Raw genomic sequence first — 61,498 nt, 5'->3', positions numbered from 1 at the left:
AATCCGTTGTCTTATAAAAAGGCAATGGAAGATGTTGATCGGGGATTGAATGAGTCAAAGCCAAGAATCTCGAGATGGAGTCGATGTACTTCAACTCGGTATGGATCTTGTAGATCAGCTCAATGGGGTAAGACCTATAGGTTCGTAAAATGGATCTACAAGCGCAAAACGGGGTGCTGATGGAAAGGTTGCAAACCTTCAAGACTCGACTTGTGACAAAGGTGTTATATCTTAGGTGGAGGAGTCGACTATGAGGAGACTTTTCTCTCTGTGCCATGTTAAAGTTGATCGTCATGATAGTGCATCGAGGTGACGTAATCGTCACGAAGATCGCCTCGGAGAAAAATGTTGTTGATTCGTTACGAATGCTTCATGGCTTACAGTGTTGAGAGTCACCATCAGAGCATGGGTCTACAGGACCGCCCGTGGCTGAACTAGGGCAAGTGGGAGATTTTGTTGCACTGGGTTTTTATGCCTTAGTTTATTGTTTTGTGCCTGTTTATTGTACTCCCCACTTCGCTTTAGAACAAGTGGGAGATTTTTTGGGTTGTGCCCTTTAAAGTCTCATGTCTAGTAGTTTGTAAACAACTTTGTACGAACACTTGTGATTATAATATAAATGATATTTACTTCACTACTTGACTTTGCACATTTAGATTTTACCACAAAACCAATAAACATAAAATCCCTGGTTATCTGTATGTGACTCAAGCATGTATGTGGTGACATAGAAGTGGATCATGTCTTGAGTGATAACCAAAATGGTCTGTAATATATGGATATAGGAGGGGAACATTATCCTGGTAACGCTATGGATGCGGCCCGCTTTGTGGACTGGTCACAAGTGTTGTGACTTGCCACAGATGATCCGATCCTGATCATTCATGTAGGGGGCATGTTAGCGGGGGTGTCCTATACAAAGAGTTTGTATAAGACCTGACCACAAAGTGTTAACATCTCGTTATATAACACCATTCATAACTGAGATTTTCACTTCACTAGGATGACCATAGGTAACATGACCTCAATCCTGAGTGAGTTGAGAACTCCTGCCATTGAGGGCGGTCCTTTGATTTGCATAGATGCAAAGTGGCCAGAACGCCGACTCAAACCTACCACTTTGGGGATTCGTCTGATATGGGAGCTGGGAACTCAGCTACACAAGATGGAATTCACTCCTTCCCGGGCAGGGGCAAGTAGATAGATAACTCCCTTAAGGGCTGATTTCGGGGCTTGAACGATGTGGCGACACACCTTCTCATGGCCTGAGAGGTGTTCACACATAGTAGGACTATGTTGTATTGTTCATTTAGAGGAATCAGTAGTACTTAAGGAGAAGATGTAATTACAGGGGCAAAACGGTAAATTGGCATGTTGTAATTACGAGCATCTGTGAAGGGTCATCGTACTGATGATTGGTATATCCAATGGACATAGAAATAATATCTATGGCAAGAAGAGTTCAATTGTCGGTCTTTAGTGGAATGCCTAGCAGTTAACGGATGTGGATATCGTGACTAAAGAGTTTAGTCAGCTATTCACGTATCGTTGTTGAGGCTCCCATTCTCTCTCTTTATCGTTGGAGCTTCGAGCCATAGGTCCATAAGGTCCCCTTGGTAGCTTGGATATAAGTTGAGAGTCAATTTTGGGTCAATTTGAAATGTTCAAATTGACAAGAGGGAGTTCGATTATATATGATATAATTGAACGAGTTAATTAAATATGATATAATTAACTTTATGCATGAGATACATTAATTTGGAGAAAATTGGATATAAATATGATTTATATCTAGTAAAGGAAAAAATATTATAATTAATATTTGATATTAATTTATAAGTTATGAATGTGATAAGTTCACATTAATTGGACGGTTTTAAAGGAAATGGGAAGGCGCCTCTTCATTTAAAATAACGGATGACTGCATTATAAATAGTAGACGGTATGTTAATTTCGGTGTGCGCGGATATTGTGAAGAAGATAGTATCATCGTTTAGAAAATTAGTGCCTATACGATATGACTGCACGATCACTTACATATATGAAGATCCTCAACGTTATAAATCTAAAGATCGGGTTAGAGCTGCTATAAATTTCCTTGTTTTTACGCTAAATAGAGAACACGGGTCGTGGATTCATGGGTTGGAAGGATATTGGGTCATGAGCCTATTATATGCCAATGGGCTTTTTAGTCTTTTTGTATGGGTTGTACTTAAATTTGTCTTTTATAATATGTTTTGGTTAATGTTATATTTACAATTAGTTTGGCCCAATAGTAAATATAAGTTATCAATAAATTGGGCCAAACTAATTGTAAATATAACATTAACCAAAACAAATTAATGCTATTATATTTTCACGGGTTTTTTAGTCTTTTTATATGGGTTGGACTTAAATTTGTCTTTTATAATTTGTTTTGGTTAATGCTATGTTTGCAAGCAGCCCTATAAGTTATCAATAAATTGTTTTATCTTCTTAAAAATAAACAAACAAAATTTTTATAGATATGCCTATGATTCAATATTACAAATAAAAACATTCAATATCAAACAAAAAAATTTGTTTAAATACATAATCTTGTTTCTGTTGGGAATGGAGTCCTAAATCTCTTTGTAATCTCGTAATTTGTAAACTTTATATAAACATATTGTTGTTAATAAAATAAATGTTATTTTATCAGTATATACTCAATCCAATAAACTAAGATCTGAGGTTATTTCATGTAATTTAAACAAATACGTAAAGAGGATCTTGTTTAAATAATAACCTAAACGGTATTTAGTAGATAGATAAGGCTGGATACCTTATCCTGGTGACACTACGGATACGATTCGCTTTATAGGTATTACAAGTGTTGTAAAGTAGTACAAATAATCTAATCCTGATCATTCATGTGGAGATATGTGAGCGGGGGTATCCTATACAAAGAGTTTGTATAAGACCAGACCACGAATTGATTGGTCTCGTTATATAACGCCGTTAATAATAGAGACTTACATTTCACTAGGATGATCATGGGTGACATGACCTGAATTCTGAGTGAGTTGTGAACTCCTGCTCATGAAGGCGGACCTTTGATTTGTATGGGTGAGAGTGGCCAGATTGCTAACTCAACAAGCCTACCATTTTGGGGATTCTCTGACTGGGGAGTTGGGAACACAATTACACAAGACGGAATTCACTCCTTCCTCGATGCCGAGGCAAGTAGATAAATTGCTCCCTTAAGGGCTGATTCCGGGTCTTGAACATAATGGTCGCACCCTCTCCTGGCCCGAGAGGGACTTCGTCATAGTTGGACTATGACTTACTGTTCATTAGAGGAATCAGTGGTACCTAAGGAGTTAGATATAACTACAAAGGCAAAACCGTAATTTTGGTCCATCTGTACTTACGAGCAATTTGTGAAGGGTCATCCCACTGTTGATTGGTTATATCCAATGGACATAGAAATTTATCTGTAGTGCGAAGAGTGCAGCTGTCGGTGTTTAGTGGAATGACCAGGGTTTAGGATGTTGGGTAATTTAATTAAAGAGTTTAATTAATTATCTGAGTACCGGTAGAGCTTCAATCTACAGGTCCATAAGGTTCCCTCTATAGCTCAACAGAGATTTAATTGAGAATTATTTTTGGATTAATTTAAAGTGTTCAAATTAATTGAGGGAATTAATTATATATGCTATAATTAATTAAATTAATTATATATGAGATATAATTAATATAATGTATGTGATACATTATAATATAAGATAATATGAGAGGAATTTGAGTATAATTCAAATCCTAATTATATGAATGAGATTCATGTAATTAAATTTAATATAAACACGATTTATATTAAATAACATAAATAAGTTGAGAGGAATTAAATATTTGAATATGATTCAAAGATTAATTATATGAATGAGATTAATATAAGTGAATTTAATATAAATGTGATTTATATTAAATGTCATGTATTGTTGAGAGAAAATACATCTATAGGCTATATTGTATTTGATACAATATGTGACTATATATTATGTGTTATATGAGAAATAACATATAGTTTATATAGATATAATAAGGTTGTTATTATATGTATAATTATTATTAATTTAATTTTATTAATTAATATTAATTAATTAAATGGAGGAAGTTACAATTCTCTCCCCTAATTTCTCTTGGCCATATACATGGGCTGTGTAAAAGAAGTAGATGAGATTTTAAACATTGAAAGAAGAGTTCTCTCTAGAAAAACTAAATAGTAGAAAAATTCTTCTCCTGCCTCTCCTCCTCTTCATCTCCTTCCCTATTCCAATGATTCAAGCAAAGTCCACAACTCTTGCTTGAATCCTTTGTCCCAAGAGAATACAGTGGGTTCTCAAGTGGTGGTGTCCCGTTTGAAAAGGAGATCCATTCGTGACTTGTTCCAGGGATTCTTGAAGAGTAGTCTTCAAAGGTAAGAGTTTATGAAACCCTAAGATTGCATGCTATAATTTATGTAAATGCATATCTTGTTCTTGATTTTAGTAAAACTTATATTAAATGAAAATTGAAAATTTGGGTCGATCTTGCTTCCGCTCAAGGATCTCCTTAGCGAGTTTCCTTCAGTTCTTGCGGGAAAAAAAAAATTCAAAGTTCATTCAACTAAATTTCTCCAAATTAGAACTCAATAATAAAAACAAAACCCTTTGTTTTACGTGTTAATCAAATCTTCAAAAATATATTAAAGAAAAGACACAAAAAATAATACAAAAAAAAAAAAACACTAAGACGTATATATCAAAATAAAACAAAACCAAATTTGTTAAAAATTATTGATTGTATTTCAAATCTAGAAACGCCATAATAGATGAGAAATAATATTTAAAAAAGAAAAGAAAGAGAAAAAAATTGGATGGTATCTTATTTTATAATACGTTAACTCCTTATTCTTTATCAAATAATTTTCAAAATCTCAACTAACTGTTTATTATTTTTTTCAAATAACTTCCTCACAGTTGAACATGTTTATATTCATTTTCAACTTGAAATGAAAATTTTGTGTTAGAAAAATTTCACAATTTTAATAGAAAAAAAATCAAATAAACTAACAATGAAAAAAAGTTTCGTTTACTTCCTCATGTCTAAATTTTCTTTTTCATATAATGCCAATATATATATATATATATATATATATATTTTGCTCATTAATCACTCAATTATTCTGTCTAGGAAAAAACAAAAGCCATATCGAAAAATATGCAATACGTTTCAAATTTTGAAAAAAGGAAAAGAAACTATCCTAAAAAACCCATTACAATAAACAAATGATGAAAAACCATACTAAAAAGGAAAGAAAAGAAAGTAAAAAAGGATGACACCTCATTTGACAATACATTTCAAATTTTGAAAAAATTTAGTGATTAAAAATAAATGTATATCAAAATAAACTGAATTTCTCAAATAAATAAAATTATTTTAATATGTTATTTTCAAATTTTGAATGTTCATAAAATATAAAAATAATAAATAAACTCAACTAAATCTCTCCAAATTTGACTTTAATACTTAAAAATAAAAATTTTATGTCTCACTGGGTAACCATTTGGTTTTTTATTTTTATTTTTTGAAAATTAAGCCTATATCATCCACATTTCTTATAATTATTTACATATTTCTTAACTAAAATAGTTGAATTCTTAGTCAAATTCCAAAAACAAAATCAACTTTTTGAAAATTATTTTTTTTTAGTTCTCAAATTTTGGTTTTCTAAACCATTGGTGAAAAATAGATAACAACAAATTTTGGTTTGGTTTTTTAAATCATTGGTGGAAAGTAGATAACGAAGGAATAAATTTAGAGGTGAAAATAGTGTCCATAAACTTAATTTTCAAAAAGAAAAACAAAAAACAAATTGTTTATCAAAAGGGGTCTTAATGGTTAAAGAAAGACACACAAAGAATTACATACAAAAAAATCACAATCGAGATTGTTCCAACTTCCAACACAAATAAACTCGTATATCAAAATAAAACAATAAAATAAATTTGTAAAACTATTGATTGTATTTTATATCTAGACACATCATAAAACTTAAAAGATGAGAAAAAATATTCAAAAAGGAAAATAAAGAAAAGAAGAGATAAGAGAAAAATAAATGACATATCTTATTTGTGTCCAATCTTAAGAGAGTGATGGAATTAAAAAAAAAAAAATTATGAGACATTCTAGTGATAGATTCATCATGATATGCTTAAAATAATAAAAAATCGGAACTAAGAAAAATATAGATGACATAACTTCTACCATAGAATTCTATTGGAATGATTAATATGTTTATGGGGCATTTCAATTCAAGACTCAACATAATATACTTGAAGAGAGAAAAAAATCGAAACTAAAACAAATATAGAGACATACATTCTTACGTTCTTCACTACCAAAAGTGTTATACAATAGAATCCCACTAGAAGGATTGAGAGAAGATTGAGGATTGATATGTTTTTCACTATCTAATATGAAAATTTGAAAATACCCAAAAAATATAGATTAACAAAGATTGAATGCACCTCTACGATCATAGAAATGAATAGAAAGGGATATTTGAATCCTTACCAACTTGATCTTGTTGCCCCAGGCAACAAGCATACATGAACCATTTCACAAAGTATGTGTCCAGAGAGCCCAAAGTCTCGATAGTTAGCTCTCGGTCTTCCAGTTAAAAAACAACGTCGATGAAGACGTGTGGGTGCACTATTATGCAGTGGGGATTGTAACTTTCCATGAATTTCTCATTTCTCACTCAACGATAACTTTGCTTATTTCTTTTTCTAAGGATCGATGAATCAAATGATATTTTTGTTCCAATTTTTGCCTCTTCTTACTTCTTACATATTCTCACTACCAAAGATGTTCTACAATAGAATTCCATGGGAAGGATTGAGATAGGATTGAGGATTGATACATTTTTTCACTGTCTCGTGTGAAAAATTAAAAATAGATGAAAAATAGGAACAAATAAAAAATATAGATGACGTACCATTTTGCATTTTTCACTGCCAAATGTGTTCTACCGTAGATTTCCAGTTGAAGAATTGATATGCTTATGAGGTATTCCAATGCAAGATTCATTCGAATATGCTTGAAGAGATAAAAAATCAAAACTAAAAAAAATATAGATGACATACCTTCTTACGTTTTTTACTATCAAAAGTATTCTACCATAGAATTCCATTAGAATGATTGAATTATGATTGAGGATTGATACGTTTTTTACTATTTAATATGAAAATTGTATTGTGGATTTGTTGGTAATTATTCATGTTTGAATAAAAAGGTACATCTATTTTGAGTCACCTTAAATAGGAGATGAGGCAAATAGGAAACCTATTTAATCTACCTCAATAATTGTTGAATGAAGGATTACAAAATATTTCTCATTTATCAGCATCATAATTTACCAAATATGAACATAATTTTGGTGGTCTAGACATATATATTTAATTAAAAGGTCAATAATTTGAATCTTTCGATTTATTAGTTGTTGAGCTTAAAATCCTCCGAACAAAAAACTAGGGAAAAAAATGGCATTATAGAAGTGACCTTTGTGACACAATCGAAAGTGAAGAATGTAAAAAAAATGATGTTATGGGTAATTTTGGACTAGGTAAAAGATGAAGATAAAGGTAAAACCAGGAGAATTACCTAATTCTAAAAAATGGACTCAAGATCGACAAGAAGTAGGTTCGTGAGAGTTCCTAATAGACAGGGAGAAAAGACAATTCGGCTAAGATCCAATTGGATCGCCTCGGCCTCGAAGATCGAGGCCAAGGCCAATGAGCCTTTGTGGCTAGCTTGCGCGCCTTAGCTTCTAAGGCCGAGCCTAACAATGGGCCTTTTGATTGTTTTGTAGGTAACTTTTCCTCAAATTATAAATTTATTATTGGTGGTACAGAAAAGTTAAGTGAATTCATTTAACCTTATTTTGCCATCAACAAATATATGTAATTTATGAAGCTAAAATGACTACATTGATTGATACAATGATACATAAAAGACTTTGGTTTTACACAAACAGAAGGGGTTGTGATTCCAAAACCCAAATTAAAATTAAAAAGAAAAAAATCTCATTCTTCCTCCTATTTACACAAAGGAATTTATATATAACAGAAAATATGGGAAAAGCCGTTCTCAATTTCCCTCCCTATCATCTCTCTATCTATTCTTCTTTTTCTTCTTCTTTTTCTTCAATGGCGTGCCGTTGGACTTCTCACAGCGCTCAAATTCTCCAAGTACGAAACCTTCTTGTTCGTCACTATATTCCCTGGCTTGTTTGCTTGTTTCAGATCTGAATCCGCATATAAATCATCCGAATTCCCAAATGAATCCTTCTTCGTCTCCGTCTCGCTTTGATCTGCTCCCCACCCCATGAAATCCAACAGCGTCATTGAAGCCGGCGTTTCTGGGCCATTGTTGTTCATCTCTTCTGACTTTTCCACTGGAGCTTCGCTCGTCGATTTCCTCCTCGTTGCTATTTGTGATGGATTCTGAGTTAACCCATCCGCGTGGAGTACGTCTTCAATTCGAGACATCACTGTGAAAGCTAAGCTTTCAAGTATTCTGGAGTAGCTCTCTAGAACGGCGTGCCCCACGTCCTGCAGTTCATCCAACAGTAATTTGTGATTTCCTTATTGAACCATTTCATACAAGTTTGTTTCTGGCTATGAAACTGGGAATTTACAATGTTTGCTCTGTATGCTATAATGTAGATAGCCACGTTGTTTTAGGGCATTGTTTTATGATCTCACACTGCCAAAGAAATGGACACATGACTGTTATTTCCTATTTGATTATATAGGCCTAAGGCATATATCATGTCATTTAGGAGATGTTGGGCAGAATTTTAATTAGCATCGCTTTATGTAGCCTAAAGTTGAGAAGCTTTGATTTTAGTTTCTATAAAATTTGTTTGGATTGTAAAAGGATGGAAATAGGTTTTAGAAATTTTAGTTTGTAGAATTTGGTTTATGAGTATGAATTCATATAATACTGGTTCTTGTAGCTAGATTTGCAATCACATAACTTGGCATGAACAAACACACACAGAATGTAGATTTCTCTTTTGAATTTTGAGACATATCATATAAATCTAAGCCCTGAGTTGAATACTCAGACAAGAGGCTCTTGTTTAGAGAAGAGGGTTGGCCTTTCTTTTTTGGTTTATCATTTTCATTCTATTCACTTTTAAGCTTTGATTTGAATGCTAATGATTTCAGATGAGATTATAGACAAGGAAGGAGCATTCTTTTACCCGATTGAACTGAATTTTGCTGATGTCTAGTGAAGATTGTGGGATTCCAGGGAAGCGGTGCTTAAGTATTAGCAAGATGGTCTCTGCTCTTTCTTCAAATAGTTCTCTTTTTTCCAAGCTCACTGCTGAACCCCAAGTAGATTTTCCATCTTTCTGGTTCATCTTCCTCCTCCAAATCACTATGGAAGCTTCAATTCTGTTTTTGAGATCTAGGATTTTATGCTCTGATGTTAGATCCATGCTGGAGAGAAACTGATCGGGATCAAAGAACTCAACTGTTATACTTTTGTAGATGGAATCGCCTAGGCTTGCCCTACCATTCTGTAAAACCAGAAACAAAACTTAATAAATAAAGGTTTTTTTTTAATTTTTATTTATTTAAATTCTAGTAAAGTAATAAAGATTAATAATAAGAAATGGAACCTTGATTTTATATGATTTTCTATATACTTTTCTGTATCATAGGAATCGACTTCTTATGATTCTTGTTGTTTCGATTGTTTTTTGTCTAAACATCTGATATAATAGTTGATCGAAGATTCATTTTGAAATTGTTACGAAGATGGTTTTGCTTACTTTAGGAAGCGATTCAATGTAGTCTTCAGGGATCTCCATTTCTGATATGATTTGAGCATTTATTGCCATGGCCGCTTTGAGGACTTGGTTGACACAGTCCTTTTGGTACTGCAGAAACTTCCTTGACATGTCTGACAAACCATTTGGAGGAACTTTGGCTGTAGGTAGCCACCATTTATCATCTTTCCTCTTGTTATTTCCTTTCTCTGAGTCGTCGGCATCTCTCGATACATAGTAGAACTCATTTTGGTCTTTAAAATTATCCAGACAATCCTGTGTTTTGTCGTGGCAAACCCAATGTCACATAGAATTCATTCTAACTGATGCAGAAAACACAAGAAAAAGATATAGTAAATTTAAGCCATAGTTCTTACAATTAACATGGCATCAAGCTTCCTCAAAGCTGGGATATTCAAGTGCAAATCATTCCGTTGCCGGGTCACCATTATCTATAACAACAATAAACCTTACTTGTAAGATAGAAAAAGAAAGGTAGGAACATTAGGGTCCAGGTATTAGTGAATTGAAAGGATTGAATTTCTCCTAACCTAAGCTTGGATTTTAATTACAGAGTTTGAACTTGGATTGTTACCTCCATATTCGTTCCATCCTTGGATTTCTGTTGTGAAGGAACAAACTCTACAATGTAATCTGTAACGGATAAGAGCAAATCGATTTCTTTTCTCCATCTTGCTTTTCTTTCTACTGACATTGGCTCAAGACGCCATTGTTCTCCGAAGACAGAAGCTGCAAATATACAGACAAAATTTAGATCCTAACAGAAATTTCTGTACTGCTTCAGCTAGATTTTGAGGCCGAGAACCTGGCGTTAAAATTTCCAAAGGCTACCATGTGAGAAATTCTAGGCACGTACCAGCAAGGTTTGTGATTGCATTAGACAATGCCAAGGCTGAGGAAACACCCTTCCCTCCCCCAGACATGTCTTCCCCCAACAGCAACTTTGCAAACCTCTCTTTCATCTGTTCCATTTCTGAATTATAACCCAATTGAAAAGAGGAAATTAATTGCAGAATCAAATAAAAAGCCTTCCACCTACGACAAATAATGACCTCATTTTGTTACCTAATCTTCAACTATTTTAGTCCCTTTTCGTCCTTCAAGTTTATGTTTGTTCTGTTTTAGCTCTTCAACCTTTAAAATCTCTATTTTTGTTCCTCAACTATTTTTGTCTTCAACTTTAACAAGAATATATGCTAACGTGGCATGTGCTGAAGTTGATTAAGGTAAGTATTGGTTAAGTAGATAGTAGATTATAAACAGTTGCAAGGATCAGAATTATTGTTTTTTGAAATGTAAGTAACTAAAATAGATGTTTTTGAAAGTGAACCTAAGGCCATCTTGTCTTTGGCTTCCTTTTCAGTGGCAGGATCATCGTCCTTGCTGCTTGACTTCGGCTTTGGAGCCCTTTCAGAGCGATTCGATGGTGCCAGTGGTGGCCCAGCCTGTTGTTTCTCAGCAGAGTTGTTGTGAACGGGAGTCGATCCTTGGCTTCTCGATGTCGACAAATCATCTTCGATGACAGATTCCAACATGCTGGCACTCTCTATACTCAAGCTCTTGGCATGTCTACCTGTACTCTCATGTGTTCCTCTGAAATGAAAGAATCTGGACCTGAAACCGTCGTTCTCCTGCTCCATAGCACGAACCATTCTCAGTTTCTTGACGAAACGTTTGACCGAAAACAGTAGCGAAAACAAACCGGCAACTGGGTGATGATCAATGCCTTGTGGGTTTAAGACAACATAGAGAGAAAAATGAAGAGAATTGAGAAAAAAGGAGGAAGAGAAGCAGGATTTTGAGAAGAACAAGGAAAAAAAAAGTGGATTGGGATATTTTTGTTTTTGCTTCTCTTTACCTCCTTTGAACTGAGGAATTATTGAAAGTTTTGTTTAATTCACTCTCTCTCTAGTTTTATTTCTTTTTGGTTATTGGATTGATCTTCTTTTTCTCCTTTCTATTTTTGAAAAGGAGTTTGATGCAATGTGAGGTGCATCTTAAGAGAAGGAATGGTTAGAGAAAGAAAGAAAAATAAATAAATATTTTGAACTTACTTTTCTTTCTTGGTGGAAGAATTTGCTTTGTTATTTTTCTTCAATTGGATGGTTCAGGTCAAACTTTGCTAAAAAAGAAAAATAAATTGGAATCACAACCATCCGTCATTCATAACCATCATCTCTCTCTTTCCATAATGGATATCCATTTTAAGTGTAGGAAGAAGAGGACCAATCAATATTTTGTCAATTTATTGCCTTTTCTCTCTCATGAGGGAAATATAGTATTAATTTTTGTTAAATTATATATTATAGTATATAAATCTTACTTTCTAGTATATATTGTAATTAATTATGTTTCTAGATGTTTGAAAAGTTTCAAGCTACATGATTTTGTGAATCATGTAGTATGATATGACACTTTTTGAATTGAAAATATGTAATTATAATGATTTTCATCAATCATTTTGTAATTGTAAATAATATTAAGCATGCTTACTAATTTTTACAATAAACTATTGTGCCAATTTTGTTTCTTGTTTTTTGTAACATCTTTTAAGGAAAAGAATTTTTCTTGAGTTATACTTATTTTGGCATTCGTATTTTATATCGACATATTATATAGTTTCTTATTGAAAAAAAAGGTATTCAGCTAAGTTAATGTTATCTACTATACAATCAATGGTTATAAGAAAATGAAAAAAACAATTATCCTCCTAAATATTTTAAAAATAGAATTTGTTTTGTTTTGTTTTTATCTGAATTGATATGGGAAATGGGGTCGTTTTCAAAACAAAGTTTCATTATTGTTTTATTTTCCTCTTTTATTAGTTTGCTAGTGCTTTTGGTGGTTGATTTTGCCAGCTATCTACCTTATTGGCTTTTCTCTACGTCCTCATCTGTCATTTTGCATCATCATATTTTTTACAGGATTTTAAAAAATATAACAATAAAAAAATATATATATACAAAATAACAAAATTTTTAATTCTTTTATAAAAAGTAATAGAATCTATTAGTGTCTATTAGCGATATAAACTAATAAAAGTTTATCACTAATAGACGTTGATAGAAGTCTATTAGTGTCTATCAGTATTTTTTTTTGCTATTTCGATAAATAGGTTTTACATTTTTTCTCTCTGTGAAAATTTATTTATTTATTTGAAAAATAAGTAATATGAAAACGGGGCCTATAAGAGTTATTTTTCCATTAAAGTAAATTTAGCTCAACAATAATTATTTTGACATATTTTTTTAAAGGTTGAAAGTTCGATTTTCTATCTCCCCAATTAATATACTTTGAAGAAGGTTTTTCTTTTAGATATTATCTACTATATACAAGTTATTCACATTTATGAGGTTAAATTAAATCTCTTGAATTTAATAGTGTTGACTAGTAAGTCTAAGTTGAAATCAAAGGGTTTAGGCTTTAGCTTTAGGTCTCAACTAACCAAGCCTACCCTAGTGAGCTCAAAAACAATTTATTGTGAATTACCTTATGGTTAAATTATACTTTTAGTCTATGAAAATTTAATTTTGTGTCTATTCGACCATAGGGGTAAGGAGAACAACGAGGACTAAGGACTTATGAAGTCTACGGAGTTGTGAACTCTTGGACCCCACGGTGTAAGGAGTTGATAAGATATAAAATTAATATTTTTTAGTAATGGGATCCACAAACTATTTTGGTTAAATTAGGAACGGAGTTCACACACCCTTACTTCCTTACTCTTACTTCTCGACTCCTTGGACCAAACACACCCTAAAGATTTTCAATAAGTTTCTAAAATTTTGATTATGTATCTAATAGTCTTGGAATAATCAATTTTCGGTTTGCTAGGTTTTTGATCTATTTAACATTTTTTGAATTCAAGAATTTATTGAACACAAAATTGAAAGGTTCATATAAATAATTACAAGACAAAAACTTGATATAAGATTTAATTGAAATATAAATGGTTGGAATATTTTTATTTAATCACAATTGTCAATTTGAATATAGCTCAACTGATTAAGACATATATCATCGACTAAAATGTCACTTGAATCACCATTATAAAATATTTTGGTTGGTATCTTAAATTCTTATCCAAATTTCAAAATATTCATTTTTTGTCTCATGCAATAAAAAAATCTCATTTTTTAAATCTTTTATTAAACCACATTTTTAGTACAAAATGCACTCAAATACATTTATTGAGCATTGTCATAGTTTGTATTAAAAAAATTTCATTAGAATTAAATTTTATTTTTGTGACAGTCAAAACGATCCCTTTTAAAAATTATTTGGACCAAAATAAATGAATGAAAGTATAAAGACAAAGATTATAAAAATTGAAAGTACGTTTGGTAACTATTTTTTTTTTAAAAATTTTTATTATTAGAAATTAAGTTTATGGACACTACTTCTACCTTCAATTTTTTTTATTATATATTTTTAATCAATAGTTTAAAAGACCAAACTAAATTTTGAAATCTAAAAAAAAAACAACTTTAAAAAAGTTGTTTTTGTTTTTGAAATTTGGCTAAAAATTCAACCATTGTACTCAATAAATATACAAATTATGGTAAGAAAGATGAATGATACTAGCTTAATTTTGAATAACAAAACTAAAAAATTAAATAGTTACCAAACGGGACCTAAAATATATGTTTTGAAATAAAACTACCAAATCACACAAAAGGTTGAATTTACAAAGACTAAATTAAATTTGTTTTTTAATAAAAAAGACTAAATTAGAATTTAATTTTAGAATGTGAATACTATTATATAAACTTACATAATTGTATCAACTTACACCATTCTATAAATTTTATTTGACTAACATTATGTGGAACTTATAATTTAAGTTAATTAAACTTCTAATTTTTCATAAGAAAATCAATTAAATATTTCATTACGATTACTTTTGAAAATTATCCATACATTAATTTTTAAATGTGTGTAGATTTCTTCAAATGTTAATTTTACAAAATGAACCATTAGAGTAAATACATCGATAATAACAATTACAAAAATTAGAACTTAAATTGATATAATTATGAAAATTTAGGATTTAAATTGATATAACCTTGGTAAAGTTTAGGAATAAATATATAATTTGCCTGTCTCGTTCTCTTCGCCCAACGAAATAAACGGTATTTGCATCTCCGTTGAAGTGGAACTTGGACATCCCAAACAAACGTCGTCGTTTAACATAACCTAGCCGATAATCACCTTGATTAATTATATATAATTTCCGAATTATCTCTTCTTCTCTGTTTCTTTACGCGCGTCGAATCTTCCTCTACTCCACGTTCTTCTTCTCCTACATTCAATTACACCACCTCCGAAACCCTAGCCTCAGCCCTAATTTTTCAACCATGGAATCCATCGGTGTATTGATGACTTGTCCGATGAACACTTACCTCGAGCAGGAGCTCGATAAGCGCTTCAATCTTTACAAGTTCTGGCAGTTTCCTCAGAGGACTCAATTCCTCGCGGAGCACTGGAATTCGATTCGTGCTGTAGTTGGAAATGCAACGGCTGGTGCCGATGCCACTTTGATTGATGCCTTGCCGAAGTTGGAGATCGTCTCCAGCTTCAGTGTGGGATTGGATAAGATTGATCTCAGAAGGTGCAAGGAGAAGGGGATTCGGGTCACCAATACTCCCGATGTTTTAACTGAAGACGTTGCGGATTTGGCGATTGGCTTGATTATAGCGGTGCTGAGGAGGTTGTGTGAATGCGATAGATATATCAGAAGCGGGAAATGGAAGATCGGTAACTACAAATTGACTACCAAGGTTCTGTGTTATTGAGCTTAATACTACCTGGTATTTTCTTTGGTGGGACTTGAATGAAGGATGAGTTTATTGCCTGAATTTGGGTACCATTATCTAACATGTTTTAGTTGAAGTATTCTGATCATTTATATTGTTGTTAGTAATAGCAAACCCAAATGGTTGAATGCTTGATTCAATTAAGAAGTGGTACTAATGTTCAAGAGGTTGAATTCTTGTTCTTTGACATTGACACAATCACAGTGTAGCTTATGTAACCAAAGAAGAACTTTCCCTAAGGCCTGCGAATACGCATTGAAGTGATTCCACGCAGAGATTCGAGAAGTTCGCAATCCTGTGTCGTCTTTTAAAATGCATTGGTTTACATAATTGCAAAATCCTTCCCATTTGTAGATCAGAAGAACTAAGTTCTCCCAGTTATTCTTTTTGCGACTCTATATTTAGTTCTGTGTGGATTTCCCTAGCAGAAATGTTTAATTGTATGAAAATAACAATTATCTAGGATTTGGTGATTCTTGCCTCCTTGGAGATCAGATTTGTCGAGTTAAGTAATAATGTTTCACGATCTCAAACCTAGTGAATGTGGAGCAGTTAGAGATTTCGCGGTGTGAAATAGTTGTTTGTAGAGTAAGATAAGCTTTTCTTCCCTGATTTGAACTTCTTTTCCATTTGGTTCATGGGTCTTCAAAACTGACACTTTGGGTCATTCATTTGGTCTTTAAGGTTTCAGAGGTGACATGTTTAGTCTCTTTGTATTTGATTTATAATTGGTCCCTGGAGTTTGTAAAGGGTCCCTATGTAGTGTTAACATTGGTAAAAATAATGGAATGATGACTAGACTTTGTTGATATGTATTTTATAAATGAGGCAGACATTTTTTTTCCTATACTTAGGAATCAATTAGGAACTAATTTCAAACTTCATGGAACAATTATAAATCAAATTTAAATCTCGGGATCAGACATTTCACTTTTAAAACTTGAATGTCCAAATAGAAAATAAATTCAAATCTCAAGGATTGTAAGAATTAACTTTGGAAACTTAGGGACAGTTCAAATCCCAGGGACAAAAAGGTGTTTATCTTTTGCCTTTTGACAGTCAATTGTCAGGTAACAAAGTGAAAACCCATGCTTAGGTTTCACTTTGTTTCCTTGCAATTGACTTGAATGAACTTGGGTTTCTGTTTTCTCTTTTGAGCCAAGTGCAGCTTATTTCTTTATTCAAATATTATTCTGATAGTATCAGTGAAAGAACTTTCTTTTAAGTTCTACAGCACTATTTTTTGTTTCAAATAAAACACATGTGCGCACACACACACATATTCATTTCTTTCTTTCTATTCTTGCATCTGCAAGTGGCTAATGTGTTCATTGGGAAGTGCATTGGTTTTGTTCTCAAGTGAAGGAGTTTCTTCTTGATGTTCACTCTCCCTAACAGAACAAGAAATCAGTGTCAACTTTTATATATGCATTATGGTTTGATTTTCTCCCTGTAGAAGTTCAACCATGGTAGCTGAATACCTGGCAGTTAGTTATGGACATGAAGAAAAGGGTGAACATAAGAACTACTTTCTAGTTTTTATGTCTGAACATTTCTTGCTAATTTTTCAGAGTGACTACCTAAAGATAACACAAGCAGAAAAGACTTTGGAAGCTTTTATCTTCTCTGGTCACTTTTCTTTTTAGTTTTGTGTTTCAATGTTGCTACGTTGGCAAATATTCTTATAATTTGATCTTCTATAACAGGATAAGGTATCTGATTTTATCTTTGTAATTATTCTCGACTTACTGATCTATAAAAGCACTAATAATGGCATTGCTATTGCTTCTCAGTTCTCTGGAAAATCAGTTGGCATTATTGGTTTGGGAAGGATTGGCTTGGCAATTGCCAAGAGAGCTGAAGCATTCAACTGTCCAATATCTTACTATTCAAGAACAGAAAAGGAAGGTTCTAACTACAAGTACTATTCAAACCTTCTTGAGTTGGCCTCGAACTCTGACATTCTGATTGTTGCTTGCTCGCTAACAAAAGAAACCCACCACATCATTAATCGCAAAGTTATCGATGCATTGGGTCCAAAAGGTGTTCTCATCAACATTGGGAGGGGTCCGCACGTTGATGAACCCGAATTAGTAGCTGCCCTGGTTGAAGGCCGATTAGGTGGTGCGGGGCTTGATGTGTTTGAGCATGAGCCTGAAGTGCCCCAAGAGCTCTTTGCACTTGAAAACGTCGTCCTGGTGCCTCATATAGGAAGTGGAACTGTTGAAACTCGCACAGAAATGGCTAACCTTGTGCTTGGAAACCTGGAAGCTCACTTCTCCAATAAACCTCTGTTAACTCCGGTGGTGTAGTTTTGTGATCGAGACAAATATTAGCCTATGTTGTTGCCTGGAGATTTCTATGGCATCTACAACCAGTAACCATCAGACCATTCTTTCCAGATATCGGCAAATGCCTCGGGTGAACGAATTGATTTGATGATTACTACCTGGTGATGTTCATAATTTGAATCTTCTAAGACTATTGCTTTAATCCCTTATTGGTATTGTTTAAGGCCACACTTCAACTTTTCTTATCAATCTGATGAAATTGCTTAGCGCTGTTGATATATGAAGATATATGAGGAAATGTTGTTGGGCGTAAGGTTTGGTGAAGTGAAGTTTCTTAGAACAATAGTGTATAATTCAAAACTGAAGGCAATTTTCCTTCCACATTCTAGAACGTTTATGGGAAATTGACTATTTTATATATATTAAAAAGTTTCTAATAAGTCCTTGAATTCTAAAATATCAATTTTACATCTAATAAGTCTCTTATATATTCAAAATATTAAAAACTAAAAATTCCTATTAGACATTAAATTTAACTTTGTATCTAATAAAATATTATGACATTTTTTTTAATTAATGCATTTATTAACTAAAAGTTCAAAAATATTAAAATTTAATTAGATAAAATGGTTAATTCTTAAACATTTTGTTTTTATATCTTTAAGATCTATTACGAAAGTTTATAGTTCTTTTGGACATTTTAAAGTGATTTGAACCAAAATCGAAAGTTTAAAGATTTATTAGTCACAATTTTTAATATTTATGGACTAATTTGTAATTTAGCCTTTATATATATATATAACTTTAAATGTTATCTAGATTAAGTAATATTCATTAAAAAAAGGACTATAAACTTTTATAAAATTATTCACTTAAATAAGATAAATTAAAAAAAATTGAACTTATATTTTATAGAAAAATTTTAAAATTGAATTAAGTTTTTTCATTCAATCATTTTTCGTAAAATAATTTACCTAGGGTCCACAAATATTTGTATACTTTAATATTTATTTGTAAGAAAAATTAAAATACAATTAAGTTCTTCTAACATGTTTCAAATGTATGAAAGATTAAAATAATATCTATATCTACATCTATACCATATTAAAAGAAGCTATAAAGGGAGAATTTTTAGATTTCCTTTTTGCCCTTAAAATTCTCCACAACTCCCATTTTACCCTCACTATCCTTAATTCCCATGTCCCCACACATAAGTGTACATCTCTAGAAAAATAATAATATTAAATAAATAACAATCATACCTTTTTCGACTTCAAATTCATATAGACATATCCCTCTCAAATAGTGCACAACCTTTCACATAATAACTAAATACTTTTTAAAGAATAAATGCAATTTTTCCTAAAACTTTCATGTTTTTCTTTGGCTCCATCTCCATTTTCAAAATGTTAATATAGAATGAATTGTAGAATGATAATTGAAGTTGTGAATGTATATTAAGTCTCCTGTATACTAGTTCTCCTTTGTAGAGTCTTTAGGATTTGGTTAATTTGGTTAGGCTCTATTCTTAGGGTGTTAATACAGTATTTATACCCTTGTATAGTTCCTTGTAAAGATATACTTGATAAATACATCTTTCACATGGTATCAGAGCCTTGCTAGCTGGTCTCTTCTTCCTCTTGTTCTCTGTCATCGTTGTTGTTCGATCATCGGCCGACCACCCAGAACCCCTCTCCGGTGTGAAGAAAAACCACCCGGATCCCCCTGTCCAAAGCCACTGTGAAAAACTCGACCCTCGATCCCCACCATGAAAAAATTGATCATCGATCTTGTAGCCTATGTGAAAAACTCAATCCTTGATTCCCACTATGCAAAACTCGACCCCTTGATCCCCGATCCAAAACTCGATCAAACTCGATCCCTAATTTTCGATTCAGAACTCGATCTGATCCAAAACCTAATCCTCGATTGAACTCGATCCCCGATTCTCGGTCCAGAACTCGACCCCCGATCACCGATCCAGAACTCGACCACTGATCCCCGATCCAGAACTCGATCCTCGATTCCCGGTTTAGAACTCGACCCCCGATCTCGGTCGAGGATCGAGGTCCAGAACTCGATCCTCGACCGAACTCGATCCCTGATTCCCTAGAACTCAACCCTTGATCACTTTTGCCAAGCCGCCAAGCCTTCCTTGTTGTCCTTGGTTTTCTTCTCCTTCCAAGTCGCCAAGCCACATGGAAAAGGATCATGTATTTCATCCCATTAGTACTATTATTGATGGGACAAATTACATTACTTGGGCCCATCAAATGAAGAGTTTCCTAATGGGGCGTAAATTATGGCGAATTGTCACTAGTGATATTCCCCAGCCAGTCAAGATATCCACTGAGGAAGATACTAGATTTATTGAACGATTAGAGGATTGGGACAACAAAAACCATCAAATCTCACTTGGATCGGTAATACATCTATACCGACCATTCATGTTCAGTTTGATGTGTTTGATGATGCCAAGAGTGTGTGGGATTTCCTGCCTACCCGATTTTAGTCCGTTGGCTTAGCTCACTACTATCAACAGCACAACACTTTAATTAATCTTATTCAGGAGATGAGGCAATCTGTTAATGACTACTTGACTACACTTCAGCCAGCTTGGACACAATTTAGATCAAGCTAAAATTAATACTAATCACCTTTTCCTTATTGAGGTTCTTATGGGACTTCGTTCAGAATATGAGTCGATCTGTGCTGCTTTGCTCCACTGTAGCTCCCTTCCGTCTATAGATGCAGCAATTTAGGAATTTCTGTTTGAAGAAAAACGTCTTGGCATCACTTCTTCTTAGCAATCGGAGGTTGTACTCGCCAGGACTCATATGCCTGGTACTTCTAGAGCCTTCTTTTGTAAAAATTGTAAGCTCACTAGGCATAAGTTTACTGACTGTCCAAAAGTCGAGTGCAGATACTGTCATAAAAAAGGTCATATTCTGGACAACTGTCCTATAAGACCACTGCGACCCCCAGGACATACCTTCAAGTCTCGATCTTTTACACCTAATCCTGTTATGTTTCCATCAACTTAAGAACCCCAGCCTAGCCAGAACCTGCCTTAGACAAAAGGTCCCTTATAGATAGATTTAAAACAAATTTAATCTTTTATGCCAACCAATTTAATCCTATTAAACCGATTTTAAAAGATTAATCTAGGTTATTAAACTCTTTAGAACTACTTGAACTTAGGTCTATCTCAATCCAATTTTAAAACCCTTTTAAAAAACTTGAGTTCACCCTAAGTCCGCATACAACTCTTTCTTATTGGTTTTAGATCTAATTTCCTTTATAACACTTATAAACGGAAACCATAACTACAAAGCTAAGCTAACATATGCGAGGCATTCATAATGATTATAAACAGCCTAAGTGTCATGCTCAATGCATTGTTCATTCATTGCTACTTCTTTTATATAACACTTATACAAAAAAGCAATGAAACAAGCAAAACGTGCTTTCATTCACCCTTAGACTATAACACTTTTAATAAAAAGATGATGCATGATGATGCTCTCTGCATGCAAAATATAACTCTTATATTTCATGATGCATACTCATGCTTTCATGTAATTTCCTCATGCTAGATTATAACATTTATAATACATGATGCATGAATAATTGAACAACCTAAGGTGAGTTTTAAACTATATGTCAAACACTTTGGCATATAATCACCATACATCACATGTATAATAAACCAATATTGATGAATCGGGTAAAATTGCCTTAAAAATACAAAATTAAAGCTAACTATTACAAAGATAAGGAGTCTCCGATTCAAACAGGCAAACTGGGTCTTGAACCGTCTGGGCAAAGCAACGCGTCTCCAACCATCCTATACTAAACTCCTCGCGATCGTCTACACGATAAAACAAACGCTTTGCTCTATCGCTTACCAATACTCCCAGAGCTAAACGATCGTGTACCTTTTACTAAGCGATGAAGCCTAAGGTACGCAATCGCTTAGCACGCTTCGCATAACGCCCGCCTTCCGCGATCGCCTAAACGACTATGATGTGGCAAAGCACCATCGCCTAAACGATCGCTTAGTTAGCGCCTCCGTATCGTATACGCGTAATCGTGTAGGTAGTAACTAAGCAATGAGGCTTGCTAACTACATGATTGTCTAGCTCGCGCCTTTTACTAAACGATGAGCATCACATGCTCTCACTACGATCGTCTACCTTCATCGAGCAACCAACGTTACACAATAGAGTAAACGATTTACCCCATCGCTTAGCATTAGCTAAACGATTGTTTAGTAAGTACTACACGATTATATAGAAAAATCTACATGATCGCTTAGTTAAATCCCAACGATCATTTACCTTAGGCTACACGATACGACCAACGCTTAGTCTTCTTCTTCGTTGAAAACCACATCTCCATGCTTCAAAACTTCATCCGGAACGACTTTACTAACTCAAACCTTTTGAATTACAGACTCGATTGCAAGTTACTTACGCCCAAAGACATAGGGGCCCTTACAAATTGACACTTTGTAATTAAAGAAAGCTTTAACTAAAGGCAACTAAACCCGAAACATTCATCAACTTCATCCACAAATGCACTTAAGAATTAAACACAAATGTATAAACCCACTGAGACTGTAAAATGAAGTTCAAAACAGACTTGTAATTTGGAATATCATAACAACCTGGCTCTGTTACCAATTGAAGAAAATTGTGCACGAGTATTTCCATGAGTAGTGGAAAAATAATTCCAAATTACATTCATATATGAACTTTATAAATTACAGTCATAAACAGAAATATATGGTTATGCATTCATTACAGAAATTATAGCATGATAATACAAAAGATTAAGAAGAAACTCTATACACATTTGTAGACTCATTGCCAAGCTCCTTGATCATGAACACTCGAACATAACAACACCCGAACGCTCGTCCAACACGACCGTTACACAGCATGAACACTCGCACTCAAACTCAGCGATCACCTCGGTCACGAACACCCCAACAACATGAACGACCTCCATATAACCTCAACGATGTTGAGTTGAGTATGACACCACCAAGAAAGCTACCTTGTTATTCTCGGTGTGAGAATCCAGAGGGTGGGCTCTGTGTGGATTTGGTTTGAGGCAGAAGATGGAGGAGACAACAATTGTGTAAACAATTGAGCAAGTGGAAGAAGGTTGAACCTATCATATAGGTCGATGCCTAATCGTTTAGCAAAAGCTAAGTGATTGTTTAGCTTATCACTTAGCTGCGTGTTTGTTGTCTACAAACACTACACGATCGTTTAACTCGCTCCAAGTTGTCGCTTAGTAAATCCTATTTACTTGACAACTTCCATGAGATTCTTTTTCGAGAGAGAAAATCTCAAAATCAATTTTTTCAACATTACTAAAATTAGGAAAACAATTTTTCTTTTATCTCACGATTACCATGAAACCACTAATAGCCTCCTACTCAATTGATTATTAGAGAATTTTTTTTTATTATCTAATAATTAATATTATTATAAATATAAATGATAACTAACTTATCACACTATATTTATAACCTATAGTTTTAATATTTCATCTCATGAAACATACAAACCGTAGTTCTTTTTCTATTCCATGGTACTTAATGCAAATCTCATTTACATTAATCCTCCACTAGATGTATCTTATACATCATACCGATCAATCATATATAATCAAATTACCTCTTGTCAATTTGAACATTTCAAATCAACACCAAAAACTGATCCTCAACTGAATCCATTGAGCTTCCAAAGGGACCTTATGGACCTGTAGCTCAAAGCTCCAATGGTACATGAATAACTGGCTAAACTCTTTAGCCATGGGATCCACCATTCGTTAACTGTCAAGCACTCTACTAAAGACCGACAATTGAACTCTCCTTATTACAGATATATTATGTGTCCACTTTAACCAATCAACAGTGCGATAACCCTTATACTACAGACCTATTTAGGTTATCACTTAAGGCATGATACACTTGTATATCACATATACGTGCTTAAGTTCACATAAGATAACCATGAAGCTTTGTTTATTGGATATGAGTAAATGCCAGAATGAAATAACAGTTATTTTATTCATCAAACAATGTGTATCATTACAAACAACGAGACTCCGGGAGAATTAGGACACCAATCCCAACAGGTAATTGCATGACCATATTCCATGTTGGCTCCATTGACACTTCCCTATTACATCTTTCTAATACTTATTGTGTTCAAAATATGTCCTTTAATCTTGTCTCCATCGGGCAGTTGTGTGACCTTGGTTTAACTGTGTCCTTTTCTTCTACTGGGTGTCAGGTTCAGGATCTGTGGTCTGGACAGACGATTGGTACGAGCCGTAAAGTGGGAAGATTGTTTGAGCTCACATCTCTTCGGATTTCTATTTGTTCTCTTTCTTCCCCTGTCACCAACTCTGCTATCTATCAGTGGCACCTCCGTCTTGGTTATGCTTCTTCTGAAAAACTCCATCATTTAATCTCTAGTCATAATTTGATTAAGTCTCCAAATTTGTATCTTTTAACTGTTTGAATTGCAAACTTGCAAAACAACCTGCATTGTCTTTTTCTCAGTCTAGTTTTGTAAGCGATAGTCCTTTTGACTTAATACACTATGATATTTGGGAACCTGCTCCTATTTCCACTGTCAATTGGTATCGCTACTTTGTTTTATTCATTGATGATTACTCTTGGTTTACCTGGATATATTTTCTTAAACACCGCTCTTCCCTATTTTAAATATATATTGATTTTGCTAACATGGTTGACACTCAGTTTTCTCGCCCAATCAAATTTCTACGTACAGATAATGCCTTGGAATATAAGGACTCCAGGCTCTCTTCCTTTCTCACCCAGCAAGGCACTCTTGTTCAGTGCTCTTGTCCTCATACCTCTCAATAGAATGGGCGAGCAGAACAGAATCATCATCACATCCTAGACTCTGTCTGAGCCTAACTTCTGTTTGCCTTCTATTCTACAAAGTTTTGGGGGGAAGTCGCTCTTACCTCTGTCTACACAATCAATCATCTTCCTTCATCTGTTCTTCAAAATGCTTCTCCGTTTGAACGCTTATATGGTAATTCTTCTAATTACTCTAACCTTAAGGTCTTTGGTTGTGCATGTTTTGTACTTCTTCACCCTCATGAACATACCAAATTAGAACCACCTACCAATCTCTGTTGCTTTCTTGGCTATGGAACTGAACACAAAGGTTTCCGTTGTTTGGACCCTTTCTCTAATAGATTGTGCATCTCCCGCCATGTCACCTTTTGGGAGCACACTATGTTCTCTAGTCTCTCAACCTTTCATGATTCTCTCTTGAGTCCTCTTCCATATGATTCTAACAGTTCATTTGATCTTTTCCCTTCTTCTGATGATTATGAGCTTGAATAGTTTGTGCCTGTCTCTATTGACCTTGATCAGCCTTCTGTCCCACCTATAGAATCTGGACCTGTTCATGACCCTGCCTCTTCTGTTCGACACTCCACTAGGGTAAGGGCACCTTCTACTCACCTTCGAAATTTTCACTGTTTTTCTACTATCAGTTCCTGGTTGAACCTACCTCCTTTTGTGAGGTAAATACTAATCTTTTGTGGTAGCAAGCTATGAAAGAAGAACTTCAGGCTCTCGATAAAATGCACACATGGGACTATGTTGACTTACCCCTCCGGAAAGAAACTCATTAGTTGCAAATGGGTCTACAAGATCAAGACTCACTATGACGGTTCTGTTGAGCGTTATAAAGCTCAGTTGGTAGCAAAAGGATATTCTCAAGCGTATGGGATTGATTACGAAGAGACCTTCGCACCTGTGGCATGAATGACATCTGTTCGGTGTCTCTTAGCAGTTGTTGCAACTAAATAGTGGCCACTTTTTCAAATGGATGTCAAGAACGCTTTCCTTAATGGGACCTTATCTGAGGAAGTATACATGCAACTACCCCCAAGTGTCTCTTATCCATTCTAAAAAGTATGCCTCATCCGATGAGCATTGTATGGTTTGAAACAAGCCCCTCTCGAGCTTGGTTTGAAAATTTTAGTTCCACTAGCATTCAACTTGAATATACATCCAGTTCTCATGACACGACATTATTTATGCGACTGATAACTTATGGTATTGTTCTTCTTCTCCTGTATGTTGATGATATGATTATTACTGGGGATGATCCTCGAGCTATCTCTGATATACAACGCTATCTTGGCGAACACTTTGAGATGAAGGACTTGGGTTCACTCAGTTACTTTCTATTGGGATTGGTGTCCTAATTCTCCCAGAGTCTCGTAGTTTGTAAACTTTGTACACATTGTTATGAATAAAATATGAGTTATTTTACTTGCATTTACTCATATCTGATAAACAAAGATATATGGTTATTGTATGTAAACTTAAGCATGTATATGAGATATACAAGTGAATTATGCTTTAAGTAATAACCTAAAAGGTCTGTAGTATAAGGATTAAGGAGAGATACCTTATCCTGGTGACATTACGGATACGACCCACTTTGTAGAGGTTTACAATTGTTGTGAACTACTACAGATGGTATGATCCTTACCATTCATGTGGGACATGCGAGCAGGGGTGTCCTATACAAAGAATTTGTATAAGACTGGATCATTAGATGATTAATCTCTTTATATAACGTCGTTGATACTTGAGACTTACATCTCACTATAATGACCATAGATGACATGACTTTAATCCTGAGTGTTTTGGGAACTCCTGCCTTTGAGGGCGGTCCTTTGATTAATATGGGTGAGAGTGGCTAGATTTTCAACTCAACAAGCATACCTTTTTGGGGATTTGTCTGATTAGAGAGCTGGGAACTCAGTTACACAAGACGGAATTCACTCCTTCCCAGAAGTAGGGGTAAGTAGATAGGTGGCTCCCATAAGGGTTGACTTTAGGTCTTGAACAAAGTGGTCGCATCCTCTTTTTGGAAGAGAGAACCAAATCATAGTAGAACCATGACTTACTATTCATTAGAGGAATCAATAGCACTTAAGGAGTTAGATGTAAGTATAGGGGCAAAACGATAAATTGGCCCAGTTGTACTTACGAGTGATATGTGAAGGGTTATCGTATTATTGATTGGTTGATATGGACACAGAAATATATCTGTAGTGAGAATAGTGCAGCTGTCGATCTTTAATGAAGTGCCCGACAGTTAACGAATATTGGATCTCGTGACTAAAGAGTTTAGTCAGTTATTCACATATCGTTGGAGCTTCAAGCTACAGGTCCATAAGGTCCCCTTAGTAGCTCAATGGATTCAAGTTGAGAATCAGTTCTTGGGGTTGATTTGAAGTGTTCAAATTAACATGAGGAAATTCAATTATATATGATATATTGGTGTGAGGTATGAGATACATCAAGTGAGGATTAATGTAAATATGATTTACATTAAGTACCATAAAATAGAAAAAGAACTATGGTTTATATGTTTCATGAGATGAAATATCAAAACTATAGGTTATAAATATCATATGGTAAGTTGGTTATCATATTTATTTATAATATATTAATTATATGATAATTAAATATTTTTTCTCTAATAACCGATTGAGTAGAAGGTTATTGGTGGTTTTATAGAAACCATAAGATAAAAGCAAAAATATTTTCCTAAATTTAGAGAGTTGTCTCATTCGAAAATTACTCACGGAAAAAACTATCAAGTGAAAGTGTTTCACTAAGCGATAGCTATAGAGAGACTGAACGATCGTGGGGCTTTGACTATACGATAGTCATTCAACTGGTCGTAGCTAAACGATCGCATGGCTAAGTCTATACGATAAGCTGTCATTTACTAAACGATCGAGCATATTGTCTATACGATAGACAGTTTCCTATCTCCCACTTGCTCGATCGTTTACACGATTGTTGTCCTCCAGTCTCTTCCTCAAGCCAAGATCATACAGAGCCCACAATTTCTGGATTCTCACACCGAGTGTGACTCAATTGGTTCGTGGAGGCCATTCGTTGGGTTCGTGATCGTTGCGTTCGTTGTCTTGGTGTTGTATACTGATTGTTGCGTTCGTGTTGCTGTGCTGTGGATGCTTATAGATTGATTGAGGGAGTTTGAAGAATGGTTCTTTAAAAGTATGCATACTCTATCCCTTGATTCTATCGTTTAGCATACTGTAATTTCGTTTTATGCATGACCTGTTAGTTTTTGTTCTTATATTGTAATTGTTTATGTTCAACTCGAATGGAATTTCGAATGATCTCTTCCGCTGCTCATAGAAATCCTCATGCTTGATTTCCTTCACTTTCTTGGCCTTGAAGTATCATTGAGCTTTGCTAGCTATTCATTGTCTCAAGTAAAGTATGCCTTGAATCTTTTGTTGCGCTCTAGTATTACTGACTTTGCTACAGCTCCAACACTAGTCAATCCCAATGTTTGCTTGACTCTGTTTGATGGAATTCCACTTGAGGATACCAGTCTCTATTGTCATCTTGTCGGCAGTCTTATTTATTTGACAATCACTCGTCCTGACATTGCATATGTTGTTCACATTGTTAGTCAGTTCATGGCTGCCCTTCGGACCATTCATTTTACTGCTGTTCTTTGTATCCTCCGTTATGTCAAAGGTACTTTGGGGCATGGACTTCAATTTTCTTCCTAGTCTTCCCTGGTTTTATCAAGCTATTCCGATGCTGATTGGGTTGGTGGTCCTACCGATGGGTGTTCTACCTCCGGTTATTGGTTATACCTTGGTGATTCTCTCATTTTTTGGCGCAGTAAGAAATAAAACGTTGTTTCTCGTTCTAGTACGGAGTCTGAATATCATGCTCTGGTTGATGCTACGTCAGAACTCTTGTGGCTTCGTTGGCTTCTTGCTGATATAGGAGTTCCTCAGTCGTCTGCCACTATACTTCACTGTGACAATCGTAGTGCCATTCAGATTGCTCACAATGATGTTTTTCAAGAACGCACCAAACATATTGAGAATGATTGTCACTTTGTTTGTCATCATCTCTTGAGCGAAACTTTGATGTTACGCTCTATTTCCACCGCTGAGCAACCAACCGACATTCTCACCAAAGCGTTGCCTCCTGGTTGTTTTCTCCAACTACTTAACAAACTCAAGTTGATTTCTACCTTACCACCTTGAGTTTGAGGGAGGGTGTGAATGTATACAAAGTCTCATGTATACTAGGTCTCCTTTGGAGAGTCTTTAGGATTTGGTTAATTTGGTTAGGCTCTATTCTTAGGGTGTTAATACAGTATTTATACCTTGTACAGTTCCTTGTAAAGATATACTTGATAAATACATCTTTCACAGAAGTCAACATTCCTCGTAAAGAAAATATTGGATCATGCAAGAATGAAGCCTTGATAATCCATACACTTTTTTCTCTGACAAAAATGTATGTTTATTTAAATCTTAAAATTTAGTAGATTTGTTTCCATCACCAACAAATATTGGGTCATTTTCAAATTTAAATTCCAATTATATAGGAACTTTAGTTTCATCCTCTTTATTATTTTTTTAAATTTTCTTTGTTTGAAGAGATGAGCAAGAGAAATTACAAGAAGAAAAAAAAAATAAAACAAAAAACAAAAAAACAAAAACAAAAACAAAAACAAAAATTGGGATACTAGAGAAGAAAAAGAAATGGGTTTGAATGGGAAAGGAGAGAAGAAGGGATGTGAAAGTAAAAAATAAAGTTTAAGAGGGAGTATTAACAATGACGTTTATTTTGGATTAAAAAATAGTGCAGTTGTGAATTGACTTCAGACTTCAAAGAACGACAACACTATAGAAGACATGGAACGTAAAGGGTGCCATAATTTCATTCATTACTATGAGAAATTATGTAAAGGGCTTTAAACTTCAGGATTGTTTGTGAGAAATTACGAAAAACCTTTTAGTTTTCAATTTGTCAACTGGATCTTCTCTCAACTAGCAAATTATTTAGTAAAATTTATTTATTTTTTCTTTTGGTAGCGACACAATTAATGGAGTGTCTTTCTTTTCCACCATAATAAAAATTTATAAATTTGTGTTATTTTAAAATTTAAATGTCGAGCATTCAGTTTTTGTTAGTTTGTGAAATTTCATATTATTATTATTTTCTTATTTTTAGTTAGATGTCTGATTAGATTTCTATATTTCGACTTTATTAGAATCTTAGATATATTACTTATATGTTCGAACCATTTTTTTTTATCTCTTTTTATATGTTTGAATTTAACATTATTTATTTATTTATTGTGGTAGGAGAACTACCCATGACAACAATAATGATGAGCAATATAATCAATTTTGATAAATTCAAAAGATCTAAAATAAAGGTATTAGTATTATATATATTTAACTTTTTATTTCAATTTATTCTCAAATTTACTCTACACATAACATTTGTGCTATTTATGTAGGACGAAAATAAATTCTTTTAAATCTCACTAGCATGCCAGCAAAACCATTAATCCTAGAAATATTATTCATAAGTAGTTGATGATTTATATTGTTATTTTATCGCTTTTTAATTCCATGTAAGAAATTTACAATTTTTACATCCATGAAAAGTATATTGATTCAAAATTTATATGTAAATTTATACTCTAAGTATTCCAAAGATCCAAAAACACGAGCAACTCATTTTATATTTGTAATGAATTAACCTAATATATATATATATATATATAAGTTATAGTTTTGATTATTAACTAGTTTATTATTTTTAATTCTTATGTCAGATATTTATTATTTAAATTTAATAAAATTTATATTCATTTATTATTGAAATTTCACAAACAAAATTCATGTTCTAAATATTTTTAGAAGCACGCGTATTATAGATATTATGTATATATATATATATATGAAAAAAATAAAATAATAAAAGGAAGAAACAATTACAAATCATAGACTTGAACCAAGAACCTTGAACTGAGAAATAAAAGATGATCTATTATGTTTTATAAAGGAAACACAATCTAATTATAGCTAAATTTAAGGGCCTTTTTTAAATATAGAAAAATGGGCCAAACTATTTACAAGTTATAGCAAAATTTCACAAATTCATTGAAACCCAACTGCAGCCCAGTGAAATACCAAAAAAGTCCAGCCCACATGAAAAAGCATCCAAAATCCACATCGGTGGCATGAACCGTGATTAACGTTGACCCGTCTCATGCAACCCACGATTTTTCCCTCCAACCAACGCATGCTAACGGTTCACCTTCATTTCAATCGTTCCAATCTTCGGATTCCTCACTATCGTTGTTGTTATTGTTCTTCTTCTACTTCCACCACCGTTGCTTCTTGCATTTCTTCTTCTTCTTCTACTTCCGCTGCCGACGCTATTACGTCATCTTCTTCTTTCTTCTACCTCTGTCGCCGTTGTATCTTATAAGGATTTAACAAATCAACCACTCAACTCTTCATGATTATAATTCTTTTCTTTTCTTCTCATTAATTTATCAGTGGCCCTAGTTATTAAACCTAATTTTTGTTCAGTGGTTATATTTATTAAACCTAAATTTTGTGAACAAATAGTAAACAAGATCGAAAGGAAGATGATTAAATGCTATGTATTAGGCAAAGCAAAGAAAATAGAAATTGAGAATAAGGAGAAAGTAATAAAAACTAAAAAGAAGAAGAAAGAAAAATAAAACTAAAGGTACAAACGAACTTGTGATAGAAGGTGATAGTGTTCAATCATTGTCTATCATTAGTAGACAATGATAGACCACTACCATTGTCTACTAAAGATAGATAATGATAGTATTCTACCACTCTTTATCATTATATATATTTTTTTATTGTAACAATGTTCTGTTTATTAACTATATGCTGTGTTGACAGAATGTTGCAAGGAAATACTTCTTGTTTTGATGATGATTTAATATGCGTAGATGGTCATGCATTGATCATGCATTGATAAGAAGAATATGCGGTAATGGTGTATGTGATGATCACGTGTTTCTGCCACAATTTTTCTTGCTCTCTCGCCAAGTATAACGAGAAGCAAGTTTCTCGGAATGATCTGAGGTCAAACATAGGGACTTGCAACTAAAGGATGCTTATAAATAATGTGTTTGAGGTGGTGAATAAAAAAAAAAAAAAAAAATAAGTTAATTAGCTATGTGCTACTCCTACCCTTAGCTAAACAGACTAAGCAAATGAAGTTTGACTATGAGAATTGATAGAGATGTGACAATTGTTGATGCGTGATGAGAAGCATGAAGAAGTAGGGTTGGGGGAGAAAATTTCCCAAGTCTTAAGTTGGTCGCAAAGGCAATCCCAGCTTGCCACACTAACGCATCGCACACCTCTTAGCGGTTAGTCACATGGTTATATCTATATAATGCATGGTTGCGTTGAGCATCAGATTATTCCCATTTCTAGGAACATTACTTACTTTGCTTAGTGAGTTTCACTACTTACCTTCTCGGGCAGTTGGTTATAACTACTCTACTCATAGACAAGCATTGTGATAGCTTTGCACTAAGAAAATCGGATTGGCTCATGATACTCGCACAAAGCACATCTCTCGGTGGTCTGCTACATGCGTCATATCTCTATACCGCATGATTGAGTATGCGTTAACTTTAGCAATCTACACTTAACTCATCATGATGAAAGTAAAAGATGATAAAGGAGAAGAATATGATGAAGATGGTGTTGAAGGAACTAAAGAGATGCATTGATTACAAAATATATTAATGTCTTAAGCTAAAATTTAATACAATACAGCAGTAAGAAGAGAGGCGGAAGGCTAGATGTAGGCAATCTCTTACTTCCATCAGATGTATGTCAAGGTTGCCGATGGTGCCATGGATGGGCGGTGGAGAAGTCTCTCTCAAGCTCTATCTCCGATGAGACTCCGGTCGTCAATCGGAAAGGGTTGTGGGAATGAAGAATTCTCAAAGACTGTCTGCTCATGCTCTCGTCTATGATCAAAAGAATCTGCCTAAGGCAGAGACCCGGATGCCCTGAATTTGAGCTCCTAGGCTTTATTTATAGACCTCAAACGCCGACAACATTGGTAATCCTGCGCTGAATCTCTGCCATCCTTGTTGCGATAAGTAAAATATCATCATGACCTTATCTCTTTGACATTTCCGAGGTATGCGTTCATGATTGTTTCTTCTGGAGTATCAACGCATCCCACCCACTTTGCGATCATCTTTCCATCGTGGCTATCGCCGTAGCTGTGGAATCTCATGTGATGAACTGGTCTTCATGAAAATCAATGCATGCGATCAACTTCGTGATGGTCTGGGATCAATGCATACGATTGATTCCTACGATAATTACAAAAATAGGCATTTTGACTCAAGATAAAACATGATATAGAGTTAGCGGAAATTTTCAGCGCTGATCGATGCAAGATCATTTTTCCACATGAATTCTTATCAATATCAACGCATATTCTGCTCATCAACCCTCATAATTCTAAGTAAAATTCTATAATAGCTTGTATTTCTATAAGCTATCATAGGATAATAATGATGGATAGTGATAGAAATCTATCATTATCTATCAAACTTATTACTGGAATCGAGTATTATAGTTGGCATGATATTGTTGTTTTATAACAAGCAATTTGATAGACCACTGACTGAACACTATCACTATCTTTTACGAATTGTTGCACTGAAAATGGTTGGTGAATTTAGCGATTGTTAACAATTCAATGAATGCCTTATGCTATGCCTTGGTTGCTAAATGCAATGAATTATCTATGTTAAATGTAATGTTTTCTCTACTTAGACCCAAGTATGAGTCCAAATAGAGTTCCTAGTGAGTCTAGAGTCGAACACAGGGACTATAGACTAAAAATGTGTTTGACCTTGATGAATGATCTTAATGCGACAAATTCTTAATTAATGTGGCGAATGAGATATAACTAAAGTAATGGGTTGATTACAAATGGTAGTGAGTGATGATGCATCGAGTGTGTTATGATCTGTGGAATGATAGAAGTGAAGATAATGATGAAAAATACAAACAAAATTAAGCAGCATGCGTGGAAATGAAGGAAAAATCAATTGATAAGACAGAGTTGAGAAAGGTTAATAACATTTTCCTAAGTGATGCATAAATTATGCATTCATGCCATTAATTCATAGAATAAAGAACTCACCTCTTGGTGTTTTTTAGCCATATTTACCCTATCTATAGGACGCATACTCAAGTTAATTTCAAATAAAAGGATGACTTTATTTCTAAAGGTACTTCTTTCCTTGCTTAATGATGTCTATAATTACTTACTCTCTCAATATCATATTGTTTTGTTGTAAGAGATTGAAGATGGAAATGTAGAGGAAATTGATCATGATGAGAAGGAAAAGGTAAATAACTAGACAATTATAGAAGTCTATCATTACCTATCACTAATAGACACTGATAGATTTCTATCAGTGTCTTTCAGTGATAGAAACTGATAGAAATTTATCTTGTAAGGAATCTATCAGTGATAGACATTTCTATCAGTGTGTATCGGTGATAGATGCTGATAATAGTCTATCAGTGTCTATCTTAGAACTTTCTTAAGTTTCTTAAGTTTAGAATTTTCTTACTTTCTATCATATGCTTGCAGGATTTTGAAGTTGATGGACAAGAAATTGAAGTTCAAGAACAAGAAGTTGAAGAAGAAATTTTGATTGAAGAAGAAGAAGAACTTGAATAAAAAGGGAATACAGAAAGAGAAAGAAGGTCAAAGCATAGAAGTGAGAAAAACGAAAAATGTATATATATACAAAACTATCACTGATAGACAGTGATAGACAACTATCATTGTCTATCAGTAATGCTATGATAGTGATCTTCTTTTGAACTTCACAATTTTTTTTTTTTTTGCAACAAATCCATGAAGAAGTGAAACATGAGGAACATCAAGTAGAGGAAGAGAAAATTGAGGACAAGCAAGTTGAGCAGGAAGAGCAAATTGAAGAAGATACTAATGTGGAAAAGAATGAAGATATTGAAAGAAAAGGAAAAAAGAAAACAAAATGGGAAGCATATTTTTGAAGAGAGGGGAAAGTATAAAAAGTTCAGACCAAAGGTGGCAGAAGATAAACATCTTTATGTTCAGAATAAGAGACCAGAGAGACCAAAAAGACACTGAAAACAACAAAAAAGGAAATAGATAATAAGAAAGAAAAGATGAAGAAGAAGAACTCCCTATAGAGGACGACAATAGAAAAATTAATGATGGATACTGCTCCAAGCTTCGACCTCAAGATTTTTCAATTGAAATCTCAATCTCAACTTGAACCGAAATCTTAATCTCAACCTTGATTTTAGAACTATATATTTTTGAATTTTAGTTATTGCCTATCTTTCTGAATTCTGGTTATTGCATTGATTTTAGAACTAATTGACAATGAACTACATTTTGTGAATTCTAGTTATTTGTGAATTTGGTTTGTATTAGGGATGATGAACAACTCTTCAAAATTCTAAATTTAGTGTTATAGGGATTGATGTTCTAATTCTTTCGGAATCTCGCTATTTGTAATATATACATAATGTTATGAATAAAATAAGAGTTATTTCATTATGGCATTTACTTATATCCAATAAACAAAACTCCATGGTTATTGTATGTAAACTTAAGCATGTATATGAGATATACAAGTGGATCATGCGTTAAGTAATAACCTAAATAGGTCTATAGTATAAGGATTAAGGACGGATACCTGATCCTGGTGATACTATGGATACGACCCGCTTTGTAGAGATTTACAAGTGTTTTGAACTACTACAGATGGTAGATCTTAACCATTCATGTGGAGACATGCGAGCGAGAGTGTCCTACACAAAGAGTTTGTATAAGACCAGACCACGAGATGACTAGACTCTGTATATAACGTCGTTGATACTGGAGACTTATATCTCACCTAAATGACCATAGGTGACATGACCTCAATCCTGAGTGTTTTGGGAACTCCTACCTTTGACGGTTCTTTGATTAGTATGGGTGAGAGTGGCCAAATTGCCAACTCAACATGCCTACCTTTTAGGGACTTGTCTGATTTGGGAGCTAGGAACTCAGTTACAGAAGATGGAATTCACTCATTCCCCGAAGTAGGGGTAAGTAGATAGATTGCTCCCTTAAGTGCTGATTCCGAGGCTTGAACATAGTGGCCACAGCTTCTCTTTGGAAGAGAGGATTCAGTCATTGTAGGACTATGACTTATGTTCATTAGAGGTATCAGTGGTACTTAAGGAGTTAAATATAACTATAGGGGCATAACGGTTATTGGCCTAGCTGTACTTACGAGCAATCTATGAAGGGTTATCGTGCTGTTGATTGGTTAACATAGACACATAATATATCTGTAGTAAAGAGAGTTCAGTTGTTGGTATTTAATGGAGTGCCTGACAGTTAATGGATGGTGGATCTCGTGACTAAAGAGTTTAGTCAGTTATTCACGTATTGTTGGAGCTTCGAGCTACAGGTCCATAAGGTCCCCTTGGTAGCTCAATGGATTTAAGTTGAAAATCAGTTCTTGGTGTTGATTTGAAATGTTCAAATTGACAAGAGGTATTTTGATTATATATGATATGATCGATATGATGTATGAGATACACCAAGTGGAGGATTAATGTAAATGAGATTTACATTAAGGACCATGGAAAAGAAAAAAAGCTATGGTTTATATGTTTCATGAAATGAAATATTAAAACTATAGGTTATAAATATACTATGGTAAGCTGGTTATCATGTATATTTATAATTATATTAATTAATGGATAATTATCTCTTTTTTTCTAATAACCAATTGAGTGGGAGGTTATTGGTAGTTTCCTAGTAATTGTAATATAAAAGGAAAAATGTTTTCCTAATTTTAGAAGTAGTTGAATTGAGAATATCCATTCTCGAAAAATACTTATGGAAAGTCTGTCAAGTAAATTAGATTTACTAAAAGACAGCATTAGAGAGACTAGACGATCATTTAGCTAATGCTAAACAATGGGGTAAATTGTTTACTCTATCGCATAGTGTTAGTTGCCCGATCACGTAGACGCTAGAGGTAGACAATCGTAGTGGGAGCATTTGATGCTCATCGTTTAGAAAAAGGCATGCGTTAAATGATCGTGTAGTTAGCATGCTCATTGCATAGTCATTGACTACACGATTATGTGGTATATGATGCGAAGGCACTCCCTCAGTAATCGTTTAGACGATGGTGCTTCGCCACATTGTTGTCGTTTAGACGATTGTCTAAGACTTGCATTGCGGAATGCGCTGCACGATCGCATACCTCATGCTTCATCACATAGTAAAAGGTACACGATCGTTGCTAAACGATCGTTTAACTCTGGAAGCGTAGGTAAACGATTGAGCAAAGCATTTATTCTTTCATATAGACGATCACGGGGAATTTTGGTACATGATTAGTGGAGACGAATTGCTTCGCCCGGATGGTTCAAGACCTGGTTCGCCTGTTTGACTTGGAGACTCCTTGTTTTGTAATAGTTAGCTTGTACTTTTGAGGATTTGAGGCAATTTTTCCCGGTTCTTCAACATTTTGTTTTATACATGAGATGTATGGTGTTTATTGATGACGGGAAATTGGAAGTCAATTTTACTTGACAACCAACTTCCCTTGGACGCGTTATGCGATGCATGTTCCTAAGATATGCATTGATAGTCATGCGTTGGAATGAAAAATGCGTTAACGAATGTATGCGATGACCATGCATCCTGCCACAAGTTTTCTTGCGTTCACGCTAAGTACAACATGAACGTAAGTTTCTCGGGTAATCTGAGGTCAAACACAGGGACTTGTAGCTATATGTTTGCGGTGATGTGCATGCGGCTGTTTAAATAAAAGAATGGAGGGGATGTTGCTATGTTAATCCTACTCCTACTACTATCTAACAGACAACGCAATTAGAATGTGCATGAAAGGTAGAGATGTGACAAACCTTGACATGAAATAAATGTGTGGAAAATTGATAAAATGCGGAGATGTTTTCATTGCAAAACTTAAGAGTGATCGCAAGGGCAACCCTAGTCGATGCAATCCATGCAATCATGCTACAACCATACACGACAAGTCATTTTCCAATGGAAATGCGGTGCTCTTAATTCTAGGACGCATGTGTTGAATGAAAAAGTGTCCATAGAGCTTATTCCTAAGTCTCTACTCTTGTCCTATGCGATGATGCAAAATGCATGAAAGCCTAGATTCTGACCTGACCTTCCCAAGCCTAGATCATGTCCTTAGACTACCCTCTCGAGTATCCCTAATGGACGAATGAAGCATACATAATACAAGACAATCGCATAAACTTTGCTGACCTAAGATTGTTACTATCCCTAAAGAACAATGCATGCCTTGCTTAATGCATCCAATCACTTACCCTCTCGGGCAGTTGATTATTGCTTATTTCACTCATAGACAAGCAATGCGTTAGCCCATAAACAGGCATTGCAGCAGCTTCATACTAAGCAAATAAGATTATTCACATACTCGCACAATGCACACCTCTTGGTGGGTTGCTACATGCTTCATATTCCTAATCCACATGACTAAGTATGCAATACCCAAGCACTCCCACTAAGTGTTGTAATGAAAGTAAAGATGCTAAGCAAGAAGATGGAGATGAAGTCGAAGGAATAGAGAAATGCATTGAAAACACATTGTATTAATTTCTTAATTCCAAAATGTCATACAATACAATACAGAAAAAGAAAGGAAAAAGAAATGATCAGCTGGAAGAAAAACTTTGCTTCCAGTAGATGCGTGTTAAGGCTGCGGTGGTGCCATGGATGGGCGGAGCAGCTGACTCTCTCAAGATCTAGCTCTGGTCGAAGGCTCCGGTCGCCACTCGGAATGGATGAAAGAGGTGAAGATCTCTCAGTGTCTTCTCATGCAGTTTGTCTAGATCACAAGGATCCGCCCCAGGCGAACCTCAGGCGAAAACCTTGGATAAAATGAATTTCAGCTCATCGGCTTCTATTTATAGAGCTTGGGTCGCTGACAGCATTAATTGGATTGCTCTGAGTCTGACGTTCGACGCGTTAGTCCTTTTCTGAACCTCTGCCACTAACGGCGTGGTAGATGAAATGTTAACATCAGCTTTGGATTTTCTCGAGGTAGATGCGTTGATGTGTTCATTCCACCTACCTTGCGTTGATCCTATTAGAATGCATTGTCGCGTAGCTGCAATTATTCAATGGCCGTATTCAGTTAACATCGCAACTCTACATGATGACCGCAATTACTTGACGAGCGCAACTCCCATGCGATAGACGCATACGGCTGATTACTGCAACATCCATGCGTTGATCGATGCATTTGCCTTGCGATGGAGTGTTTCTTCGCATGCGGTTTTCTATGCGATGGTCCGATTTTCGCGTTTGCATTCATTTCCTACATTGGCTACAAAAATAGAACATTGAACGCATAATTAATGCAAAATAACGGGTTAGCTGAGATTCGACATAGATTTGAAACCCACCTTAGGTTGTGCAATTGTTCATGCATCATGTATTATAAGTGCTATAATATTTCATGAAGAAATTACAAGAGAGCATGTGCATGCATCATGAAATATAAGAGTTATATTTGTTCATGCAGTAAGCATTATCATGCATCATCTTTGTATTATAAGTGTTATAGTATAAGGGTGAATGGAAGCATGTTTTTGCTTGGTTCGTTGCTTGTTTGTTTAAGTGTTATATAAAAAGGTAGAAATGAATGAACAATGCATGGAGCATGACATTTAGGCTGTTTTAAAAGTTATGAATGCCTTGTATGTGTCTACTTTATGTTGTGATTGATTTTGGTTGTTTCCGTTATAAGTGTTATAAAGGAAATTAGAACTAAAATCGATAAGAAAGAGTTGCATGCAGACTTAGGGTGAACTCATGTTTTAAAAGGGTTTTAAAATGGGATTGAGATAGACTTAAGTTCAGAGGTTCTAATGGGATTAGTAACCTAGTTTTAATCTTTTTAAATCGGTTTAATAGGATTAAATTGATTGGCATAAAAGATTGAAATTGTATTAAATCTATCTATAAGCGACCTTTTGTCTATGGCGGGTTCTGTCTAGGCTGGGGTTTTTAAGCTGACGGAAACGGAAAACCCCTACCTGGGAACCTACCTGGAAAGGTGAATTAGATAGATTTTCTACAAGCATGTGATAGTTGGTCAAAGACTTCGTTAAAGAGTTTAATGGATGATGATAAAAAATTGTTTCAACTATCCAAGGTAAAAGTTATTCTTGGGCAAACCTAAAAGTCACTTAGTTAAAATTATTAACCGTGTTTCTTCTAAGTAAACTAAACCCTAGGTTATAAAACACTCAGTGGAGGAAGAGATGTATCTGATATGTCAATGAATCCACTCACGTTTCTCCCTGAATGTTCACGCTGTGAGATTCATGCTTGGCCTCGTGGTGCCCTGGGAGCATCCTCTTTCGGATGGTGTTTGCATGAGTCAATATCAAGGTGGACGGAGAGAGTGTTTATAGTAAGTGGGTGAAGGGTGTATGTTAACATGTCTTACGGTCTCTGTCATTGTTTCACATCGTGAGATCATCCTGTACTCCCTCGTGGCACCTTGGGAGCGTCCCTCTTTGGATGGGTTTTGTGCAGTTGGTCAAGATCAAGGTGAACTCCAGAAATGGATAGGGTCGGTTTAGGTTTTGCCCCAATCGGATTTTTTCCCTTCGGATTGGCTGCTTGGGGAAGATCTCTAGGACCTATAATGGCGGGTCACACTTATGGGAGGTTGTTAAGTAAGTTAATAATCTCTTGACCAAATCAATGATGGCTAGTCGTTATAGGAGCAAGAGTTGTTATGGTTGTTAATGCTGGTTAAGAATTTCTCATTTAGAGAAGGGATAATTGACCTCCCTTCGACGGCTTTTGTCCTAACCTTTGAAGCGTCATTACGAAACTGATCTCACATAGGCTCATGTTAGTTTTGCTAAACCTTATTGGATGTTTATATGTTTTTTAACTGGTATTTGCTTTAAACCTAACGTAGGTCAATGTGTTTTGTTTTCAGCAACTTGTTTGTATTTCCGTTTAAAGCCTTTTATTTGACCGATTACATATAGTGGAAAGAGTCTTGTAAAACATATTTCGTGGTAAACGACCTAGAATTTGTCATAGTTGAGGAATGTCCTCAATTCCTGACCCTTGATGGCACCGCGAAGTGTTTAATAATATATATGAGGTGTTTGATGAAGGCTAATTCATTGGCCCAAATTCACATTTTGGCTAGCATACCTGATATTTTGGCCAAAAGGATTGAGAACATGGTCATTGCATGCGAGACCATGTACTTGTTACAAGAATTTGTTTGAACGTTAGTTCTTACTTTTCAGCACAAAAGGATGGATGACAACTATTGGGATTTGTGCCTAAAGTCTCGTGTCATGTAGTTTGTAAAACAAACTTTGTAAGAACTTGTGATGTATAGTTATATGTGTGATATTTACTTCACTTATTGACTTTGCACATTTAGATTTTTTTTATTTTACCATAACTAATAAACTTAATATTCCTGGTTGTCTTTATGTACTTAATCATGTATGTAATGATGACATACAAGTGGATCATGTCTTAAGTGACAACCAAAATAGTCTGTAGTATATGGATATAGGAGGGAAACCTTATCCTGGTAACACTAACGGACGCGACCCGCTTTGTGGAATTGTTTACAAATGTTTGTGACTTGTCACAGATGGTCTGATCCTGATCATTCGTGTAGTGGAATGCAAGCGGGGGGCGTCCTATACAAAGATGTTGTAAGACCTGACCTCGAAAGTGTTTAATTGTCTTGTCATATTACTTCCGTTTCATGACTGAGACCTTCCACTTCACTAGGATGACCATAGATAACCATGAATCTCAAATCCTGAGTGAACTTGGTGAACTTCTAGCTAGGGTGTACATAGTTCGGGTTGGGAGATTTTGTAGACCAACCAAAAAATTAGTGGCTAATAATGAACCCTATTAGTTCCTTTTGGAGGTCAACCAACCCACCCAGCCCACCAGCATATTCTGGTTGGCGCGGTTGGGTCACCGTTTAACCATGATCACTTACCAAATGGCTCAAACGATCGCTTACCATATGTTACACACGATCGCTGAAGTAAAAAAATGTTATAGGATTGCCTACAAAATGTTTAACCAGATCGCTTAATCTTCGAATGCTTACACGATCGCTGAGTAACAAAATGCTAATACGATCGCCTACCAATACTATAATATTTTATTTCATTATATATATATTATATTCGGGTCGATCGGCGTTGACGCGATCCTGAAATGGAGTAACCTGAGACCCGAAACTGAATTTAATGATTGTAAAATTTTTTGTAACGCTAACCCAACCCAAAATAAAATCTAACCAACTGAACCTTGCTGTCACACCCCCTACTAGATTACCCACCTAATTAGAAAGAGGTGTGAAATGCTAACATCACTTCCCCTGATGACATTTAGCATCTTACTATCCACTTTACTTGTGCTTAAATCTGAACAGTTACACAATAACCCTTTAGTTACATTTAATTTCCATTCAGTATATTCCATATTAAGATATCCACAAACAAGTTTCAATAAACTTTCCTATCTCCTGTTATATACAAACCAATGAACAAGTTTAGACACAACTGGAAACACTTTCAGACATTACACAACAAAACAACTCCTCTTGTCCCATACTCCCAAACCATGACACATAAGGTTCGTGATATGCAATCTATTTACAACAATGCAAGGGCCTACAATGTTAGCAGGAGACTCTTGTCGTGTGGCAGTAAACAGCTCAACGTGTTTCTGAAACTTTAAACGCTACCTAGGGGGAAAAATAAACATCGAAAGCATGAGCTAATGCCAGTGAGTGGTAATTGAATATAAACATAAAGTTTTCGCTTTCTAAATCATCAATAAAAGTAATTAAATTGTTCAATAAAACTTTGGCCAAGTATAAAAGATTTAAAAGCATCTCAAACAACGTGCTAGTAAAAACAGTGGCATGATCAACTCTCATAAGCACATTTTAAAGCATTCAATCTTTATCAGAAAACCACACCAACTCTGTACTCAAATACTCGTTTTACAACGGCGTTTACTCTGGACGAAGAATGCCCCCCGCGGTGTAAACCAAATCACAAGGTCATACGTGCACGTAGAGCTGCCTCAAGGCTAAAGCATAGATACACACCACAGGCCTAAGTTACTCTAGACTCCCCAGTATACTTTGGCCACATCTGACCTCGGTGGTAGCCCCTGATAGCCTGGGTGGCACTACAAGTGTAGGTTCCTCTGGACTTCCCGGTATACTCTGGCCCAATCCTAACCCGGTAGCTCCTTGATCGCCTGAGAGTACTATTGAAACACATTCAAGTAGCACGGGATATAACCATCTCTCCGGGTACAAGAATCAGTAAGTTTGAAACCATTTACACAACCATTCAACAACCTTGATTCCACCACCAAGAGGTTTTCATAAAAACCATACAAAACACAAGTATGTAAACTCTGATTTTCAAACTACATTTTGATAAATCAAGATTGTATAAAAACCATCGAGAGTTTAAAAATCATGCTTTAAAACATTTTTGAATATCAGCCAAGTAAAACAGATCATGCAATCACATTTCATAAATCATAACTTACTATAATATATATATTAGTTTCTATATCAAAACACTCGAAAGTAACCACTAATTATCACTGGCGTGAGCTCCTTGGGTTGTAAGCTTTCCAACCTCAATTTGGTTCCTGAAATAAAGTCCCAAGGTTACTAAACACTCACAAGAGGTCAAATTCAACCTTAAACAACCCATAGTGATTCAATTGTAACCACTTGAACTCATTTTAACACCTAAACATTCACATCTTGTTCCTTAAGTCCATTTTCCTCACATTACCCAATGGCCAAAAATCAGTTTTTAATCCAAAATTATTCATTCTAGGGTCAAAATATCAAGAAAAATCTTAATTGGGATTCAAAAATGCTCACCACACCCAAAATGCTAAAAAACAAGTAATTGGGACCTAGAAATGGGCAATGGGCGCAGGATGTGGGCGTGGGTGGGCCGAGGCTAGCCGTGGGTGGGTAGGGCTGGATGGGCTGAGGCGTGCTGAAGGCGCTGGTATGGAAGAAGGCGTGCTGGCTGGGCGCTGGCAGCCTTAGGGTGGTGGCTGGCCTGCTGCTACCCTGTTCGAGAAAACACTGGTTTCACTTTAACCAACTTTTAACCCAATTTAAAGCGAAAATTTGGACATACTTCCTTCATAAAATATGTTAAGAAACCCTTAAGCTAACTAACCTCAAAATTACAGCTCTTAACTCGTATTCCAGAGCTCATAATCTCTTCTGGACTACACCTTACTCGGATTTTCTAGTTTTTCGGGCGACCTTCACTATCTTCACGATTTCATCAGTTTTCCGATCCCAAATCTCTCAAGCCCTAGAATAGACTCATAGCTCAATAAGCTTCAATCTGGTTTAAATTTGGAAGCTTTTGCACGATTATTTTGGGAGAATCATCACATTCTTTAGACCTTAAGTTTCTGGCCGAAGCTGCACACTTTTTCCTCCAATCAAAGTCCTCCACCCAGCTGCTTATTTGCCTTACTACGTGGATTTTTATTTATTTTCCTTATCCTTTGTAGCCTTACAAGACTGATCAAGTTAAATTAATTTTAGATTTTAGCAAATTAATCCAAGAATGTTTTTTTTTAAAAAAAAAAACAAACAACTCTAATACCCCTCTCGGCCAACTTGCATTTCCTACAAATTTTGTTCTTTCTTTCCTTGTAACCCTTAGCCAATAACAAATCATGTTCACTTTACAAGTGCCCAATCATGAAAAATTGTTCCAATAATAATATGTATTAATACATTTCTAAATGAACTTGCATTTGTTAAGTAATTTCCAACTTTCATTCCAGCACTTAGAATTAGAACTTTCTTAGGTCATACAATCTAAGTTATTCATTTAAGTACATAAGCTCACTTATCTAGGTTGATGCTAAGCATAAACAAAAGAAAAAAAGAGGCAAGGGCTTACAAGTCAGTACCCCATTTTTTTGTGAATTTTGTCCTCAAAATTTAGCGGAAAGTCATCAAGAGAAAAAATGAGGATATTTGGCTCTCATTTGTTGTTCGCTTTCCCAAGTTGCTTCTTCCACTGCATAGTTTCTCCATAACACTTTGACTAGTGAAATTGTCTTGTTCCTCAATACCTACTCCTTCCTATCTATGATTTGTAAAGGTTCTTCCTCATAGGATAAATTTTCCTTAAGTTGCAATGGTTGTGATTCTAGAACATGAGATGGGTCCGATATATATTTACGCAATATTGACACATGGAAGACATCATGTATCCTGGAAAGCTCCATTGACAATGCCAAACGATAGGCTGATGGGCCTATGCGTTCTAGAATTTCATATGGTCCTATATACCTCGGACTCACTTTTTCTTTCTTACCAAAGCATAGCACTCCTTTCCAAGGAAAAAGCTTCAGGAAAACTCTATCTCCCACCTCGAATTCCAAATCTCGACGACGTTTGTCAGCATAACTTTTCTAACGATCCTAAGCTGTCTTAAGTTTCTCCCTAATGATTTTAATAGTATCAGTAGTGATTTGCACCAATTCTGGTCCGAACAGCTTCCTCTCACCAACTTCGTTCCAACATACTGGGGTTCTACATTTCCTCCCATACAAAGCTTCATATGGAGCCATTTCAATACTGGAATGGTAACTGTTATTATATGCAAACTCCATCAGTGGAAGATGAGAATCCCAGTTGCCTTTAAACTGCAGCACACAGGCTTAGAGCATGTTTTCCAAAGTCTGTATAGTCTGTTCTGACTGCCCATCTGTCTGGGGATGGAATGCTGTGATAAATTTAAGTTTAGTACCAAGGGCATGTTGCAAGCTTGGCCAAAACTTTGACGTGAATCTAGGATCTCGTTCAGAGACAATCGATACTGGTGCTCTATAGCGACTAACAACCTCTGTTAAATACATCTTAGCCAACTTATCCAAGGAATAAGTGGCTTTAACGTGTAAAAATCTCGCTGTCTTAGTCAATCTGTCAATTATCACATAGATGCCATCATGACCATTCTGAGTGCGAGGAAGTCCAAATAAGAAGTCCATGGTAACATGCTCCCACTTCCATTCTGGCACTGGGAGTGGGTTTAAGAGTCCAACTATTTTCTGTTTGATAGGTTTAACCTGCTGGCAAATCATGCATTTCAATACATATTCCGCTATATCGCGTTTCATCCCTGGCCACCAGTAGAACTGTTTCAAAGTCCGATACATTTTAGTGCTACCTGGATGTATTGTATAGGCCGAGCTATGGGCTTCCTCTAAAATATCTCGCTTTATGTCCAAGCTGTCACACCCCCTCCCAGATTACCCACCTACTCTAGAAAGAAGTGTGAAGATGCGAAACATCACCTCCCCTGATGACATTTAGCATCTTACTAACCAAATTTACCTGTGCTTAAATCTGAACAGTTACACAATAACCCTTTAGTACATTTAATTTCCATTCAGCATATTCCATATTACGATATCCACAAACAAGTTTCATAAACTTTTTATCTCTTGTTACATACAAACCATGAACAAAGTTTAGACACAACGGAAACACTTTCAGACATTACACAACAAAACAACTCCTCTTGTCCCATACTCCCAAAACCATGACACGTAAGGTTCGTGATATGCAATCTATTTACAATAGTGCAAGGCCTACAATGTAGCAAGAGACTCTTGTTGTGCGACAGTAAACAGCTCAGCGCGTTTCAAAAACTTTTTAACGCTACCTGGGGGGGAAAATAATAAACATCGAAAGCATGAACTAATGCTCAGTGAGTGGTAATTGAATATAAACATAAGTTATCACTTTCTAAATCATCAATAAAAGTAATTAAATTGTTCAATAAAATATTAGCCAAGTATAAAAGATTCAATAGCATCTCAAACACGTGCTAGTAAAATAGTGGCATGATCAAATCTCATAAGCACATTTTAAAGCATTTAATCGTTATCTAAAAACCACACCAACTCTGTACCCAAGTACTCATTTACAACGACGGGTTACTCTAGACAAAGAATGCCCTCCGTGGTTTAAACCAAATTACAAGGTCATATGTGCACGCAGAGCTGCCTTAAGGCTAAGCATAGATACACACCACAGGCCCAGGTTACTTTGGACTCCCCGGTATACTTTGGCCACATTTGACCCCGGTGGTAGCCCTCTGATAGCCTAGGTGGCACTACAGGCGCAGGTTCCTCTGGACTTCCCGTTATACTCTGGCCACATCTGACCCTGGTAGCCCCCTGATCACCTGAGCAGTACTACTGAAACACATTCAAGTAGCACGAGAATATAACCATCTCTCGGGTACAAGAATCAGTAGTTTGAAACCATTTACACAACCATTCAACAACCTTGATTCCACCACCAAGAGGTTTTCATAAAAACCATACAAAACACAAGTATGTAAACTCTGATTTCAAACTACATTTTGATAAATCAAGATTGTATAAAACCATCGAGAGTTTATAAATCATGCTTTAAACATTTTTGAAATATCAGTCAAGTAAAACAGATCATGCCATCACATTTCATAAATCATAACTTACTATAATATATAATTAGTTTCTATATCAAAACACTCGAAAGTATATGTGGTAATTCTGTCATAATGAATTAGAAAGATCTGCTTCCGCTCGTAGGTACTCTTGAATAAGAGTTCCTTCAATTGGTATCAAAGCACTCGGTTTATGATATTCCAATTCATTGCTGCAAAAGAATTGCATTTACATTCATTGTGGGTGTAGCATGTCTACTATTTGTTTTAATTGTTAATTCGTTTGTGGATGTGTGGATTAATGGAGTTTTTTGAGATGTAACCTCGGTTTTTTGAATTCTCTAGTTAAATATAAAGGCCCCTGCATTTTTGGGCACAATTAATTGCTTTCGAGTCTGTAAATTCGAAGTTAGTTTGACTCTTGAGTCGTTCGTGATGAAGTTCGGAGCAAGGGTTACTGTTCTTTGCGGAAGAAGACGATCAAGTGTTGGTTGTATCGTGTAGACGATGAGGTAGACGATCGCTATGTATCGGATGCTCGACTGTCGTTTAACGTGCGCGCACACTAGACGATCGTATGGCTTAGCAAGCCTCATTGCTTAGTTACTGACTATACGATGGCAGAGTAATTGCATTGTAAATCGGTTACCTTTCGTGTGCTAAGCGATCCTCTAGACGATCAAGCTTCACGACCTCATTGTTGTCTATGCGACCATTTAGTTTTTACGCTATCGTTTAATGTGCTCTACACGATTGTTTACTTGGAGGTGTTTACTAAATGATGAGAGCTTCATCCGGTGGTTCAAGATTTGGTTCGCTTGTGAACCGGTTTGCTCAGCTGAATTATGTAAATTGATTGTTTTCTCATTCCGATTTTGTTTTGGTTCATCCTGATTAATCCATGGTTTTATACATGTGACGTATGATTTTTTTTATATCATATGGTATGCATATATAGATAAATCCCACCTTAGGTCATGTATATTCTCTTTATTATAAGTGTTATGATTTAGTGAAGCATGATTTTATTTACATAAGTGCATGCTCATGCATCATAAAATATAAGGGTTATATTTATGTATGCATAATTAGTAAAAGGTTAATATATAGAAAATATATCTATAATAGACCTTTTGTCTAAGGTGGATTCTGTCTAGGCTAGGGTATTTAAGGTGACGGCAACGAAACATCTCTATCTGGAAACCTACCTGGAAAGGTAATTTAGATAGATTTAATGCATGCATGCAAGTTAAGGCCAGTCCATTAAAAAGTTTAATGTGACTACTTGGACTTTTTTTTTAAAACAAAAAAATATATTTCAAAGAAAAGTTATTTTTGAGCAAACTTCATAAATGAATTAGACTATAATTAGTAGTCAGATTTTCTAGGTTAATAAACCCCTAGGTAGAACATTCAGTGGGAGGTACTTGGGGCATTTGATGCTTCATTTACACCTCTTACATTTCTCCCTCATAGTCCACACCGTGAGATCTATCATTGGCCTCGTGACACCCTGGGAGTGTCCCCCTAAGGGATGGTGTTTAGGTAGATCAATATCAAGGTGGATGGAGAGAATGTTCATAGTAAGTGGGAGCGAGAAGTGCGACAGCATATCCCACAGTCTCTCTTGTTAGATTGAATAAAGTTTCTACGCTTCGCCTTGTGGCACCCTGGGTGTGTCCCCCTATAAGATGGTTGTTTTGTGAATTTCTTTATTTTATCTCCTTTAAGAGGATAAGGTTACTTAAACTCTTGTCCTAATCTGCTTTTTCCCTAGGGTAGGCGCATTAGAACGGGACTCTGGGGCCGAAAATGAGGGATTACACTTACGCGGGATTGTTAAGAGTTACCAGTCCTGGACCGAACAAATGGTGGCTATTAGGTTTAGTTCCAAGAGTTGGTTCTGCCTAATGGTTGAGAATATCTCATCCCAGTGAAGGGATATCTGATCACCCCATGGGTGACATTTGTTCTGCCTCGCTTGGGCATCATTGCAAAATAGAAGTCTTATCACTTAGGGTACTTGGAATCTGTTTTGTTAAAACTAATTGGTTAAAAAATGTGTTTTTTTTTCTTTGCAAAGTCTTATAAAAGGTTATTCGCTTTTTTTTTCAGCAACGATTTTAAATGGCTAAAACCACTATCAGTTTACTTAGAGCCGAAAAGTTGAATGGCCAAAACTATTCAAGTTGGAAACATATGCTCACGACGATACTTATCATCAAGGATCTGAAGTTATTCCTCATGGAGGAATGTCCTCCTATTCCATCTCAGGATGCTACTTGAAATGTTCGGGCGGTGAACAAACGTTGGACACGGGCAAACGAGAAGGCCCGAGCCTATATCTTGGTCAGTCTTAGTGACGTGTTGGCCAAGAAACACGAGTCCATGGTCTCAACACGTGAGATAATGGAGTCCCTGCGGGGAATGTTCGGACAGCCATCTGAACAGCTCAAGCATGAGGCTCTGAAACACTTCTTCAGTTTCAAAATGGAGGAATGCACCTTTTTTTTTTAACACGTGTTGAAGATGATGGTCCACTTTAACGTGGCGGAGAGGAATGGGTCTAAAATCGATGTGGGCAGTCAAGTTAGCTTTATTCTGCATTCATTGCTGGAGAGCTTCCTCCACTTTGTTAGCAATACGATTCTTAACAAAGTGGACTACTCCCTTACCACTCTCCTCAACGACATGCAGACTTACCAATCCTTGCTGAAAAGTAAGGAGAAAAAGGGAGGTGAGGCAAATGTTGTCTCATCCTCTAAAAGGTTCTATCGAGGTTCGACCTCAAGAAAAAAGTCTGCACCTTCAACTTCAAACTCTAGAAAGGGGAAGAAGAAGAAGAAGGGTGGTAAAGGGAAAAGGAATGTGTTTGCTAACCCGCCACCTGTCGCCTAGAAGAAGCGTCCACCGCCAGTTGAAAAGGGAAAATGTTTCCACTATAACCAGAACGGACACTAGAAGAGGAATTGTCCTCGTTATCTGAAGGAAAAGAAGGTAGCCAAGGCTAAGGCCAAGGCAGATAAAGGTATATGTGATTTACTTGTGTTAGAAACTTGTTTAGTGGAGAATGATGATTTTGTTTGGATAATAGATACAGACGCCATTAATCATGTATGTTCTTCTTTTTAGGGGATTAGATCCTGGCGACAAGTGGAGGCTAGTGAGATGACATTGCGAATAGGCACTGGGCACGTCATCTTAGCTGTGGTAGTGGAAGGCATCCAATTATCTTTACATATTAGGTTTCTTATATTAAAAGATTTCTTTGTAGTTCCTGAACTAAAAAGAAACCTTATTTCTATAAAGTGACCTTATTTCAGTAAAGTGTTTGTTATAATGCAATTACACTCTTTCTTTTAAATTGAATAAAGCATTTATTCATCAGGATGATATTCAAATTTGTACAGCTAAACTGGAAAATAACTTATATGTGCTAAGACCGTTAGCCTTAAGTTCCCTCCATAACATAGAGATGTTTAAATTTGTCGTAACTCAATCTAAATGCCAACTAGTTTCTCCACAAGAAAATGCCCAACTTTGGCACCTTCGATTAGGGCACATCAATCTCTATAGGATTGAGAGATTGGTAAAGAATGACCTTCTAAGAAAGTTAGAGGAAAATTCTTTACCATTATGCGAATCTTGCCTTGAAGGTAAGATGACTAAAAGACATTTTACTGGAAAAGGTTATCAAGCCAAAAAGCCTCTTGAATTAGTACATTCTGACCTTTGTGCTCCTATGAACGTGTGAGCTCGATGAGGCTATGAGTACTTTATTAGTTTTACTGATGATTACTCGAGATATGGGTATGTCTATCTGATGCAATGAAATTCAGAATCTTTTGAAAAGTTCAAATTATTTAAGGTCGAAGTTGAGAATGCTTTAGATAGATGAATAAAAACACTTCGATCAAATCGAGGTGGAGAGTTTTTGGATTCTGAGTTCCAGAACTATTTATTAGAACATGGAATCGTTTCCCAACTCTTGACACCGGGTACACCTCAACAAATTGGTGTAGCAAAGAGGAGAAACATAACCTTTTTGGAAATGGTTCATTCGATGATGAGCTACGCTCCCTTACCGGACTCGTTTTGGGGTTTCGCAGTGGAAACTGCGATATACATTCTTAACAGTGTTCCTTCTAAGAGTGTTACAAGAACACCTTTGGAGTTGTGGAACGGGTGTAAAGCTAGTTTACGTCACTTCTGCATATGGGGTTGCCCAACACATGTGCTTGAGGCAAATCCCAAGAAGTTGGCATCACGATCGAAATTGTGCCTCTTTTTAGGCTACCCCAAAGGTACATGAGGAGGTTACTTTTATGATCCATCCGAAAACAAGGTGTTTGTTTCCACGAACGCTACTTTCTTAGAGGAAGATCATATTAGGGAGTACAGTCCATGTAGTAAAGTCGTGTTAAGTGAGTTTTCCAAAGAAACTACTGAAACTTCGATAAGAGTTGTTGAAGGACCTGCTTCATCAACCAGAGTTGTTGATGATAGTTCATTTGGTAGGTCGGTTCCATCAACTCTACATCTGGTAGGTCGGTTCCACCTCAAGAGTTTAGGGAACCTCGACGCAGTGGGAGGGTTATGATCCCGCCTGATCGCTATTTGGGCTTCACAGAAATCCTAGCTATGGTGGCAGATGACAATGTTGAGGATTCGTTGTCCTATCAAAAGGTAATGGAGGATGTTGACCGGGATGAATGGGTCAAAGCCATGAATCTCGAGATGGAGTCGATGTACTTCAACTCGGTATGGGATCTTGTAGATCAGCCTGATAGGGTAAGACCTAGAGGTTGTAAATGGATCTACAAGCGCAAACGGGGTGCTGATGGAAAGGTGCAAACCTTCAAGGCTTGACTTGTGGCAAAGGGTTATACCCAGGTGGAGGGAGTCGACTATGAGGAGACTTTCTCACCTGTTGCCATGTTAAAGTCGATCTGCATCCTCCTGTCCATTGCAGCTTATTATAATTATGAGACTGTTGAGGTTTATGCTCTAAAGTCTCGTGTCTTGTTGTTTGCAAATGACTTTGTAAGAACACTTGGGATGTATAATATATATGATATTCACTTCACTTCTCGACTTTGCACATTTAGATGTTTTTTATTTTACCATAAACTAATAAACTTAATATCCTTGGTTGTCTTTATGTAACTTAAGCATGTATGGAGTGACATACAAGTGGATCATGTCTTAAATGACAACTAAAATAGTCTGTAGTATATGGATATATGAGGGAAACCTTATCCTGGTAACACTACAGAGCAGCCCGCTTTGTGGAATTGTTACAAATGTTGTGACCCTTCATAGATGGTCTGATCCTGATCATTCGTGTAGTGGACATGTGAGCGGGGGCGTCATACACAAAGAGTCTGTATAAGACCTGACCACGAAGTGTTAATGTCTTGTCATATAACTCCGTTCATGACTGAGACTTCACTTCACTAGGATGACCATAGGTAACATGATCTCAATCCTGAGTGAGTTGGGAACTCCTGCCATTGAGGGTGGTCCTTTGATTTGCATGTGTGCGAGTGGTCAGAGCGCCAACTCAAACCTACCACTTTGGGGATCCGTCTGATTTGGGAGCTGGAAACTCTTCTTCACAAGATGAAGTTTACTCCTTCCCCAAAACATGGGTAAGTAGATAGATTGCTCTCTTAAGGGCTGATCCCAGGGCTTGAATAATGAGGCGCCACACATCTTCTTATGGCCCAAGAGGTGTTCAAACATAGTAGGACTATGTTATATTGTTAACTAAAGGGATAAGTGGTACTTAAGGAGGAAAATGTAATTACAGGTGAAAAATGATAAATTGGCCTGCTATAATTACGAGCATCTGTGAAGGGTCATCGTATTGATGATTGGTTATATCCAATGGACATAGAAATATATCTATGGCAAGAAAAGTTCAACTGTCGGTCTTTAGTGAAATGTCTGGCAGTTAACAGATGGTTGATATTGTGACTAAAGAGTTTAGTCAGCTATTCACGTACCATTGGAGCTTCGAGCCTTAGGTCCATAAGGTCCCCTTGGTAGCTTGGATACAAGTTAAGAGTCAAGTTTTGGGTCAGTTTGAAATGTTCAAATTGACAAGAGGGAGTTCGATTATATATAATATAATTAAACTAGTTAATTATATATGATATAATTAATTTTGTGTATGAGATACATTAATTTTTTGAGGAAATTGGATATAAATATGATTTATATCTAGTGGAGGAAAAATACTGTAATTAATATATGATATTAATTCATATGTTATGAATATGATGAGATCACATTCATTGGACGATTAAAAGGGAAATGAGAAGACGTCTCTTCTGTTTTAATAATGGATGAATGTGTTGAAAGATCACTTTGAGATGCATAAATAGCTGACGGTGTGTTAAGCACGAGATGCGCAGACATTGTGTTAAAAGTGTGTCATCGCTTAGAAAATCAGTGCCTATATGATAGTGCCTGCATGATCGCTTACCTATACGATATTACTAAGCGATCGATTACCGATTACACCTTCGCGAGCTATTTACTAAACAATCGTTTACCTTTTTCTAAGCGATTGCTTAGCTCTCAATATTTACTAAACAATCGTATAGACGATCACTTAGTTTTTCCTACACGATCGTTTAAACGATTGTTTACTCGTTTCCTACACGATCGTTTAGAAGATCGCTTACCCTTTTCCTACACGATCATTTAGACGATCGCTTACCTTTTCCTACATGATCGTACACTTCACCTAAATGATTAAGAATCTTGTCTATGCGATAGATGAGCTCATCTTCCACTTGCTTGATCGTTGTATACGATCTCTCTTCCTCTTTCCCTCTACCAAATCCAAACAAAAAGGCCACACTTTGGATTATCACTCCAAGAATACTAGGGGCTCTGAGTGGTGTCGTCATCTCTGTTTCCTTCTGTTCATGTGGTGATTGTTCGAGGTAGAAAATTGGGTTTTTAGATTCGCTGTGAAGATGAAGTCTTCAACTGGTATGATCTCTTGATCTCTTTAACATTATGAATTCATATTAGTATGTTTGAGTGTATATGTGGCAATTCTGTCACAATGAATTGGAAAGATCCGCTTCCACTCGTAGGTACTCTTGAATAAGAGTTTCTTTCCTTAATGGTTGAGGAATGTCCTTAAGTCCCGACCCTTGATGCACCATGAAATGTTTGTAATGCATATGAGGTATGGATGAAGGCTAATTCATTGGCCCAAATTCACATTTTGGCTAGCATACCTGATGTTTTGGCCAAAAGTGTTGAGAACATGGTCATTGCACGCAAGACCATGGACTCATTGCAAGATTTGTTTGAACGTTAGTTCTTACTTTTTGAGCACAAAGGGATGGATGACAAAACTAGTAATGTTAGTTCCCAACTTAAACTCCAGGAAGAAGAAGCAAGTGTTGCTGACTCTGTTGAAGTTCATAGAAGAGAAATGTTCTCTGAAATTGAACTTGGAGCTTATTTAGGTTCTGATACAGATCCCACTACCCTCCAAAAGAAGAGGATGTCTAAAGATAGTAAATCTGATTTATTGGTCTTGGAGATATGTTTAGTAGAGAATGATGATTCTGCCTAGATCCTAGATTCGGGTGCTATCAACCATGTCAATTCCTCTTACCAAGAATTTAGTTCCTAGCAAACGTTCTCATAGGGAGAGATGACTCTTAGATTTGGTACTAGTGAGGTATTTTCAGCTGTTACCATAGGCAGGCTGAAGTTATTTTTGGACAAGAAACGTTATCTGTTACTGGATAATGTTTTCATAGTTCCTCATATTAAGAGGAACTTAATCTCGGTTTCTTGTCTCATTGAACAAGGTTATACCGTCTCCGTTTCTAAGAATAAACCGTTTATTTTCAAGAAAGGAATGGAGATTGGTTTTGGTTCAATGAAAAGTAACTTATATGTACTAAGGCTGTTCATCATAAAAGTCTTATTTAACACTGAAATGTTCAGTATGGCAACAACAACTAAAAGGCCAAAAGTTTATCCTAAGGAAAACATCCATCTTTGGTATCTGAGGTTAGATCACATCAACCTCAATAGGATTGAGCAGTTGGTGAAAAATGGACTTTTAAATAGTTAAGAAGAAAACTCCTTGTCGGTATGTGAATCATGTCTCGAAGGCAAGATGACCAAACAACCTTTTACTGGAAAAGGTTATAGAGCCGAGGAAGCCTTGGAGTTTATACATTCTGACCTCTATGGTCCGATGAGTGTTAGGGCTCGAGGTGGGCATGAATATTTCATCTCTTTCATAGATGATTATTCAAGGTACGGGTATCTTTACCTAATGCAATGTAAGTCTGAAGCCCATGACAAGTTCAAGGAGTATAAGGCTGAAGTTGAAAACTTGTTAAGTAAGAAGATAAAAACACTACGATCTGATTGTGGTAAAGAGTTTATGGAAATCAAATTCTAGAACTATATGATAGAACATGGGATTGCGTCCCAACTCTCGACCCTAGGTACACCTCAACAGAATGGTGTATCGGAAAGGAGAAACAAAACCTTGTTGGACATGGTTTGGTCTATGATGATTTATGCTCATCTTCCATACTCGTTTTGCGGTTTTGCAGTGGAAACTGCATGCTATATTTTGAATAACGATACTAAGAAAAGTGTTTCTGAAACATCTTTTGAGTTTTGGAGAGGCCGTAAAGGTAGTTTACGCCACTTCAGGATTTGGGGGTGTCCGACACATGACCTTGTGACTAACCCGAAGAAGTTGGAACTGTGTTCGAAAGTTTGCCTCTTTGTAGGCTACCCGAGGGAAACGAGGGGTGGATACTTTTATGATCCGAGTGAAAACAAAGTGTTTGTTTCTACAAATTCTATATTCTTGGAAGAAAACCACATTAGGGATCATAAGCCATGAAGTAAGCTAGTTTTACATGAGATTTCTAGTGAGACTGAGACTATCGAGGGTTCAACAAGAGTTGTTGAACATTCTGATAGTTCAACAAGAGGTTTTGATGTCGGCATGTCTAGTCAACCAACTCAAGAGTTGAGACTGCTTCGACATAGTGGGAGGGTTATGAACCCACCAGATTGCTACATGGGTTTAACTGATGCCCAGAACATCGTTTCGAATGATGGGGTCAAGAATCCATTATCTTTTAAGAAAGCAATGGAGGATGTTGACAAGGATGAATGGATTAAAGCCCTGAACCAGGAAATGGAGTCTATGTACTTCAATAACGTCTGGGAGCTTGTGGATCCACCTATTAGGGTAAGACCTATTGGGTGTAAGTGGATCTATAAGCGAAAGAAAGGTGTAGATGGAAAGGTGCAAACCTTTAAGGCTGAACTCGTGGCAAAGGATTATACCAAAGTCAAGGGAGTTGACTATGAGGAAACTTTCTCACCTGTTGTCATGCTCAAGTCTATCAAGATACTCTTGTTCATAGCCACATTTTATGATTATGAGATATGGCAAATGGACGTCAAGACTACCTTTCTTAATGTTAATCTTGAGGAGACCATCTACATGACTCAACCAGAGGGGTTCGTAGTTCCTGATCAAGAGTAAAGAGCTTGCAAGCTTAATAGGTCCATTTATGGGCTGAAACAAGCGCTAAATCATGGAACATTAGATTTGACATTGCGGTCAAGTCGTTTGGCTTTGATCAAAGCGTTGATGAGTCTTGTGTTTACAAGAAGATCATCAACAGCTCAGTAGCTTTCCTGGTACTGTATGTGGATGATATCCTACTCATTAGGAATGATGTAGGGTATAGACATTAAGAAATGGCTAGCTGCCTAGTTCCAAATGAAAGATTTGAGTGAGGCACAGTATGCTCTAGGGATCCAGATCATTCAGCATTGTAAGAACAAGAGGTTAGCCTTGTCTCAGGCATCGTACATCAATCAAATGTTGATTAGGTAAGGATGCAGGATTCTAAGAGGGGTTTGTTACCCTTCAAGTATGGAATCATTTTGTCTAAGGATCAATATCCTAAGACACCTCAAGAGGTTGAGGAGATGAGACGGACTCCCTATGCTTCAGCTGTAGGAAGCTTAATGTACGCAATGTTGTGTACCAGACCCGAAATTTACTATGCAGTATGGATTGTCAATCCGTATCAGTCCAATCCAGAAATTGATCACTGAACGGAGGTCAAGACGATCCTCAAGTATCTTCGGAGAACGAGGGACTACATGCTCGTGTATGGAGATAAGGATTTAATACTTACAGGATACACAGACTCTGATTTTCAGATTGATAGAGATTCTCGTAAATCGACATCGGGGTTAGTGTTCACTCTGATGGAGGGGCTGTAGTGTGGTGAAGCATCAAGCAAGGATGCATCGCGGACTCCACTATGGAAGCTGATGACATGCAGAAATGCATGTCATCTTAGGCCTTTTACTTAGAATTATGAAGGTTGTTAAGCAGAATATGCGACAATTGTGCTAGGAATTCATGAGAAAATGAGTTTTCGTCGATCAGCATTAAAGAATCTCGGCTAACCCGTTATTATGCTTTATTATGCGTTCAATGTTCTATTTTTGTAGCTAATGCAAGAAGTGGATGCAAATGCAAAAACCGGACCATTGCATAGACGACCGTATGTGGAGAAACTCTCCATCGCAAAGGAGAATGCATTCGATCAACGCATGGATGTTGCAGTGATCAACCGCATGCGTCCATCGCATGAGAATTACGCTCGTCAAGCTATTGTGGTCATCGTGTAGAGTTGCGGTATTAAGCGAATGCAGTCATTGAATGATTTTGGCTACGCGATAATGCATACTAATGGGATCAATGCAAGGTGGTGGAATGAACGCATCAACGCATCTACCTTGAAAAAATCAAAAGCTGATGTTGACATTTCACCTACCACGCCGTTGGCGGCAGAGGTTCAGAAAAGGATTAACGCACCAAGTGTCAGATTCAGAGCAGTCCATTAATGTTGTCGGTGATCCAAGCTCTATGAATAGAAGTCGATGAGCAAAAATTCAAGTTATCCAAGGTTTTTGCCTGAGGTTCGCCTAGGGCGGATCCTTGTGATCCAAACAAAATGCGTGAGAAAACGCTTGAGAGTTCTTCACCTCTTTCATCCATTCCGAGTGACGACCGGAGCATTCGATCGGAGCTAGATCTCGAGAGAGCCAGCTCCACCGCCCATCCATGGCACCATCGGCAACCTTGACGCACATCCGCTGGAAACAAGTCTTTTCTTCCAGCCGGTCATTTCATTTTCCTTTCTTTTCTTATATTGTTTGTATGACATTTTGTGATTAAGGAATTAATACAATTTTTTTTTCAACGCATGTCTTTGTTTCCTCCGACTCCATCTCCATCTTCTTTGCTTAGCACCTTTACTTTCATTGCAACACTTAGTGAGATTGCTTGGGTATTGCATACTTAGTCATGTGGATTAGGGATATGAAGCATGTAGTAACCTATCGAGAGGTGTGCGTTGTGTGAATGTGTGAGTAACCTTATTTGCTTAGTATGAAGTTGCGGCAATGCCTGTCTATGGGCTAACGCATTGCTTATCTATGAGTAAAATCAGCAACAACCAATTGCCCAAGAGGGTAAGTGGTTAGTTGTATTAAGCAATGTATGCATTGTTCACTAGAGATAGGAATAATCTTGCATCAACCAAGTTCATGCGATTGTCTTATTTTATGTTGTGCCCAAAACCCCTTTAGAGCTACTCGAGAGAAAGTCTAAAGAAAGAACCTAATGACTCGAGAGAGCTAGGTTAGAATCCAGACTCGAGAGAGTGAGATTAGATCGGCATAAGCAAGAGATAGGGACTTAGAGATAAGCTATGTTTGTTAACCTGCATCGCATGCATCCTAGAGATGGGAATGATATTATGTGGTCGCCTTATTTGTGTGTGTGTCATTTTGTCATCGCATAAATAAGAATAGAGGCTTATGTGTAGGTCCTATAAACTTATCGCATGTATCGCATGTGTTCTAGCATTAGAAGCCATAGCATTCGCACCGAGAGGTGGTTTACTATTGTATGTGTGTTGCATAATCGCATGACTTGTATTGACTAAGGTTACCCTTGCAGTCACTCTTAAGGGTTGCAATGAAAACATCTCCTCATTTTATCTATCTTTCCCATTCATTTGTTTCATGTCAAGAGTTTTCGTGTCTCTACCTCTCATGCATATTCTCATTGCGTTGTCTGTTAGTTTGGAGTAGGAGTAGGATTAATTTAGCAACCCCCCTCTCCCCCAACATTATTTTATTTAAATCGCCGCATGCACATTATCGCATTCATTTTGCTATAAGTCCCTGAGTTCGATCTCGGATCACCCAAGAAACTAGCGTTCGCATTATACTTGACGTGAGCGCAAGAAAACTTGTGACAGGATGCATGGTCATCGCATGTATTTGTTAATGCATAATCATTCTAATGTATGACCATTGACGCATGACTATCAACGCATATCTTAGGAACATGCATCGCATATTGCGTCCAAGGGATTTTAGTTGTTGAATAATTTGACTTCTAATTTCCCGTCATCAATACAGCCACTTGTGAAGCAGCTAAGAAGGCTATTTGACTGAGGAAATTCCTTACAAATTTGGAAGTTGTTCAGAATATGGATTTGTTGATCACTCTCTATTGTGATTACAGCGGGATTGTGGAAAATTCAAAGGAACCTCGGATTCATCGTCGGGGCAAGCATATAGAGTGGAAATACTATTTTATTAGGGAGATTGTGCATTGCAGTGATGTGATAGTCACGAAGATCACATCGGAGACAACATTGCTCATCCCTTTACAAAAGCTCTCACGGCTAAAGTGTTCGAGGGTCACATGGAGAGTTTAGGTCTGCGAAACATGCGGCATCTTGTCTAGGGTAAGTGGGAGATGATACTGGGGTATGCCCTAGTTTATTATATATTGTACATGTATTTATCTTGTATTGTACATTAGTCTCCCGAGGAATTAGGACAAGTGGGAGATTATTGGGATTGGTGTCCTAATTCTCCTGGAGTCTCGTTGTTTGTAATATATACACATTGTTACAAATAAAATAAGAGTTATTTCATTCTGGCATTTACTTATATCTAATAAACAAAACTCCATGGTTATTGTATATAAACTTAAGCATGTATATGAGATATACAAGTGGATCATGTCTTAAGTAATAACCTAAAAAGATCTATAGTATATGGATTAAGGAGGCATACCTAATCCTGGTGACATTATGGATATGACCCGCTTTGTAGAGGTTTGCAAGTGTTGTGAACTACTACACATGGTAGATCCTGGCCATTCATGTGGAGAAATGTGAGCGGGGGTGTCTTATACAAAGAGTTTGTATAAGATCGGACCACGAGATGACTAGACTCTGTATATGACGTCGTTGATACTGGAGACTTACATCTCACCTAAACGACCATAGGTAACATGATTGGAGCATGATCGTTCACCTAAGCGGTCGTTTAGCTATCAACTATACGATCGTTGAGATATCTATTATGCGATCATATAGTTTTTGTTAAACGATCATTTAGAGAATACTAAGCGATCGTTTAGCTAACTGTTACGCGATCGTTTAGATATCCATTATGCAATCGTTTGGCTAATACTAAGCGATCGTATAGCTTTTGTTAAATGATCGTTTAGAGAATACTAAGCGATCATTTAGCTAACTGTTACACAATAATTTAGATATCCATTACGCGATCGTTTGGCTAATACTAAGCGATCGTTTAGGTTTTGTTATATAATCGTTTAGATAATACTAAGCGATCGTTTAGCTAACTGTTATGCGATTGTTTAGATATTCATTATGTGATCGTTTGGCTAATACAAAGCGATCGTTTAGGTTTTGTTATGCGATCGTTTAGATAATACTAAGCGATCATTTAACTAACTGTTACGCGATCGTTTAGTTTTTGTTTAGATAAATTTGTGCTAAATTTGTAGAATACAATTGGTGTTGTACATTTAACTA

The 61,498-nt window shown here is 36.0% G+C and overlaps 3 protein-coding genes across 3 annotated transcripts; 2 read left to right on the top strand and 1 right to left on the bottom strand.

The window, feature by feature from the left end:
* Nucleotides 1-7,943: 7,943 nt before the first annotated feature.
* On the bottom strand, nt 7,944-11,881 carry LOC120087030 (rop guanine nucleotide exchange factor 12-like). The gene is made up of 7 exons (XM_039043877.1): nt 11,196-11,881; nt 10,722-10,838; nt 10,440-10,594; nt 10,222-10,296; nt 9,848-10,120; nt 9,272-9,592; nt 7,944-8,615 (listed from the first exon to the last, which is right to left on the bottom strand). The coding sequence occupies exons 1-7, from the start codon at nt 11,515-11,517 to the stop codon at nt 8,208-8,210; spliced, it is 1,671 nt and encodes a 556-aa protein (XP_038899805.1). The 5' UTR covers nt 11,518-11,881; the 3' UTR covers nt 7,944-8,207.
* Nucleotides 11,882-15,107: 3,226 nt separating this feature from the next.
* LOC120085979 (hydroxyphenylpyruvate reductase) lies at nt 15,108-18,296 on the top strand. Its single transcript, XM_039042344.1, has 2 exons — nt 15,108-15,645; nt 17,475-18,296. The coding sequence occupies exons 1-2, from the start codon at nt 15,223-15,225 to the stop codon at nt 17,991-17,993; spliced, it is 942 nt and encodes a 313-aa protein (XP_038898272.1). The 5' UTR covers nt 15,108-15,222; the 3' UTR covers nt 17,994-18,296.
* Nucleotides 18,297-28,232: 9,936 nt separating this feature from the next.
* On the top strand, nt 28,233-34,626 carry LOC120086562. The gene is made up of 4 exons (XM_039043278.1): nt 28,233-28,572; nt 28,795-29,040; nt 34,239-34,288; nt 34,537-34,626. Exons 1-4 carry the CDS (start codon nt 28,233-28,235, stop codon nt 34,624-34,626), a joined length of 726 nt encoding a protein of 241 aa, XP_038899206.1.
* The last annotated feature ends 26,872 nt before the right edge of the window (nt 34,627-61,498 follow it).

Source organism: Benincasa hispida, chromosome 9 (assembly GCF_009727055.1).
Source record: "Benincasa hispida cultivar B227 chromosome 9, ASM972705v1, whole genome shotgun sequence".
Classification (NCBI taxonomy): Eukaryota; Viridiplantae; Streptophyta; class Magnoliopsida; order Cucurbitales; family Cucurbitaceae; genus Benincasa; species Benincasa hispida.
This window is presented reverse-complemented; position numbering and strand designations above follow the sequence as displayed.

Excerpts from the sequence above, each read along its gene's own strand:
- LOC120086562 (XM_039043278.1), top strand. The coding sequence starts at position 28,233 with ATGCTTGATTTCCTTCACTTTCTTGGCCTTGAAGTATCATTGAGCTTT. Across the intron at positions 28,573-28,794 it reads TATCCTCCGTTATGTCAAAG|AACTCTTGTGGCTTCGTTGG; the intron begins GTACTTTGGGGC and ends ATGCTACGTCAG. Across the intron at positions 34,289-34,536 it reads ATCATGATGAGAAGGAAAAG|GATTTTGAAGTTGATGGACA; the intron begins GTAAATAACTAG and ends ATATGCTTGCAG.
- LOC120085979 (XM_039042344.1), top strand. The coding sequence starts at position 15,223 with ATGGAATCCATCGGTGTATTGATGACTTGTCCGATGAACACTTACCTC. Across the intron at positions 15,646-17,474 it reads ACTACAAATTGACTACCAAG|TTCTCTGGAAAATCAGTTGG; the intron begins GTTCTGTGTTAT and ends ATTGCTTCTCAG.
- LOC120087030 (XM_039043877.1), bottom strand. The coding sequence starts at position 11,517 with ATGGTTCGTGCTATGGAGCAGGAGAACGACGGTTTCAGGTCCAGATTC. Across the intron at positions 10,595-10,721 it reads TGCAATCACAAACCTTGCTG|CTTCTGTCTTCGGAGAACAA; the intron begins GTACGTGCCTAG and ends GTATATTTGCAG. Across the intron at positions 9,593-9,847 it reads ACATTGAATCGCTTCCTAAA|AATGGTAGGGCAAGCCTAGG; the intron begins GTAAGCAAAACC and ends CTGGTTTTACAG.